The sequence below is a fragment of the Salvelinus namaycush genome, chromosome 20 (genome assembly GCF_016432855.1).
Source record: "Salvelinus namaycush isolate Seneca chromosome 20, SaNama_1.0, whole genome shotgun sequence".
Classification (NCBI taxonomy): Eukaryota; Metazoa; Chordata; class Actinopteri; order Salmoniformes; family Salmonidae; genus Salvelinus; species Salvelinus namaycush.
Window position 1 is genome coordinate 1,817,527 of NC_052326.1, and position 72,089 is coordinate 1,889,615.

A 72,089-nucleotide genomic window follows, 5' to 3' on the forward strand; every position below is an offset into this window, starting at 1 on the left:
ATTCATGAGAGGTTAACCTTGAGTTATTGATAATTAACGATCACTATGCACAAGACTTTGAATGGATTGTCTCCAGGCAACCATATAGATTGGAAGCAGGATATTTGTTTCATGGGGAAGGTACATCCACACAATACTCATACGTTCAGCAGTATTGAGCTGCTTACAAATACCACCCTGGGTTAGCATGAAGGGAAACATTATTTTCTCTTGATACTTCTCAATGTTTTGATATCAGTGCATCTGATAATAGGGCAATATTAGCAAGAGCATGAAGGTAGCTATTCCCAGGCAATATGTGCTGGTCTAACCCAAGTAAGGTACAGTGATATTCTCGATAGACATAGCACAGTTAACCCTAACCCCAATGTCCTCTAAACCATTATGTAATCATGACGTGTTATGCTCTGGAAAGCACTGGACGTTTGTGGGTGCAACTGCCACTTTCATTAGTAGGGTCAGTGTCCATCTCAGGTTGCAGTGCATCAAATCAAAATCAGGTAATTCAATTCTGATTAAAACAATCTAAATTGCATGCATGAACTGACACTACAGGATTTTAATTTGTATATGTTATGCTAGGCAAGGACCAAGGTATTCAGTTAAATGTTGATTGGGTTCAAAAATAAAACCTTGGCAAGGGAAAGCACAGTAGCCATGCTGTCTGTCAGTGTTGTGAGCTACCTGTTCATGGTAACTGAATGGTAACCATTAATGCAGAAGGGTGTCACACTGACTCCTGTGAATGATGGCTGTCATTCTCCCTGGCACTTTCAAAAGGGCACACACACCTGAAATGAAACACATTTAAAATAGACATTTCAATTTGAAACATTTTATTCATTTTCAATTACATCTCACAGAGATACGTTTTGTTTGTTAATACAATAGTATTAAAACAGTTATGCAACACCTATCAAGCACAACTCAGCCACAACTTGAAATATCTTGATTACGAACCATGGAGAAAGAGTTGAATTAATCGAACATTTTAGAGAAAATCTTCCCCAGGTACTGTATCAATGCACATTAACATGTTTTTCTGTGTAGTTCTGCATATTGATCCAAGATGTCTGTGATGGTCATATTTTTATTGAAACTTTATTTAACTAGTCAAGTCAGTTAAGAACAAATTCTTATTTACAATGACGGCCTACCCCGGCCAAACCCTCCCCTGACCCGGGCGACGCTGGGCCAATTGTGCGCCGCCCTTTGACACTGTTAAATGTTGACGATAGCACGTGAATTTTCTTTCACAGAATCTGCTGAATGTTGATGGCCACCAGACATATCATACTGTCACTGTGCTTCATTGAGGAATTAAAGGACAACCTCGGAGTGAACCATGGTCATTTCCACAGTTCTTACAGAACATTTACAAGAACAAACAAACAGGTCACAACAAAACACAGGGATGAGGCACACATAGGCAAGGTACTGTATCTCTACCATTAGAAAAGGACATAATGTCATTCTAAACAGAAGCTTGACACGGCCCTGGGGAACTAAACATTTTGATTTGTAATTACCGAGGGACGTAACAAACATCATTAAGGAGTACGTTTGCGCCTTCGTTTGATTACTTCCATATTTCCGCCATATAAATATCTCATGTAGATTGTTCTAAGGATTGACAATCTTCTCAGATGTAAAAGCCTATCCTTTCGGCATAAAATCTAGACATAAAACACTCAAAAGCTTGGTTGACAAATTAATTAAAAAATGCATACAATAAGGCAATGCAGCTGCGTTGAATACTCTAAATAGTTAGCTGTTGATTTCACATTCTTGAGAAGTGAATAGTACACGTAAAACACATCCTTTGCTGAGTACTTGACTCTGAAAGCTAGAGGTCATTAAAGGCATTACATGTTTAAGTCTTATAAAGTCAACTTTGAAAGTATAAAAAACATAACTGCACAAATCTTGCATGGAGCTGAGCTGAAATGGCCCTTTGAGTTAAGACCTGAAAAAGACAAAAACACTCATCAACAAACACATAGTACCTGTGGGATTCATTGTTATGAGACAACATTTTGTTGAAGGCACTCTGGAAACCTTGAATCGATTCTACCAAAAGTGAATCCTGTGAATGGTGAAAGACAAAAACAGTTCTCTCTTACTGGACATCTTTGGTATCCTGATGGGGCCACTGCTGCTGCCATCCCCTCCATCACTCAGGGCTTTGATCTCAATGAGGTAGTCCTCACCAGAGGGGACTTGCAGCGCCATGCTGGTCCTATTGGTCTCCACAACGTTGGTCTTCCCAAGCCAGTTCTGACGGTACAGCACCTAGAGACGGGAGAGGGAATATCATGTTATCTGATATCAATAATACTAATTTAAGTGACACAGTAGTTTGACATAAATGAGAAATTAATCGTTTTTGGATAATGCCACTGTATTGTTTTTTTTTTTAAATGGAAAGAGGAGCAATTTTTTTGAAAAAATACAAAAGTATTTTCTTGTGCAGCCAAATAGTCTTAAGAAATTGTATTTGTATTTTTCTGAAGCACCTTTCCAGAGGATGACATGAATTGCAAATTATAGTGTGAGGTGCTAGTGTGGCCCCCGTGGCGCTCCATGGAGGCTAGTGTCTGAGTGTGGAGCTTCACAGGCACTCAGCTGCTTCCTCACCTTCTCTTTCATATCTCTGAGCCATATCAGATCAATCAATCAGCAAAATGTGCTCCGTTGTAAATTAATACTTTAAAAGAAACCAGGACCATTTCTGAGTCATAATCCTCTGCTGAATGCTCTCAGAGTTCAGATACTCAAGATGACATGAAACGCTTCCTGTTACGCAGGTTCAAACACTTTTTACTACTGAGCATTGAGGGATCAAAAGGCAGGAAAGAATGGATCCTCAGGGCGTTCCACCATTAGGGACGCCATTAGGGAAAGTGTTGCCTCAACAGCTATCCACAAGGACACATTTTGTGTGTTTCCATATCAAAACTTGGCAGACCTTCAATCAAACATACTCAGTGGAAACCCAGAACAATGGAGAAACCGATTTGTTTTGTGTCATAACACCAGGAACAGTCTTTTTAATTTTGTACGGATTGTCCACACAATTTTGTATGGACAATCCACATGTGACACTGGAAGTGCTGAGGTTTATACTTCCACTGCGATCAGGGAGACATTAATAGATAAGACAGCTGTTGAGGTAAGCCAACAAACTGCATTTGTTTCCTAGTTTTCAAAGATTCTGCTATTACACTGACAACACTCACCTTGTATCCTGTCACCTCAGACTCATTTCCCATTGCCTTGACATGCTCCCAACTCAAAAAGATCTTGGAGTTTGTCAAGTTCCACTCAATATTCCCTGGAGGTTGACTTGGTGCTGAAAGATATGCAATCATAAAGCCACCCAAATTAATCACGTACAATTCCGTCAATAGCTGATATTACTTCAAAATTACTTTCTCACTTTAAACATCCCCATAATCACTGCTGTTTGAAGGAACTATCCACTGGGCACACACTGGTTGAATCAATGTTGTTTCCATGTAGGGCTGGGCGATATGGCCAAAATATCATATCAAGGTATCTTTAAAAAAAAATGGACGCTATTTTATGTTTTGGAATAATAAAATGTCTACGTTTGCTTTATGGGTAGTGCAGGACCCTAGGGTGGCAACACATACATTCTAAGTGATTTCCATGGGTCTTTCTCCATTCTAATTGTTTTATACTATTCGATTAAACTTCAACCCAAAATATTTTTCAGCATTTTCATCAACTTTTGCATTTCTTGCACTCATTTGAGATGTTGCAATTGTGATTTGACTTGCGATTTAGTGCAAAACACTTGGGTGAACTGTTGGTTTCATGGAAATAGAATGATTATTCTAATTCTATAGGCACTTTGAATACAGTGTTGTTTGACATGACGCTGAACATAGATGCCAGGGAGGAGTTATTGTAACAGGGTAGGAACCAAACTGTTGATTATATGTTTCCTAGGGGACCCTGTAATCTTCGGATTCAATGCATGTTCTCATATTCATGCTTTGTGTATTCCTCTTTGATTTGTAAGATACAACATGCGGATTTAGGTCTACACCATCACTGGTATTATCAGGCTGTATAGCTAATTACGTTTGCTCTGACTCAGTACATTTATTAGCTAGCTAGCTAGATAGACAGCTAACTAGTGATTAGCAGCTAACAAGATGTAGGCCAAACTTGCTAAAAAAAATACAAACTAGCTATTTGCAGATGTAAGAAACACAAACTAACAATGTAATTATAGAATGCTAGTGTATTTATATTTAGAAGCAAAGTGAAAACGGCGTCGTTATCATCAACATTGTTGCATGTGCTGCATTGACCATGCAGACTGACTGCAAGTTTCTCGTGGTCGAGGAACAACATTTGCGCTCCTTGAGTAACGGTCAGTGTTGCCAACTCCTCAGTAAGGAAAGTAGCTATTGGCTGTCCTAAAAGTCGCTAAATGACGTCATTACCTAATTTGCATAATTGGCCATGTGCATGTAATTGTGATGAATGCTGTAGGAGAGAGGAATAATGTCGTGGGAGAGACAAAAAATGAGTAAAAAACACCCTAAATATGTTTAGAACTACAAATGAACTTTCTTCTGTCGATTCTTGTTTTTTTTTATGTCACAATTCCAACCCTCCTCCTTTATCCAGGCTTGGGACCGGCAAAAGTAACCCAAAAGAGACACTGGCGGAGTTACTTCGTTTTTTATTACATTTTTTATGATTTTTGTTTTGTTTTTTTGTTTAGTTTTTTACATTTACATCCTGCTCTGAATGTAAGCAGGATGTAAATTGCGGCCGGCTGCGACAGAGCCTGGGCGCGAACCCAGAGACTCTGGTGGCGCAGCTAGCACTGCGATGCAGTGCCCTAGACCACTGCGCCACCCGGGAACAAACATTCAAATCCCGTTATAGAAGGTAAAGTAAAAACCCAAACCAGTCTGTGCATCAATACCGGTATATAGTAAAATATGGTATACTGCCCAGCCCTATTTCCACGTAACCAACGTGGAATAGATGTTGAACTGACGTCTGCACCCAGTGGGTCTCGAATAGAAGATAACACAAGAAGGAGGGAGAGCTGATTGCCTTGTGATAGAGTTAGTAGTTGAATAATTGCATCTTTCTCTGATAAGCTCATAAACACGCCTCCTCTCCCTGAGTTGTCAAGGTAAACAGCATCTTTTTTGATTTATTAAAAAGCCCCAAAAGTGAATATTCTTATCAACTGTATGCAAGAATGTGCTATGTGTTGCCTTAAAAATGTAGCATTCTCTGTGTTGGTCTTGCCAACCCCAATTGTCTCACCTCTGAGAAGCAGAGGTTACATCATATGTAGGTCTGATATCTGATTGGAGGTTAACTTTACAGTAATACTATTGGTCAACAACTCAGGTTTTGAATCCAACCAACTCAGATGCTTCTATCTCTTATTTGTTCCTGACCTGCTGTGGTGAGACACTCTTTCTTTCTCTCTCCACACCATGGACTTTTGGGGCATGGCCTTTCAGGCTATGATTTCTGTCTCTCTCACTGACCATGTTTAGAATAATGCCTTGTAATGCTTGTTAATGCCTTGTAACTTAAGCTTTATGCCTTGAATGTGAATCCATTCATTTTACAAAGTAGTTAAATACACTTGTATTTGGAATCCAGTCTCAGACCTTCATTTGCCTATTACTGTAACTCAACTCTTGCATATTGCTAATAATCTTTATGGAGTCAGATAAACATTTAAATAGGCTAATTGCATAGTCTTATTAGTCGCATGTGATGTATAATATACACATAAAACATTTCTGGCCAGTACACTGCTAATTCACATGTTTGTAGGTATGACATAATCCAATTCCATTCGTTAGTCTTGCAGTTAACATGAAGTCAAAACTTTACCCAGATGATGATGTTTCAGCAGTGCTGTTGATGTAGAGTATTCACAGAGGCTCTAAAGCCATTGAAGTTGTACTGTATACTGCTGCATTCCACCACAATTCCATTAATGTTAACCTCTGCTGGATATACAGGCTTCATATTCGTGAAAGCAAACTTGTAAAGAGAAAAATGCTCAAATTGCATGTGACAACTGTTCCATCTTAGAGAATACTCACGTGGTTTCTTGGTGGTGACGTTGACTGCGGGGCTAGAAGGCCCTGCTCCAGCGCTGTTCTGAGCCCTGACTGAGATCAGATACACAGTACTGCCCTTGAGCCCAGAGAGAAGGGCTGCAGTGTCTGTGACCCTCACCATCTCAGCATCACTATCCTGCATCCCCTCCTCCCAACAAAGGACCTGGAACCAAAGACATGAAGGTTATTCCAGACCTCCCGACAGCATTAAAACAGGATTAGAGACACTTCCAGCACCGTTGTTTGTGGACCTGATAACCAGGTTCACAATGGGGGTCAAGCAACCTGGGCCTTCTCTACAGCAAGACAGTCCTGGGCTATACTAAGGGGAAAATGGGCAAGGATCCTCAGGGTGTTCCGCCATTAGGGACAATGTTGGTTGTGGAGGAAATTGATATATGATGTTCACACTTGTGAGGGGTGATTTATAGAACACTACTCAGGCAGGGAAGCAGCCAGCGTATTAGGCTCCTTGGGAGACTGGAATAGCTGTGGACAGACCTCTTCACTCTAGATTAGATGGTGAGAAATATACCTTTGTATCCCAAGGTATTTTTCGGTGTAGGGGAAATTTCACGTTTTTGCCATTGGCAGTTCTATTTAAATGCATGCCAACCTATTGCTGAGTCAATCATCGTGAGGATAATATTGTATCTATCATGCTGTTTTCTGCTCTCTACCAGCATCATGATTCTTCGGATATTTTTCATACCTCATATCCAATGATCTTCCAACTGCTGGCTGTCTGGGTAATGGGTTCCCAATACACCTCGATTTCAGAGGCTGACAGCGTCCGGGTCCACACTCTGGACGGGGGTTCAGAGGGCTCTAAGCATGACAAATTTAGACCAAGGACATTATCAAGAATGGTAAACATACAAGTCAAACTAACCCAAAGCTTCCATTTCATCAGCATCTTGAGAAATAGTCAAAATAACTAACCTTCCTCTGCGGAATACACTACAACCACATGGCTAGACGGGCCTTCTCCTTTGTTGTTGTAGACTCCAACTTTCACCTCAAATTGTGAGAGGGGTGGGATGCTGTCGTTCCTGAAGGTGTATCTTGATGCATCAGGTGAAGCCAGCACAGTCTGCTTCCATGTGCTTGTACCAAGAGGACGAAAAGCCACAACATATCCAAATTCCTCTCCACTCTGTAGCTCCTCTGGTATTGGCTATGAGACAGAGACAATTTGACTGCATAAATTGTAGCAATTCTTATCCCTTCCCATTGGTTGAACTGAATATCAAATTACTACCTGAACTGGAAGTGTCAAATTCTGAACAGTGAAATACCACAACCCCAACATAATACATTATATCCAAAGATATACACAGTATATACACATTCTGCATGATAAGTTAATTCCCTTTAAGAGACCCACAGAAACACACATTCTGAGACATCGTCCTAGATTTATGCACAAACAATTTCCACCATCTCTGCATCTGCATTTTGATTTACACACCAGGGGAGCCGTTTGGAACAGGCAAATAGCTAGGCAAGACAGCTCTTCTTTTAATTTAAACCCATTTAATTGAAGTCGCATCGCCGTAGAGAATTCTGTCAAAACCCCACTCATGTCAGAAGAGTGATTTGAAATGTACATATTTGTAGGTATTGTATCTTGTAATTGTCCTTGACATACAAGGAAAAACAAAGAAATAATTTTAATAAGTAAATGAAGAACAGTGATCTGTCATAATAAAGATGTATTCTATAAATCTGTGATGATCAGCAAGCTTACCTCCCATTGGATAACCAGTTCTCCTCGCCTTCCTCCTCCTCCACTCACATTACCTGGTGCTACTTCAGGAACTGGATGGACAAAAAAAAAACAGTGTCCAATATAAGCGTGTGTATTCCTTGGAGCAAAGGCATGTATTTGAATCCCTACTACTCCGACACCATACAGAAGCCTTGATATCACTATCATAGTGCCCCTCATCCCAGTACGGTTTCAAAGCAAAGGCTTAGCTTTTTGATGTAATTAAATTAGGGTTGATACAGGCACGAGCGCCAATGCACGCTACTGCTGTTACTACAGTGTATCACACTGCAGGAATACTCTTCCCTTGTGATTCAGTGGGCCAGGCGGAAGCACTCTGCTAACCCACTCAGAATAGACACTTTCAAGTCATTGCCTTATGGCATGCGTGGGTATTTCACACGGCTCCTGTTGATGCTGCTGACATGAATTAATAATGGCAGGAATTCCTGAGTGCTGATGTAAACAGCATCTAAATGCTTAAAAGGTATGATGCCTCCTGCTCGGGTAGTTCTAATCTGACAAGCAAAAGTTTCAAGTGTCAATATCCACATGGATAGATAGGCCACGTGGTCTAAACACATGAATAAATTATCTCTCACTTTCTTTTCCTATTAGGTAAATTATTAACATCTGTCTCTGTGTCAGTCAAATTGGAACAGAGCTGATTCTGTCTTCATTACACGTAATTAGCAATGAGAAAGGCACAATATCCAATGGACTGGCGTGAAAAGTGTATGTGGGTTCTACATGGTGAAATTCATCAGAGGCTGAACGGAACACTCAATGCAAAATGAAACTAATCAGACCGTTAAATTACATTTCCACTGTGGGGTTGATAGATTCACCACAAGAGGAAAAAGAGAAATGAGAATGTACCTGCCGCTTTTGTTCGAATCTGCTTGGATTGCATGCTGGGCTCTCCAACACCCACATTGTTGCTAGCCACCACCCTGAATTCGTAATCCACCCAGGGGTTCAAATCTATCACCGTTGCATGAAACATCTGTCCAGGCACAGAATCAGGAACTAGGATTAAAGAATTTAGAATTTAAATACATATTGATTCTCATCCACCAACAAAACACATTCATGTTATCAAAGACTGCCTGTGATACAATTAATGTCAATATAACTTATCCAAGAAGGCCCCCAAGATAACAAATGATTAAAGATAAATACTCCTGTTCACATCATTCATCCCCAAAGCTGACTGTTCCCACAGTATTCTGATAGTACAGACATTTTAAAGGAGAAATTACAAACTTCAGAAGCCTTTTTAAACCTCAAATACACTACAAGTTCTACATTTCCTGCATTGTAAGCACGTTCTCCTGCAACAGGGTGATCAAATTAAGATCCTACATCTGTAAACAGTGTCTGTGAGGGATGGGCTGGCATTGTAGCTACCTGTCCTGACGGCCTGCCAGCCTATGGAGAAGGGGGTCCTGGCCTGGATGTTGTATGTGGTGACAGGGCTGTGGTTGTCAGGCCCAGACTCCCAGGAGAGCTGGGCAGTGGAGTCAGTGATTTCCCCCACAATAAGGCCCTCTGGGGCACCGGGAGGCCCTGAAATAACCAGCAGCACAGGGACAGAACAGGAAGACAAGGACAACCACTGTCAAATAGTTCTATTGTGTCAGCCAAAAAAGGATGGCAAGGTTAGAGCAGTCTGCCCACAAAAGAGAGAGACATTTAATATTTCACACAGCAGAGATAAAGATCCTTCAGTTGATGAGGGGAAATACAAAAGGATTCCAAAACGAAGGAGAAGAGGAAAATTTATGCATTGATTTTCAGATGCTCCTGTAGTCATTATTTAACACTGAATGAATGTCACCCAGAATAGTTGGCTGAAGTAAAGGGAATTAATAGAACGGGTGATCATGTCTGAGGTTGTCTAATTCCTCTTTAGATGGGTGCTACCCTAGATATGGTATATCTTTATGGGTGCTACAGCATGCCAGTAAATCAAAGTATCATCACAGGGAGGAAGTGCGTGCGTACCTCTGACAATCAGGTGGGCTGCTGCTGAGACACTGTCCACCACAGTGTGTACCATGCACACATACTTCCCAGAATGCTTTAGCTGAATATTCCTGACCATCAGATCACCAGCTGATCCCTGATGACAATAGAACAGAAAAAGTGTGCAATTTCACAACAATACTAGTGTCTCAAAATACAGTCATTCAATGTATATTTTTTCCAAATGTGTAGCACCGTTCATACCACTTATACAGTATACAATATGATAGATTTTTTATCCCATGTATGCTATTTCAGTAGCAGAAAGGTCAGGCTACATACAACAGTGAGAGAAACGAGCAGGTAGGAACATTGGAGTGACACTGATTTCAACACTCCTTGCGTAAAAAACAAAAAAACACTTCCTGAAGTTTAAGAGCTCTGCCAAATGATGCTCACAGTGAAAATGTCAGTGTTATACAGGCCGTTTTAGTGCAGGGTCTTTGTGTGCTCAGCAGACCAGAGGATAAATCCTGTAGTCAGACAGATTTGTGTGCCTTTGTTCACTGGAGTGTCAGGTGATTTACTCATAAGATCAGCAACAGACTGGTTGTTTTAATCTTCATGTCCACAGGTTTTACCTGGCCAGCTCTCCATGTTAAATGCCTTAGTCTTGTCTGAGATGAACAGTGCCTTCAGAAAGTAATCATACCCCTTGACTTATTCCACATTTTGTTGTGTTACAGTCGGGATTCTAAATGGATTAAATATTTGTTTTTCTCACCCATCTACACACAATACCCCATAATGGCAAAGTGAAAACATGTTTTTAGAAATGTTTGCAAATTTATTGAAAATAAAACACAGAAATATTCACACCGCTAAGTCAATACATGTTACAATCACCTTTGGCAGCGATTACAGCTAGGAGTCTTTCTGGTAAGTCTCTAAGAGCTTTGCACACCTGGATTGTGTCATATTTGCACATTACAATTTTGTTTTATTCTTCAAGTTCTGTCAAATTGGTTGTTGATCATTACTAGACAGCAATAGATTTTCAAGCCGATTTAATTCTAAATTGTAACTAGGCCACTTAGGAACAATTCAATGTTGTCTTGGTAAACAACTCCAGTGTATGTTTGGCCTTGTGTTTTAGGTTATTGTCCTGCTGAAAGGTGAATTTGCCTCCCAGTGTCTGTTGGAAAGCAGTCTGAACCAGGTTTTCCTCTAGGATTTTTTCCTGTGCTTACCTCTATTCTGTTTCTTTTATCCTAAAAAAACACTAGTTCTAGCCAATGACAAGCATACCCATAACATGATTCCGCCGCCGCCACCACAATGTTTAATGTGTTGTGTTGGATTTGCCCCAAACATAACACTTTGTATTCAGGACATAGTGCATTTCTTTGCCAAATTCTTTGCAGTTTTAATTTAGTGCATTATTGCAAACAGGATACATGTGTTGGAATATTTGTATTCTGTATAGGCTTCCTCCTTTTAATTTTGTCATTAAGGTTAGTATTGTGGAGTAACTACAATGTTGTTGATCCATCCTCAGTTCTCCTATCAGAGCCATTAAACTCTTTAACTGTATTAAAGTCACCAATAGCCTCATGGTGAAATCCCTGAGCGGTTTCTTTCCTCTCCAGCAACTGAGTCAGGAAGGCCACCTGTATCTTTGTAGTGACTGGGAGTATTGATACACCATCCAAAGTGTAATTCATAACTTCACCATGCTCAAAGGGATATTCAATGTCTGCTTTTTTTACCCATCTACCCATAATAGGTGCCCTTCTTTGTGAGGCACTGGAAAAACTCCCTGGTTGTTGTGGTTAAATTTCTGTTTGAAATTCACTGCTCGACTGAGATAATAAAGATAATTGTATGTGTGAGGTACAGAGATGAGGTAGTCATTCAAAAATAATGTTAAACACTATTATTGCACATATAGTGAGTCCATGCAACTTATGTGACTTGTTAAGCAAATATTTACTCCTGAATTTATTAAGGCTTGGCATAACAAAAAGGTGGAATACTTATTGACTCAAGACATTTCAGCTTTCCTTTTTAATTCATTTGTAAAAATTTGTAAAAACATAATTCCACTTTGACATTATGGGGTATTGTGTGTTGGCCAGTGACACCAAATCTCAATTTAATACATTTTAAATGTAACACAAGAAAATGTGGGAAAAGTCAAGGGGTGTGAATACTTTCTGAACGCACTGTAGGTGTTGATGTAATGATACTGTACAATTCAGGATGCTTGTGTGCGGAGGTTGTAAATATTCTAACATGTTCATATAAGGTGTAGCTTTACTGTCCAAGCTATGAAGCGTGTGAGAAGAGACAACTGTGCGCTGTCTCCTGTACAGTACAGGTAGCAGGTACATACCACTCCTATCATCTCAAAGTGGTCCTGTCTGTTGAAATCGATGAGCTTGCCGTTGAAGAACCACTTAAAGGTGGGATCCAGGGAGGAGTCTCCAGACACTTCACATGGCAACACGATGCTCTCTCCCACAGTGGCATCCACACTCAGCGGTGGAACTGTTATCTTGGTTGGCTCTATTTGAGAATACAGAAAAACAAACACACAGGGTCATGTTTACCTTGAATATGAATATAAACCTGCTGCTGGACAAAATGTACTTTAGACAAGATGGTTCAATGCAGAGGCAGCCTTCCCTACTACTAGTGTAACAAATTGATCTTAAATTGCTCCCATTGAGAAGTGTCTTCCTCTCAATCCTATTACATGTTTTTTTCATGATGTTTTATTGATATAGTCTTGAGACTGAATAATTCAACTAAATGCAATCATGGTGTCAAATTAAGGAAAAAAATCCATGTATAACCATCAGTTATGAGAACAGCCAAATTGAAATATGCAGCAGCAGTAATTTTAAAATTAACATGCAATGTTTGACTTGGATGGAACAGAACATCTCTCTCCTCACTACTATAGATATAGGGATTTTCTACCCTCCGCTGTGTGACCAATAACTCACAGCTGACAAAACCAAGGATGAGTTATGTTTCTGTCAAACCAGCAGGAACATAAAACAACTATACATTTCATTATCAATTTCATGCTTGGCTTAGTTTTTTTCTTCTCTCTAAACAGGTTTAAACCATCTGCTTAAAAGGTAGTGAAATCTGTGTCCGGAAAAGTACCTTTCACCACCAGAGTAGCAGTACTGCTTGATGTCCCAAAGGGGTTCCTGGCCACACAGGTGTACCTCCCTCCGTCTGATTCGCTGATGTTGCTGATACGGAGAGTTCCATCCTCCATGATGGTCCGTCTGACAAGAATGAAAGAACAGACAACTGTTGTTATCAGGATCAATAATGATTTGATAGCGATCACTGGGTTATATAGGGATTCTAAATACTATATTAGTGATTTATAAATGAGGCTAAGCATACAATTACATCAACACTTTCATATCACATCCATTCCTAAATCCATGCTGTAGTTTGAACGACAACTATTTCATGAATAAAAACGTAATTATCTGGAAGATTGAATTCTCTACAAGCACATTTGCAGAGAGCAATTATCTTAGTTGAAGCAGAACAGATTTGCTGTAGGGTCGCCATGCTATTGACAGCACAAAAGATTAAATGCGTATTTTAATAGGATACACAGCGGGACACTAAGGCCAAAATGAGGACAGGGGAAGGAGAAGAGAGCAGAATAACGGGGAGAGATGATTCACTAATGGGAATCTTTACCTGCAGCCTTAACGTTCTACAACATGTGAGTGATTCCTCACATAACCAGGACAAAAAAAAGACCATGGTTTTAGAAATGTTCACAAAACACAATCCATAGAATGGGTCTTTGGAGGGATGTTGGCATACACTGAGTGTACAAAACATTAGGAACACCTTCCTAATATTGAGTTTCACCCTCTTTTTCCGTCAGAACAGCCTCAATTCGATGGGCCATAGATTCTATAAGGTGTCGAAGGAATTCCACAGGGATGCTGGCCTGTGTTGACCCCACAGTTGTGTCAAGTTGGCTAGATGTTGTTTGGGTGGTGGACCATTCATGATACACACAGGAAACTGTTGAGCGTGAAAAACCCAGCAGCATGGCAGTTTTGGACACACTCAAACCAGGTGCGCCTGGCACCTACTACCATACCCAGTGCAAAGGAACTTAAATATAAGGCTCCTGAGTGGCGCAGCGGTCTAAGGTATTGCATCTCAGTGCTAGAGGTGTCACTACAGATCCTGGTTCGATCCCAAGCTGTATCTCAACCGGCTGTGATTGAGAGTCCCATAGGAAGGCGCACAATTGGCCCAGCGTTGCCCGGGTTAGGGGAGGGTTTGTCCTGGGTAGGCAGTCATTGTAAAATAAGAATTTGTTCATATCTGACTTGCCTAGTTAAATAAAAGGTTATAAAAAAATATATATACACGTTGTCTTGCCCATTCACCCTCTGAATGGCACACATACACAATCCATGTCTCAATTGTCTCAAGGCTTAAAAATCATTTTTTAATCTGTCGACTCCCCTTCATCTACACCAGTGGTTCCCAAACTTTTTATGGTCCCATACCCCTTCAAATATTCAACCTCCAGCTGTGTACCCCCTCTAGCACCAGGGTCAGCGCACTTTCAAATGTTGTTTTTTGCCATCATTGTAAGCCTGCTACACACACACACTATACGATACATTTATTAAACATAAGAATGAGTGTGAGTTTTTGTCACAACCCGACTCGTGGGAAGTGACAAAGAGCTCTAATAGGACCAGGGCACAAATAATAACATAATAATAATCAATAATATTTCTCTTTATTTAACTATCTTACATATAAACCTTATTTGTTCATCGAAAAATGTGAATAACTCACCACAGGTTAATGAGAAGGGTGTGCTAGAAAGGATGCATATAACTCTGCACTGTTGGGTTGTATTGGAGAGAGTCTCAGTCTTAAATTATTTTCCACACACAGTCTGTGTTTGTATTTAGTTTTTTTTATGCTAGTGAGGGCCGAGAATCCACTCTCACATAGGTACGTGGTTGCAAAGGGCATCAGTGTCTTAACAGTGCGATTTACCAAGGCAGGATACTCTGAGCACAGCCCAATCCAGAAATCTGGCAGTGGCTTCTGATTAAATTCCATTTTCACACAAGAGGCTCTCTTGTTCAGTTATCGGTAAGTGGACTGGAGGCAGGGCATGAAAGGGATAATGAATCCAGTTGTTTGTGTCATCCGTTTTAGGACCTGCGTAATTGCGCACCCAACTCACTGATGTGCTTCGCTATATCACATTTGACATTGTAGGTAAGCTTGAGTTCATTTGCACACAAAAAATCATACAATGATGGAAAGACCTGTGTGTTGTCCTTGTTAATGCAGACAGAGAAGAGCTCCAACTTCTTAATCATAGCCTCAATTTTGTCCCGCACATTGAACATAGTGGCGGAGAGTGCCTGTAATCCTAGATTCAGATCATTCAGGCGAGAAAAAACATCACCCAGATAGGCCAGTCATGTGAGAAGCTCGTCATCATGCAAGCAGTCAGAAGAGTGAAAATGATGGTCAGTAAAGAACTTTAAGCTTGTCTCTCAATTAAAAAAAACGTGTCCATACTTTGCCCCTTGATAACCAGCGCCACTTCTGTATGTAAAAGCGTTACATGGTCGTTGCCCATATCATTGCATAGCGCAGAAAATACAGGAGAGTTCAGGGGCCTTGCTTTAACAAAGTTAACCATTTTCACTGTAGTGTCCAAAACGTCTTTCAAGCTGTCAGGCATTTCCTTGGCAGCAAGAGCCTCTCGGTGGATGCTGCAGTGTACCCAAGTGACGTCGGGAGCAACTGCTTGCACGCGCGTTACCACTCAACTATGTCTCCCTGTCATGGCTTTTGCGCCATCAGTACAGATACCAACATGAGCAACAGCTACTTTTGGCTACATACGGACCGTTAGTGGAATTCCCGCGAGAGAGTAACGGTTAATGTGATTGGTTGTTAATTATTTAACCGCCTGCTACCGACCCCCCTCAGCTCCCAGCTGTGCCCTGGACACCATTTGTGAATTGATCACCCCGTATCTAGCTTCAGAGTTTGTACTGTTAGGTGACCTAAACTGGGATATGCTTAACACCCCGGCAGTCCTACAATCTAAGCTAGATGCCTTCAATCTCACACAAATCATCAAGGAACCCACCAGGTACAACCCTAAATCTGTAAACATGGGCACCCTCATAGACATTATCCTGACCAACTTGCCCTCCAAATACACCTCTGCTGTCTTCAATCAGGATCTCAGCGATCACTGCCTCATTGCCTGTATCCGCTACGGGTCCGCGGTCAAACGACCACCCCTCATCACTGTCAAACGCTCCCTAAAACACTTCTGCGAGCAGGCCTTTCTAATTGACCTGGCCCGGGTATCCTGGAAGGATATTGATCTCATCCCGTCAGTTGAGGATGCCTGGTCATTCTTTAAAAGTAACTTCCTCACCATCTTAGATAAGCATGCCCTTTTCAAAAAATGCAGAACTAAGAACAAATATAGCCCTTGGTTCACTCCAGACCTGACTGCCCTCGACCAGCACAAAAACATCCTGTGGCGGACTGCAATAGCATCGAATAGTCCCAGCGATATGCAACTGTTCAGGGAAGTCAGGAACCAATACACACAGTCAGTCAGGAAAGCAAAGGCTAGCTTTTTCAAGCAGAAATTTGCATCCTGTTGCTCTAACTCCAAAAAGTTCTGGGACACTGTAAAGTCCATGGAGAATAAGAGCACCTCCTCCCAGCTGCCCACTGCACTGAGGCTAGGTAACACGGTCACACCACCGATAAATCCATGATAATCGAAAACTTCAACAAGCATTTCTCAACGGCTGGCCATGCCTTCCACCTGGCTACTCCAACCTCGGCCAACAGCTCCCCCCCCCCCCCCCCCACAGCTACTCGCCCAAGCTTCCCCAGCTTCTCCTTTACCCAAATCCAGATAGCAGATGTTCTGAAAGAGCTGCCAAACCTGTACCCATACAAATCAGCTGGGCTTGACAATCTAGACCAGGGGTGTCAAACTCATTCCACGGAGGGCCTAGTGTCTGCAGGTTTTTGGTTTTTCCTTTCAATAAAGCCCTAGACAACCAGGTGTGGGGAGTTCCTAACTAATTAGTGATGTTAATTCATCAATCAAGTACAAGGGAGGAGCGAAAACCCGCAGACACTCGGCCCTCCGTGGAATGAGTTTGACACCTGTGATCTAGACCCTCTATTTCTGAAACTATCCGCCGCCATTGTCGCAACCCCTATTACCAGCCTGTTCAACCTCTCTTTCATATCATCTGAGATCCCCAAGGATTGGAAAGCTGCCAAAGTCATCCCCCTCTTCAAAGGGGGAGACACCCTGGACCCAAACTGTTACAGACCTATATCCATCCTGCCCTGCCTATCTAAGGTCTTCGAAAGCAAAGTTAATAAACAGATCACTGACCATCTCGAATCCCACCGTACCTTCTCCGCTGTGCAATCCGGTTTCCGAGCCGGTCACAGGTGCACCTCAGCCACGCTCAAGGTACTAAATGATATCATAACCGCCATCGATAAAAGACAGTACTGTGCAGCCGTCTTCATCGACCTGGCCAAGGCTTTCGACTCTGTCAATCACCATATTCTTATCGGCAGACTCAGTAGCCTCGGTTTTTCTGATGACTGCCTTGCCTGGTTCACCAACTACTTTGCAGACAGAGTTCAGTGTGTCAAGTCGGAGGGCATGTTGTCCGGTCCTCTGGCAGTCTCTATGGGGGTACCACAGGGTTCAATTCTCGGGCCGACTCTTTTCTCTGTATATATCAATGATGTTGCTTTTGCTGCGGGCGATTCCCTGATCCACCTCTACGCAGATGACACCATTTTGTATACTTCTGGCCCTTCCTTGGACACTGTGCTATCTAACCTCCAAACGAGCTTCAATGCCATACAACACTCCTTCCGTGGCCTCCAACTGCTCTTAAACGCTAGTAAAACCAAATGCATGCTTTTCAACCATTCGCTGCCTGCACCCGCCCGCCCGACTAGCATCACCACCCTGGACGGTTCCGACCTAGAATATGTGGACATCTATAAATACCTAGGTGTCTGGCTAGACTGTAAACTCTCCTTCCAGACTCATATTAAACATCTCCAATCCAAAATCAAATCAAGAATCGGCTTTCTATTTCGCAACAAAGCCTCCTTCACTCACGCCGCAAAACTTACCCTAGTAAAACTGACTATCCTACCGATCCTCGACTTCGGCGATGTCATCTACAAAATAGCTTCCAATACTCTACTCAGCAAACTAGATGCAGTTTATCATAGTGCCATCCGTTTTGTTACTAAAACACCTTATACCACCCACCACTGAGAACCGTATGCTCTAGTCGGCTGGCCCTCGCTGCATATTCCTCGCCAGACCCACTGGCTCCAGGTCATCTATAAGTCCATGCTAGGTAAAGCTCCGCCTTATCTCAGTTCACTGGTCACGATAACAACACCCACCCGTAGCACGCGCTCCAGCAGGTATATCTCACTGATCCTCCCAAAAGCCAACACCTCATTTGGCCACCGTTCCTTCCAGTTCTCTGCTGCCTGTGACTGGAAAAAATTGCAAAAATCGCTGAAGTTGGAGACTTTTATTTCCCTCACCAACTTTAAACATCTGCTATCTGAGCAGCTAACCGATCGCTGCTGCTGTACATAGTCCATCTGTAAACAGCCCACCCAATTTACCTACCTCATCCCCTGACTGTTTTTATTTATTTACTTTTCTGCTCTTTTGCACACCAGTATCTCTACTTGCACATTGATCATCTGATGATTTATCACTCCAGTGTTAATCTGCTAAATTGTAATTATTCGCTCCTATGGCCTATTTATTGCCTACCTCCTCATGCCTTTTGCACACAATGTATATAGACTAATTTTGTCCCCTACTGTGTTATTGACTTGTTTATTGTTTACTCCATGTGTAACTCTGTGTTGTTGTCTGTTCACACTGCTATGCTTTATCTTGGCCAGGTCGCAGTTGTAAATGAGAACTTGTTCTCAACTAGCCTACCTGGTTAAATAAAGGTGAAATAAAATAAAATAAATAAATACAAATTTGACTATTCTACCTGTATTTGACATTGCGTTGTTATTTCGCTGAACACTAGATGGTTTAATTAAAGGCTACTCAGGCGAGAAAAAAACCTTACCCAAATGTATAGCCCCGTTGGAAAATATAAATGGACTGTTTGAAAATGTGAATAAAAAAGTAATGTGAATCACATTTTTATTTGGCGTACCCCCGACGGCATTGCGCATACCCCTGAAGTATGCGCAAATATGACTCATATTACAGAGCATGCAGTAAAGCTTCGTATGCCACCGATTTTTGCTTTGTATGTCACGACTTCCGCCGAAGTTGACTCCCCTGCCTGTTCGGGCGGTGCTCGGCGGTCGTCGTCACCGTCCTACTAGCCGCCACCGATCCCTTTTTCGTTTGTCTGTTTGTTTTGTCTTATTAGTTGCACCTGTTGTTTTTGTTTCGTAATGAGCTTCCCTATAATTAGGAGTTTGACCCGCCCTTGTTTTGTGCGGGATTGTTTTTTGTTACGTGTGTGTATTTTGGGTTGTTGGCAAGTGTTTCTCTGCGCCCTGGATGTTCGGGCTTATTCAGTTTTTGGTTAAGAGTAAAAAAAGGAATATTTTTCCCAAGCGGCTCTCTCTCTCTGCGTCTGGTTCTTTCGCCCACTTAGTCCCGCGTGACAGAATCCCGCACCACTGAAAATGGAATCAGCAGGAGCAGCCGCGTCTCCTCTCCCATCGATGGAGGAAAGGGTCCTCCATCACACCAGTGTTCTCCACAGAATTGGGTCGGCTATGGACCAAATGATGGAGAGGATGGATCGATGGGAGAGGAGTGGCCTTCCCACCTCATCTCCAGCACCCCCTCCTCCAACACCTCCTGTTCCTGTTACAGCATCCGGCTCCGGGGCTCTTCGGCTGGCGCTCCCACGGGAGTATGATGGAACGGCGGCCGGGTGTCAGGGGTTTCTTCTCCAGCTGGAGCTTTACCTGGCGACCGTTCGTCCTACTCCCTCCGGAGAGGAGAGCGTGAGCGCCCTCGTCTCCTGTTTGACTGGACGAGCTCTTGAATGGGCCAACGCAGTGTGGAATGGCCCAGACTCGGCGAGGGATCATTACCCTGAGTTCACCCGCCGATTCCGAGCTGTGTTTGACCACCCACCAGAGGGTCGTGCGGCGGGTGAACGGCTGTTCCACCTGCGTTAGGAGACGAGGAGCGTACAGGACTTTGCCCTGGAGTTTAGGACCTTGGCTGCAGGAGCAGGGTGGAACGACAGGGCCTTAATAGACCATTTCCGATGTAGCCTTAGGGAGGACGTCCGCAGGGAGCTAGCGTGTCGGGACACCACACTCACGCTGGACGAACTTATTGACATGGCCATCCGTCTCGACAACCTGCTGGCTGCCCGCGGACGTTCGGAACAGGTCCTGTCGTTTCCACCTCCCAGCCCTCCTGCTCCTATCCCTATGGAGTTAGGGGGGTCAGCGTCAAGGGGGACTGGAGGAGGAGTGTCCTCCTACACCAGTTGTGGTCGGCGAGGGCACACGACCGACCGGTGCTGGAGGAACTCTTCTGGGAGTCGGGAGGGCAGGCGGAACACTACTCGATCACCCCAGGTGAGTCAGCACCAGACTTACCCAGAGCTTCCTGTCAGTCATATGTATGTGTTAACCTATTTCCCCGGGTTTTCTCCCTCTACAGCATAAGGCGCTAGTCGATTCAGGCGCAGCTGGGAATTTCATTGATCGGGGGCTCGCATTAAGGCTAGGGATTCCCCTTGTGTCGTTAGACCTACCTTTCCCCGTGCACTCCTTAGATAGCCGACCATTAGGGTCAGGAATGGTCAGGGAGGCCACGGTACCACTGGACATGGTAACGCAGGGTAGTCATAAGGAGCAGATTAGTCTGTTCCTTATCGACTCACCTGCGTTTCCAGTGGTGTTGGGAATTCCCTGGCTAGCTCAGCACAACCCGGTGATTTCCTGGCAACAGTGGGCTCTTAAGGGGTGGTCAGAGGAGTGTTCAGGCAGGTGTATAGGAGTTGCCGTTGGTGCGACTACGGTGGAGAGTCCAGACCAGGTTTCCACCGTGCGCATTCCCTCTGAATATGCCGATTTGGCTATCGCCTTCAGTAAAAAGAAGGCGACCCAATTACCACCCCATCGACGAGGGGACTGCGCGATAAACCTCCTGGAGAACGCTGCACTTCCTAGGAGTCACGTGTATCCTTTGTCCCAGGAGGAGACAGCGGCTATGGAGACATATGTTACTGAATCACTGGGCCAGGGATACATATGTTACTGAATCACTGGGCCAGGGATACATTCGGCCCTCCGCATCACCTGTCTCCTCGAGCTTCTTTTTTGTGAAGAAGAAGGATGGCGGTTTACGCCCGTGCATTGATTATCGAGGTCTAAATTCCATCACAGTGGGGTTTAGTTACCCACTACCTCTCATCGCTACGGCGGTGGAATCATTTCACGGGGCACGCCTCTTCACAAAATTGGACCTGAGGAGTGCGTATAATCTGGTGCGTATCCGGGGAGGAGATGAGTGGAAAACCGCATTTAGTACTACATCTGGCCATTATGAGTACCGCGTCATGCCATATGGGTTGAAAAATGCTCCAGCTGTCTTTCAATCCTTCGTAGATGAGATTCTCCGAGACCTGCTCGGGCAGGGAGTGGTAGTGTACATTGATGACATCTTGATCTACTCTGCCACACGCGCGGCGCATGTGTCTCTGGTGCGTAAGGTACTTGGGCGACTGCTGGAGCATGACCTGTATTGCAAGGCGGAGAAATGTGAGTTCTTCAAACAGGCCGTTTCCTTCCTGGGTTATCGTATTTCCACCTACGGGGTGGTGATGGAGGATGACCGCGTTACAGCCGTGCGTAATTGGCCGACTCCGACCACGGTGAAAGAGGTGCAGCGGTTTTTAGGGTTTGCCAATTACTACCGGAGGTTTATCCGGGGTTTTGGTCAGGTGGCTGCTCCTATTACCTCACTGCTGAAGGGAGGACCGGTGCGCTTGCGTTGGTCAGCAGAGGCGGACAGAGCTTTCAGTCGTCTGAAGGAGCTGTTTACCAATGCGCCCGTGTTGGCGCATCCGGACCCCTCTTTAGCGTTCATAGTGGAGGTGGACGCGTCCGAGGCGGGGGTCGGGGCCGTGCTGTCCCAGCGCTCGGGCGTACCACCCAAGCTCCGCCCTTGTGCCTTCTTTTCGAGGAAGCTCGGTCCGGCGGAGCGAAACTATGATGTGGGGGACCGGGAGTTGTTAGCTGTAGTCAAGGCTCTGAAGGTGTGGAGACATTGGCTTGAGGGGGCGAAACACCCTTTTCTCATCTGGACTGTCCATCGTAATCTCGAGTACATCCGGGAAGCGAGGAGACTAAATCCGCGTCAGGCTAGATGGGCCATGTTTTTCACCCGGTTTCAGTTCACCATCTCGTACCGACCAGGCTCCCAAAGCACCAAGGCCGACGCGCTGTCCCGTCTCTATGATACCGAGGAGCGGTCCGTTGAGCCAACTCCCATCATTCCACCTTCATGTCTCGTGGCACCGGTGGTATGGGAGGTGGACGCGGAGATAGAGAGAGCCTCACGGTTAGAGCAGACCCCTCCTAACTGTCCAGCGGGGGTTCAGTACGTGCCGGGAGGGGTCCTGGATAAGCTAATCCGTTGGGCTCATACTCTCCCCTCCTCGGGTCATCCTGGCATCGAGAGGACAGTGCGGAGTCTTAGAGGGAGATACTGGTGGCCCACGTTGGCTAAGGACGTGAGATTTTATGTCTCCTCCTGCTCGGTGTGCGCTCAGAGCAAGGCTCCTCGGCACTTGCCTAGAGGGAAGTTAAAGCCCCTCCCCGTTCCACAACGGCCGTGGACACACTTATCGGTGGACTTTCTTACCGATCTTCCCCCGTCCCAGGGAAGTACTACGATTTTGGTCGTTGTGGATCGGTTTTCTAAGTCCTGCCGTCTCATCCCGTTGTCCGGTCTCCCTACGGCCCTGCAGACTGCGGAGGCCTTGTTTACCCATGTCTTCCGGCACTATGGGGTGCCTGAGGACATCGTTTCTGATCGGGGCCCCCAATTCACGTCCAGAGTTTGGAGGGCGTTTATGGAAAGACTGGGGGTCTCGGTCAGCTTGACCTCGGGTCTTCACCCCGAGAGTAATGGGCAGGTGGAGCGCGTAAACCAGGATGTGGGCAGGTTTCTGCGGTCATATTGCCGGGACCGGCCTGGTGAGTGGGCGAGGTATGTTCCTTGGGCTGAGCTCGCTCAGAACTCCCTCCGCCACTCCTCAACGAACATGTCCCCGTTTGAGTGTGTGTTAGGTTACCAGCCGGTCCTGGCCCCATGGCACCAGAGTCAGACCGAGGCTCCTGCGGTAGAGGAATGGGTACAGCGGACACCTGGAAAGCCGTCCAGGAGTCGCTAAAGTTAGCAGGACAACGGCAGAAGAGGAGCGCTGACCAGCACCGCAGTGAGGCCCCCGTGTTCACACCGGGGGACAGGGTCTGGCTCTCGACCCGAAACCTGCCTCTCCGCCTGCCCTGTCGGAAGCTGGGGCCGCAGTGTGTGGGGCCGTTTAAAGTCCTGAGGAGAATAAACGAGGTGTGTTATAGGTTACAACTCCCTAGGTATTACCGAATTAACCCCTCGTTTCATGTGTCTCTCCTCAGGCCGGTGGTGGCTGGTCCCCTGCAAGAAGGTGAGGTGCCTGAGGTCCCTCCACCCCCTCTGGAGATCGAGGGGTCCCCGGCGTACACAGTACGTGCCATTCTGGACTCGAGACGCCGGGTGAGGGGCCTACAGTACCTCGTGGACTGGGAGGGGTACGGTCCGGAGGAGAGATGCTGGGTTCCGGTGGGGGACATTTTAGATCCTTCACTACTGAGAGACTTCCACCGCCTCCACCCGGATCGCCTGGCACCTCGCCCCCCGGGTCGTCCTCGAGGCCGGTGGCGGCGCGCTGCGGGAGCCGCGCGTCAGGAGGGGGGTACTGTCACGACTTCCGCCGAAGTTGACTCCCCTGCCTGTTCGGGCGGTGCTCGGCGGTCGTCGTCACCGTCCTACTAGCCGCCACCGATCCCTTTTTCGTTTGTCTGTTTGTTTTGTCTTATTAGTTGCACCTGTTGTTTTTGTTTCGTAATGAGCTTCCCTATAATTAGGAGTTTGACCCGCCCTTGTTTTGTGCGGGATTGTTTTTTGTTACGTGTGTGTATTTTGGGTTGTTGGCAAGTGTTTCTCTGCGCCCTGGATGTTCGGGCTTATTCAGTTTTTGGTTAAGAGTAAAAAAAGGAATATTTTTCCCAAGCGGCTCTCTCTCTCTGCGTCTGGTTCTTTCGCCCACTTAGTCCCGCGTGACAGAATCCCGCACCACTGAAAATGGAATCAGCAGGAGCAGCCGCGTCTCCTCTCCCATCGATGGAGGAAAGGGTCCTCCATCACACCAGTGTTCTCCACAGAATTGGGTCGGCTATGGACCAAATGATGGAGAGGATGGATCGATGGGAGAGGAGTGGCCTTCCCACCTCATCTCCAGCACCCCCTCCTCCAACACCTCCTGTTCCTGTTACAGCATCCGGCTCCGGGGCTCTTCGGCTGGCGCTCCCACGGGAGTATGATGGAACGGCGGCCGGGTGTCAGGGGTTTCTTCTCCAGCTGGAGCTTTACCTGGCGACCGTTCGTCCTACTCCCTCCGGAGAGGAGAGCGTGAGCGCCCTCGTCTCCTGTTTGACTGGACGAGCTCTTGAATGGGCCAACGCAGTGTGGAATGGCCCAGACTCGGCGAGGGATCATTACCCTGAGTTCACCCGCCGATTCCGAGCTGTGTTTGACCACCCACCAGAGGGTCGTGCGGCGGGTGAACGGCTGTTCCACCTGCGTTAGGAGACGAGGAGCGTACAGGACTTTGCCCTGGAGTTTAGGACCTTGGCTGCAGGAGCAGGGTGGAACGACAGGGCCTTAATAGACCATTTCCGATGTAGCCTTAGGGAGGACGTCCGCAGGGAGCTAGCGTGTCGGGACACCACACTCACGCTGGACGAACTTATTGACATGGCCATCCGTCTCGACAACCTGCTGGCTGCCCGCGGACGTTCGGAACAGGTCCTGTCGTTTCCACCTCCCAGCCCTCCTGCTCCTATCCCTATGGAGTTAGGGGGGTCAGCGTCAAGGGGGACTGGAGGAGGAGTGTCCTCCTACACCAGTTGTGGTCGGCGAGGGCACACGACCGACCGGTGCTGGAGGAACTCTTCTGGGAGTCGGGAGGGCAGGCGGAACACTACTCGATCACCCCAGGTGAGTCAGCACCAGACTTACCCAGAGCTTCCTGTCAGTCATATGTATGTGTTAACCTATTTCCCCGGGTTTTCTCCCTCTACAGCATAAGGCGCTAGTCGATTCAGGCGCAGCTGGGAATTTCATTGATCGGGGGCTCGCATTAAGGCTAGGGATTCCCCTTGTGTCGTTAGACCTACCTTTCCCCGTGCACTCCTTAGATAGCCGACCATTAGGGTCAGGAATGGTCAGGGAGGCCACGGTACCACTGGACATGGTAACGCAGGGTAGTCATAAGGAGCAGATTAGTCTGTTCCTTATCGACTCACCTGCGTTTCCAGTGGTGTTGGGAATTCCCTGGCTAGCTCAGCACAACCCGGTGATTTCCTGGCAACAGTGGGCTCTTAAGGGGTGGTCAGAGGAGTGTTCAGGCAGGTGTATAGGAGTTGCCGTTGGTGCGACTACGGTGGAGAGTCCAGACCAGGTTTCCACCGTGCGCATTCCCTCTGAATATGCCGATTTGGCTATCGCCTTCAGTAAAAAGAAGGCGACCCAATTACCACCCCATCGACGAGGGGACTGCGCGATAAACCTCCTGGAGAACGCTGCACTTCCTAGGAGTCACGTGTATCCTTTGTCCCAGGAGGAGACAGCGGCTATGGAGACATATGTTACTGAATCACTGGGCCAGGGATACATATGTTACTGAATCACTGGGCCAGGGATACATTCGGCCCTCCGCATCACCTGTCTCCTCGAGCTTCTTTTTTGTGAAGAAGAAGGATGGCGGTTTACGCCCGTGCATTGATTATCGAGGTCTAAATTCCATCACAGTGGGGTTTAGTTACCCACTACCTCTCATCGCTACGGCGGTGGAATCATTTCACGGGGCACGCCTCTTCACAAAATTGGACCTGAGGAGTGCGTATAATCTGGTGCGTATCCGGGGAGGAGATGAGTGGAAAACCGCATTTAGTACTACATCTGGCCATTATGAGTACCGCGTCATGCCATATGGGTTGAAAAATGCTCCAGCTGTCTTTCAATCCTTCGTAGATGAGATTCTCCGAGACCTGCTCGGGCAGGGAGTGGTAGTGTACATTGATGACATCTTGATCTACTCTGCCACACGCGCGGCGCATGTGTCTCTGGTGCGTAAGGTACTTGGGCGACTGCTGGAGCATGACCTGTATTGCAAGGCGGAGAAATGTGAGTTCTTCAAACAGGCCGTTTCCTTCCTGGGTTATCGTATTTCCACCTACGGGGTGGTGATGGAGGATGACCGCGTTACAGCCGTGCGTAATTGGCCGACTCCGACCACGGTGAAAGAGGTGCAGCGGTTTTTAGGGTTTGCCAATTACTACCGGAGGTTTATCCGGGGTTTTGGTCAGGTGGCTGCTCCTATTACCTCACTGCTGAAGGGAGGACCGGTGCGCTTGCGTTGGTCAGCAGAGGCGGACAGAGCTTTCAGTCGTCTGAAGGAGCTGTTTACCAATGCGCCCGTGTTGGCGCATCCGGACCCCTCTTTAGCGTTCATAGTGGAGGTGGACGCGTCCGAGGCGGGGGTCGGGGCCGTGCTGTCCCAGCGCTCGGGCGTACCACCCAAGCTCCGCCCTTGTGCCTTCTTTTCGAGGAAGCTCGGTCCGGCGGAGCGAAACTATGATGTGGGGGACCGGGAGTTGTTAGCTGTAGTCAAGGCTCTGAAGGTGTGGAGACATTGGCTTGAGGGGGCGAAACACCCTTTTCTCATCTGGACTGTCCATCGTAATCTCGAGTACATCCGGGAAGCGAGGAGACTAAATCCGCGTCAGGCTAGATGGGCCATGTTTTTCACCCGGTTTCAGTTCACCATCTCGTACCGACCAGGCTCCCAAAGCACCAAGGCCGACGCGCTGTCCCGTCTCTATGATACCGAGGAGCGGTCCGTTGAGCCAACTCCCATCATTCCACCTTCATGTCTCGTGGCACCGGTGGTATGGGAGGTGGACGCGGAGATAGAGAGAGCCTCACGGTTAGAGCAGACCCCTCCTAACTGTCCAGCGGGGGTTCAGTACGTGCCGGGAGGGGTCCTGGATAAGCTAATCCGTTGGGCTCATACTCTCCCCTCCTCGGGTCATCCTGGCATCGAGAGGACAGTGCGGAGTCTTAGAGGGAGATACTGGTGGCCCACGTTGGCTAAGGACGTGAGATTTTATGTCTCCTCCTGCTCGGTGTGCGCTCAGAGCAAGGCTCCTCGGCACTTGCCTAGAGGGAAGTTAAAGCCCCTCCCCGTTCCACAACGGCCGTGGACACACTTATCGGTGGACTTTCTTACCGATCTTCCCCCGTCCCAGGGAAGTACTACGATTTTGGTCGTTGTGGATCGGTTTTCTAAGTCCTGCCGTCTCATCCCGTTGTCCGGTCTCCCTACGGCCCTGCAGACTGCGGAGGCCTTGTTTACCCATGTCTTCCGGCACTATGGGGTGCCTGAGGACATCGTTTCTGATCGGGGCCCCCAATTCACGTCCAGAGTTTGGAGGGCGTTTATGGAAAGACTGGGGGTCTCGGTCAGCTTGACCTCGGGTCTTCACCCCGAGAGTAATGGGCAGGTGGAGCGCGTAAACCAGGATGTGGGCAGGTTTCTGCGGTCATATTGCCGGGACCGGCCTGGTGAGTGGGCGAGGTATGTTCCTTGGGCTGAGCTCGCTCAGAACTCCCTCCGCCACTCCTCAACGAACATGTCCCCGTTTGAGTGTGTGTTAGGTTACCAGCCGGTCCTGGCCCCATGGCACCAGAGTCAGACCGAGGCTCCTGCGGTAGAGGAATGGGTACAGCGGACACCTGGAAAGCCGTCCAGGAGTCGCTAAAGTTAGCAGGACAACGGCAGAAGAGGAGCGCTGACCAGCACCGCAGTGAGGCCCCCGTGTTCACACCGGGGGACAGGGTCTGGCTCTCGACCCGAAACCTGCCTCTCCGCCTGCCCTGTCGGAAGCTGGGGCCGCAGTGTGTGGGGCCGTTTAAAGTCCTGAGGAGAATAAACGAGGTGTGTTATAGGTTACAACTCCCTAGGTATTACCGAATTAACCCCTCGTTTCATGTGTCTCTCCTCAGGCCGGTGGTGGCTGGTCCCCTGCAAGAAGGTGAGGTGCCTGAGGTCCCTCCACCCCCTCTGGAGATCGAGGGGTCCCCGGCGTACACAGTACGTGCCATTCTGGACTCGAGACGCCGGGTGAGGGGCCTACAGTACCTCGTGGACTGGGAGGGGTACGGTCCGGAGGAGAGATGCTGGGTTCCGGTGGGGGACATTTTAGATCCTTCACTACTGAGAGACTTCCACCGCCTCCACCCGGATCGCCTGGCACCTCGCCCCCCGGGTCGTCCTCGAGGCCGGTGGCGGCGCGCTGCGGGAGCCGCGCGTCAGGAGGGGGGTACTGTCACGACTTCCGCCGAAGTTGACTCCCCTGCCTGTTCGGGCGGTGCTCGGCGGTCGTCGTCACCGTCCTACTAGCCGCCACCGATCCCTTTTTCGTTTGTCTGTTTGTTTTGTCTTATTAGTTGCACCTGTTGTTTTTGTTTCGTAATGAGCTTCCCTATAATTAGGAGTTTGACCCGCCCTTGTTTTGTGCGGGATTGTTTTTTGTTACGTGTGTGTATTTTGGGTTGTTGGCAAGTGTTTCTCTGCGCCCTGGATGTTCGGGCTTATTCAGTTTTTGGTTAAGAGTAAAAAAAGGAATATTTTTCCCAAGCGGCTCTCTCTCTCTGCGTCTGGTTCTTTCGCCCACTTAGTCCCGCGTGACAGAATCCCGCACCACTGAAAATGGAATCAGCAGGAGCAGCCGCGTCTCCTCTCCCATCGATGGAGGAAAGGGTCCTCCATCACACCAGTGTTCTCCACAGAATTGGGTCGGCTATGGACCAAATGATGGAGAGGATGGATCGATGGGAGAGGAGTGGCCTTCCCACCTCATCTCCAGCACCCCCTCCTCCAACACCTCCTGTTCCTGTTACAGCATCCGGCTCCGGGGCTCTTCGGCTGGCGCTCCCACGGGAGTATGATGGAACGGCGGCCGGGTGTCAGGGGTTTCTTCTCCAGCTGGAGCTTTACCTGGCGACCGTTCGTCCTACTCCCTCCGGAGAGGAGAGCGTGAGCGCCCTCGTCTCCTGTTTGACTGGACGAGCTCTTGAATGGGCCAACGCAGTGTGGAATGGCCCAGACTCGGCGAGGGATCATTACCCTGAGTTCACCCGCCGATTCCGAGCTGTGTTTGACCACCCACCAGAGGGTCGTGCGGCGGGTGAACGGCTGTTCCACCTGCGTTAGGAGACGAGGAGCGTACAGGACTTTGGCCTGGAGTTTAGGACCTTGGCTGCAGGAGCAGGGTGGAACGACAGGGCCTTAATAGACCATTTCCGATGTAGCCTTAGGGAGGACGTCCGCAGGGAGCTAGCGTGTCGGGACACCACACTCACGCTGGACGAACTTATTGACATGGCCATCCGTCTCGACAACCTGCTGGCTGCCCGCGGACGTTCGGAACAGGTCCTGTCGTTTCCACCTCCCAGCCCTCCTGCTCCTATCCCTATGGAGTTAGGGGGGGGCAGCGTCAAGGGGGACTGGAGGAGGAGTGTCCTCCTACACCAGTTGTGGTCGGCGAGGGCACACGACCGACCGGTGCTGGAGGAACTCTTCTGGGAGTCGGGAGGGCAGGCGGAACACTACTCGATCACCCCAGGTGAGTCAGCACCAGACTTACCCAGAGCTTCCTGTCAGTCATATGTATGTGTTAACCTATTTCCCCGGGTTTTCTCCCTCTACAGCATAAGGCGCTAGTCGATTCAGGCGCAGCTGGGAATTTCATTGATCGGGGGCTCGCATTAAGGCTAGGGATTCCCCTTGTGTCGTTAGACCTACCTTTCCCCGTGCACTCCTTAGATAGCCGACCATTAGGGTCAGGAATGGTCAGGGAGGCCACGGTACCACTGGACATGGTAACGCAGGGTAGTCATAAGGAGCAGATTAGTCTGTTCCTTATCGACTCACCTGCGTTTCCAGTGGTGTTGGGAATTCCCTGGCTAGCTCAGCACAACCCGGTGATTTCCTGGCAACAGTGGGCTCTTAAGGGGTGGTCAGAGGAGTGTTCAGGCAGGTGTATAGGAGTTGCCGTTGGTGCGACTACGGTGGAGAGTCCAGACCAGGTTTCCACCGTGCGCATTCCCTCTGAATATGCCGATTTGGCTATCGCCTTCAGTAAAAAGAAGGCGACCCAATTACCACCCCATCGACGAGGGGACTGCGCGATAAACCTCCTGGAGAACGCTGCACTTCCTAGGAGTCACGTGTATCCTTTGTCCCAGGAGGAGACAGCGGCTATGGAGACATATGTTACTGAATCACTGGGCCAGGGATACATATGTTACTGAATCACTGGGCCAGGGATACATTCGGCCCTCCGCATCACCTGTCTCCTCGAGCTTCTTTTTTGTGAAGAAGAAGGATGGCGGTTTACGCCCGTGCATTGATTATCGAGGTCTAAATTCCATCACAGTGGGGTTTAGTTACCCACTACCTCTCATCGCTACGGCGGTGGAATCATTTCACGGGGCACGCCTCTTCACAAAATTGGACCTGAGGAGTGCGTATAATCTGGTGCGTATCCGGGGAGGAGATGAGTGGAAAACCGCATTTAGTACTACATCTGGCCATTATGAGTACCGCGTCATGCCATATGGGTTGAAAAATGCTCCAGCTGTCTTTCAATCCTTCGTAGATGAGATTCTCCGAGACCTGCTCGGGCAGGGAGTGGTAGTGTACATTGATGACATCTTGATCTACTCTGCCACACGCGCGGCGCATGTGTCTCTGGTGCGTAAGGTACTTGGGCGACTGCTGGAGCATGACCTGTATTGCAAGGCGGAGAAATGTGAGTTCTTCAAACAGGCCGTTTCCTTCCTGGGTTATCGTATTTCCACCTACGGGGTGGTGATGGAGGATGACCGCGTTACAGCCGTGCGTAATTGGCCGACTCCGACCACGGTGAAAGAGGTGCAGCGGTTTTTAGGGTTTGCCAATTACTACCGGAGGTTTATCCGGGGTTTTGGTCAGGTGGCTGCTCCTATTACCTCACTGCTGAAGGGAGGACCGGTGCGCTTGCGTTGGTCAGCAGAGGCGGACAGAGCTTTCAGTCGTCTGAAGGAGCTGTTTACCAATGCGCCCGTGTTGGCGCATCCGGACCCCTCTTTAGCGTTCATAGTGGAGGTGGACGCGTCCGAGGCGGGGGTCGGGGCCGTGCTGTCCCAGCGCTCGGGCGTACCACCCAAGCTCCGCCCTTGTGCCTTCTTTTCGAGGAAGCTCGGTCCGGCGGAGCGAAACTATGATGTGGGGGACCGGGAGTTGTTAGCTGTAGTCAAGGCTCTGAAGGTGTGGAGACATTGGCTTGAGGGGGCGAAACACCCTTTTCTCATCTGGACTGTCCATCGTAATCTCGAGTACATCCGGGAAGCGAGGAGACTAAATCCGCGTCAGGCTAGATGGGCCATGTTTTTCACCCGGTTTCAGTTCACCATCTCGTACCGACCAGGCTCCCAAAGCACCAAGGCCGACGCGCTGTCCCGTCTCTATGATACCGAGGAGCGGTCCGTTGAGCCAACTCCCATCATTCCACCTTCATGTCTCGTGGCACCGGTGGTATGGGAGGTGGACGCGGAGATAGAGAGAGCCTCACGGTTAGAGCAGACCCCTCCTAACTGTCCAGCGGGGGTTCAGTACGTGCCGGGAGGGGTCCTGGATAAGCTAATCCGTTGGGCTCATACTCTCCCCTCCTCGGGTCATCCTGGCATCGAGAGGACAGTGCGGAGTCTTAGAGGGAGATACTGGTGGCCCACGTTGGCTAAGGACGTGAGATTTTATGTCTCCTCCTGCTCGGTGTGCGCTCAGAGCAAGGCTCCTCGGCACTTGCCTAGAGGGAAGTTAAAGCCCCTCCCCGTTCCACAACGGCCGTGGACACACTTATCGGTGGACTTTCTTACCGATCTTCCCCCGTCCCAGGGAAGTACTACGATTTTGGTCGTTGTGGATCGGTTTTCTAAGTCCTGCCGTCTCATCCCGTTGTCCGGTCTCCCTACGGCCCTGCAGACTGCGGAGGCCTTGTTTACCCATGTCTTCCGGCACTATGGGGTGCCTGAGGACATCGTTTCTGATCGGGGCCCCCAATTCACGTCCAGAGTTTGGAGGGCGTTTATGGAAAGACTGGGGGTCTCGGTCAGCTTGACCTCGGGTCTTCACCCCGAGAGTAATGGGCAGGTGGAGCGCGTAAACCAGGATGTGGGCAGGTTTCTGCGGTCATATTGCCGGGACCGGCCTGGTGAGTGGGCGAGGTATGTTCCTTGGGCTGAGCTCGCTCAGAACTCCCTCCGCCACTCCTCAACGAACATGTCCCCGTTTGAGTGTGTGTTAGGTTACCAGCCGGTCCTGGCCCCATGGCACCAGAGTCAGACCGAGGCTCCTGCGGTAGAGGAATGGGTACAGCGGACACCTGGAAAGCCGTCCAGGAGTCGCTAAAGTTAGCAGGACAACGGCAGAAGAGGAGCGCTGACCAGCACCGCAGTGAGGCCCCCGTGTTCACACCGGGGGACAGGGTCTGGCTCTCGACCCGAAACCTGCCTCTCCGCCTGCCCTGTCGGAAGCTGGGGCCGCAGTGTGTGGGGCCGTTTAAAGTCCTGAGGAGAATAAACGAGGTGTGTTATAGGTTACAACTCCCTAGGTATTACCGAATTAACCCCTCGTTTCATGTGTCTCTCCTCAGGCCGGTGGTGGCTGGTCCCCTGCAAGAAGGTGAGGTGCCTGAGGTCCCTCCACCCCCTCTGGAGATCGAGGGGTCCCCGGCGTACACAGTACATGCCATTCTGGACTCGAGACGCCGGGTGAGGGGCCTACAGTACCTCGTGGACTGGGAGGGGTACGGTCCGGAGGAGAGATGCTGGGTTCCGGTGGGGGACATTTTAGATCCTTCACTACTGAGAGACTTCCACCGCCTCCACCCGGATCGCCTGGCACCTCGCCCCCCGGGTCGTCCTCGAGGCCGGTGGCGGCGCGCTGCGGGAGCCGCGCGTCAGGAGGGGGGTACTGTCACGACTTCCGCCGAAGTTGACTCCCCTGCCTGTTCGGGCGGTGCTCGGCGGTCGTCGTCACCGTCCTACTAGCCGCCACCGATCCCTTTTTCGTTTGTCTGTTTGTTTTGTCTTATTAGTTGCACCTGTTGTTTTTGTTTCGTAATGAGCTTCCCTATAATTAGGAGTTTGACCCGCCCTTGTTTTGTGCGGGATTGTTTTTTGTTACGTGTGTGTATTTTGGGTTGTTGGCAAGTGTTTCTCTGCGCCCTGGATGTTCGGGCTTATTCAGTTTTTGGTTAAGAGTAAAAAAAGGAATATTTTTCCCAAGCGGCTCTCTCTCTCTGCGTCTGGTTCTTTCGCCCACCTAGTCCCGCGTGACATTGTAGCACCTACAGATGAAACATTATGGACTTAAAGAAGGCCTGGGTGAGGCCAAAATGTCATAAATATGCCAAATTTGATTAATTATTTCTCAATTATGCTTTTAGATACAAATGTAATGTAAAAAGATGTAAAAAATCCTTCCTCCAAAGGACCATTCTATGTATTCAATTTCATGAAAATCCACCATGTGTGAGATCCTATCGAAACACTAAAATACATTTCCAAAAGGTAATGAAAGCAGATAGGACTAGAGAGCCGTCTCTCTTGTAGCTGGGTGTATGGACTCAGTGAGAAACCAAGGAAACTAGAGCAACAATGGTTGAAAGGCACATGACTGAAATACTAATCAGGGACCATTTAGAGCTGGGCAATTTTTTTCTCTCTATTACGATAAATTGACTGAAGTATCACAATAACGATAAATGGAAGGATAAGTTTATAACATAAATGTGTGCACCGGTTAGCCTACACTTTAAAAGGTGCTATCTAGAACCTAAAAGGGTTCTTCCTCTGTCCCCATTAGAGAACCCTTTGAAGAACCATTTTCGGTTCCAGTTAGATCCTTTTTGGTTCCAGGTAGAACCCTATTGGGTTGCATGTAGAACCCCTTCCACAGAGGGTTCTACATGGATCAGCAGGTAGCTTAGTGGTTAGAGCATTGGACTAGTAACCGAAAGGTTGCACGATCGAATCCCCGAGCTGACAAGGTGAAAATCTGTCGCTCTGCCCCTGAACAAGGTAGTTAACCCACTGTTCCCCGGTAGGCCGTCATTGAAAATAAGAATTTGTTCTTAACTGACTTGCCTAGTTAAAAAAGGGGTTCTCCTATGGAGACAGCCAAAGACTCCTTTTGGAACCCTTTTTTCTAACCCTTTTGGATTATTACCGTACCCTTAGAACTACTACTACTACTTTGAATGTTGTAACTATCCATTGTAACTATCCATTGTAGCCGACATAAGCAGACTTACAGTATTTCATTGAAAACTTCACATTTCACTAGTATAGGCTACTTATCATGACAGTAAAATGTCCTCGATAAATGGTTGGTACGGTCGGTGTCGAACATTTTTCTGTTTATCGTCCCAGCTCTAGGACCATTGTTCTCTTTGATAATATTGACTTAATCTATTTGCGACATAATCCCCAATTATGTAAAGTGTAAACTAGATTAAAAAGTGGTTTATGTCATACATCACAAAAGCAACCTCATAACACAGCAGTGGTTTCTCTTCATTGTTTGCCATATTCCACAAACACCAGAGGCCACGGGGTATCTAATGCTTGTACGTTATTTTAGAACGAACACAATGTAAACACATGCATAAATGATGCTGAGAACTCCTAGCTATCGTGCCCGTCTGTTTCAGCAAATCAAACACAAAGGCTGTGAGCTGCAAGCTCAGAAATCAAACAATTTCACTGCAGCTCTTAAAAATAAATACGTATTCACTCCAGCTGAGCTGAGAACCAGAGAGCATATCTGACACAGGGTGCTTTGCGCTGATTTATTGACAAAAATATCAAACATTGAGTGATGGAGGCGCGTTGAGAACATGACCTTGGGGGCAATGAGCTGCAAAACAAATACAAAACGTAAAGAACTATCTGCTTTAAGAAAGAAACGCCGTTCCACGCCGTGCATTTTCTATTCTCGTCCAGATGCACAGCCTGTGTAATCACTTCTTTCTCCTTTTCCCCATGACCGCTCCGTGGAATATGATACAGTAACTAATCAATCGCTCTGCTCACATGTTGAGGCAGGACCACTGAGTTACGGAAATACTATGGAAATGTGGCAGCACATATTGATTCGGGCCACAGCCCTAAAGCAGGAGACTAAGGAGAATAACATAGCAGTATCACCAAGGCTCCTGTTCACAATCCGTCTGACTCAACCACACCACCCAAATTAAAGATGCAGAATTGGAGGGAGTATATGCCGGGGTGTGAGAGGAGTACAATAAACAGAATACTGCTGGTGAGAATAAGCTCTCACCTTTTCCCCCTCTCCTTCTCTCAACCACTCACACACACACACACAAACGCGCGCACACACACACACACCAGTATATAGCTGCTGAGTGAGATTAGAGCGTAAATCATAACATGGGTGACTCATAAGGTAGGCAGTAGTATACTGGACATACACTGAGTATACCAAACATTAAGAACACCTTCCCAATATTGCTCGGCATGCCCTTTTGCCCTCAGAACAGCCTCAATTTGTCACGGCATGGACTTTACAAGTTGTCGAAAGCATTCCACAGGGATGCTGGCCCATGCTGACGTTAATGCTTCCCACAGTTGTGTCAAGTTGGCTGGGTGTCCTTTGGGTGGTGGACCACCCTTGATACGTGAAACTGTTGAGCGTGAAAAATCCAGCAGCCTTGCAGTTCTTGACACAAACCGGTTTGCCTGGAAACTACTACCATAAACACGTTCAAAGGCACTTCAAATCTTTTGTCTTGCCCATTCACCCTCTGAATGGCACCCATGCATAATTCATGTCTCATTTGTCTCAAGGCTTCAAAATCTTTAACCTGTATCCTACCCTTCATCTAAACTGATGGAAGTGGATCAAACAAGTGACATCAATTATGGGATCATAGCTTTCACCTGAATTCACCTGGTCAGTCTGTGTCATGGAAAGAGCAGGTGTTCTTAATGTTTTGTATACTCAGTGTATTATTCTCCCGCCCAGGCCTCTCCAACCCTGTTCCTGGAGAGCTACCCTCCTGTAGGTTTTCACTTCAAACCCAGTTGTAACTAACCTGGTTCAGCTTATCAACCAGCTAATTACTAGAAGCAGGTGTGCTAGATTAGGGTTGGAGCAAAAACCTACAGGATGGTAGCTCTCCAGGAACAGGGTTGGAGAGGCCTGCTCCAGCCATTGGTCCACAGCGTACTCTTGGCCGGAGTCTTTCTTCCAGATGACTGCAGGGCCACATTTAGTACAGTAATTCCCCTGAGGTTAGTGTAGCTTCAGCAGCAGGGCCATGCTGCAGTGACACCATCCACACAACCCTTCTGGGGCTATGACCAGTACCTCAAATAAACTTGTGAGCTGTGAACCCGTGAAGCTGTGAGGCTTACATGAGAGGTTACAAGGAAGCATCTATAGCCACTGCTGAATACAAGATTGAAAGACCAAGGTCATAATCAACATAACTGTCACAGAACATCCCTGAATTCAGAGACATACAGAGAGCGATACAGTTCTTTGACATCAGCAAAAAGAGAGCGTGTTAGCACCAAAAAAAACACTCGTCAACGTCAGTCCTCGTAAGTAGAGACATAGGGTTGAGTCCTATAGAGGCTAGCACGGCCCCAGCAGAAGGGCCCTTTTACACGTGGCATCAATGGCATGAGCAGCGACGCGTACTGTTAATACGGCTGTTACTGTACCTTGTGCTGTCCTTCAGAAACTCTCCCCCTCTCCGCCAGGAGATGGAGGCCCTAGGGGACGCATGGGGACGGCACTCCATGATCACCTCCCCCCCTCTCTGGATCAGCATGGACTTCTTCACAGGACTGCTGGAGAAGTCGGGTGAAGAGGCTGTATGGGGAACAGAACAAACCCTGTTGCTACCATTCTGTTCTCGTTGACAAGGCACAGCAGCTAGCTATCGCATGTACTGTATGCATTAGCCAAACTGTCAAACGCATCCTAGTCAATTATATAAATTGTATTTCATGAAAAACCACTGGTTGGCTTTCTTTATCAAGTAAATATGCAAATGTGCCTAAAAACCATGGCTCTGCTAATATTCACTGTTTTTGTTAATTTTCTTCTGGAGTTGGTTCTGCCTACTGACAGTGATTCTACACAAATGTCTTGACCTTGCGGTGTCTGGCTTCAACTTTCTAAACAAGACAGAACAAACACTCCAGACTAGAGTCCTCCAGACATGCTTACCTACAACTTTGAGTTCAGCGCTGGCATAGATGGCGCCATGTTCGTTCTCTGCCAGACACTGGTACATACCAGAGTCCAACAGGTTGATCCTGGATATGGCCAATCGTCCACCTTCTACCAGTATCCTGTCCTGGTGACAAGAGAGATACACCCTCATTAACACACTTTAGTATGGGATGTGTGATAAAACTACGTTTAAATGGATACTTTTAGAAATGCATAACCTAGGAAGATTAGTATCTGAACAATACAAATGTTCATACAAACTGTCAACTACAATTTAGATATTTTGGCCATGTAGATTTAGCAACAAAAAAAAACTGTCAATCAGGATTTTTCTGCAGTGTAATATGGATATCATCTATCTTATGATAGTGTGACCTTTGCAGCAAACCTTGTGACGGGTAGACTTTTGAAATAATAACCGGCTTAATGTTTGATCTCATGCCTTTGATCTGAGATGAAAAAGGGTCTTAAGATGGGTAGAGTAGTTCTTAATGGAATATAACAATGACACATACAAATGCTCAGTACAATGTTTAGCAAGTCATTCTCACCTCCAGCACCAAGGGCTCCCCGTTCTTCAGCCATCTGTACACAGGTTCAGGCTTACCGCTCGCCTTGCACTCCCACTGGAGATTAGCCTCGATGGCCATATGAACATCTTTCAACGTCTGGACCCACTGCAGATGTTCAACACCTGGAGAATAAAGAACACGATTTAGTAACAAAATGTCAGCCTTTATATTGACAGTTCCAATGCAAAACTGTTTTGTTGGGGGGGGGGGCTTAAGTCGTCCTAAAATAAATAATGGCACAAACAATAGCTCTATGGAAGAGCTGGAAGCTGCCCTAAGCTTGGGATGCCATTTGTATTTTTCTCTAAGGACCAACTGGCTATTGGCAGTATTCAAGTTGGCAAGACAACGGCTTAGCTACTTCAGAATGACTAAACAGAAAGGTTAATTGGTACAAATTAATTCCAGATTATCCTGTCATTATAATGGCCTTTCATACAGCAAAAGGTTTTCCAGGCCTGACTCATTATCCATAATTTATCCATAATTTATGGACTCTAAATTTTAATTAGACTTGTTTAGCTAAACGTTGACAAAAGATAGATACACCCATTACCATTCAAGGAATTGTTAGTTTTTATTAGTTATATTTAGGGATTTAAAGTTGAAAACCACTTATTGGTTTGAATTGTTTCATTATTACATAAATAAGCATGTATAAGCCTGGGATTTTTTGGGGGGAAATCCTGTACTCTTCTGAACAGTTAAATTAATTATCACCTATCACAAAAGCAACATACAACTGTTAATCTATATACGTTGTGAGTGATCATACTCTGGAATATGAGTTGTCCTTTGGCAACGTTCTTTCCTCTGGAGTTCTCTGCAACACACTCATATACACCAGCATCCTCCGGTCTGAAATATGGTATTTCCAGGACCCCGTTGGAATGGTTGATTTTGATCTTGCCAGGGAGGGGATTCCCATCTGTTCTCCTCCATGTGATGGAAGGCACTGGGCTGGAGAGGTCAGGCAGGAAAGGTCACCACAGCCACATGCTTCATACTGACACTTAGTATTAATACATTAGCTGCCAGACATAGATATCTAACATTGTTGTGTGTCATGGGAGATGTCTGGCCAATGACTAATACAGTACATTCTCAGAATCTGAAATTCCATATGCAAAGACTATGTGATGCTGCTACAGTGTGCTTGCTAATGATCTCAGTTGATTAATGGTTACCCAAACTATCTGCACTGACCCTATCTTGCAATGACTCTATGCACACCTTCCTAATATTGAGTTGCACCCCCACACCCCACCCCCTGTTTTGCCCTCAGAACAGCCTCGATTTGTTGGGGCACAAAGTGTCGAAAGCATTCAACAGGGATGCTGGCCCATGTTGACTCCAATGGTTCCCACAGTTGTGTCAAGTTGTCTGGATGTCCTTTGGCTGGTGGACCATTTTTGATACACACAGGAAACTGTTGATTGTGAAAAACCGAGCAGCGTTGCAGTTATTGACACAAACCGGTTCACCTACTACCATACCCCGTTCAAAAGAACATAAATCTTTTGTCTTGCCCATTCATCCTCTGAATGGCACACATACACAATCCATGTCTTAATTGTCTCAAGGTTTAAAAATCATTCTACATAGAATAAATCAATAAGGGATCATAGATTTCACCTCGATTCACATGGTCAGTCTATGCCATACACACTATATACACACAAAACCTGCACACACACACATAACACACCCATTTTTACACTCATCATTTGCTGCTGCTACTCTGTTCTTTATTTTATTATTATCAAACCTGATACCTAGTCACTTTACCCTGCCTTCATGTACATTTCTATCTCAAATTACCTTGTACCTCTGCACATTGATCTGGTACTGGTACTCCCTGTATAGAACTCCACATTGATCTGGTACTGGTACTCCCTCTATATAACTCCACATTGATCTGGTACTGGTACTCCCTGTATATAGCTCCACATTGATCTGGTACTGGTACTCCCTGTATAGAACTCCACATTAATCTGGTACTGGTACTCCCTGTATATAACTCCACATTGATCTGGTACTGGTACTCCCTGTATATAACTCCACATTGATCTGGTACTGGTACTCCCTGTATATAACTCCACATTGATCTGGTACTGGTACTCCCTCTATATAACTCCACATTGATCTGGTACTGGTACTCCCTGTATATAACTCCACATTGATCTGGTACTGGTACCCCATGTATATAACTTCACATTTATCTGGTACTGGTACTCTCTGTATATAACTCCACATTGATCTGGTACTGGTACTCCCTGTATATAACTCCACATTGATCTGGTACTGGTACTCCATGTATATAACTCCACATTGATCTGGTACTGGTACTTCCTGTATATAGCTCCACATTGATCTGGTACTGGTACTCCCTGTATATAACTCCACATTGATCTGGTACTGGTACTTCCTGTATATAACTCCACATTGATCTGGTACTGGTACTCTCTGTATATAGCTCCACATTGATCTGGTACTGGTACTCCCTGTATATAGCTCCACATTGATCTGGTACTGGTACTCCCTGTATATAGCTCCACATTGATCTGGTACTGGTACTCCCTGTATATAGCTCCACATTGATCTGGTACTGGTACTCCCTGTATATAGCTCCACATTGATCTGGTACTGGTACTCCCTGTATATAACTCCACATTGATCTGGTACTGGTACTCTCTGTATATAGCTCCACATTGATCTGGTACTGGTACTCCCTGTATATAACTCCACATTGATCTGGTACTGATACTCTCTGTATATAGCTCCACATTGATCTGGTACTGGTACTCCCTGTATATAACTCCACATTGATCTGGTACTGGTACTCTCTGTATATAGCTCCACATTGATCTGGTACTGGTACTCCCTGTATATAACTCCACATTGATCTGGTACTGGTACTCCCTGTATATAACTCCACATTGATCTGGTACTGGTACTCTCTGTATATAACTCCACATTGATCTGGTACTGGTACTCTCTGTATATAGCTCCACATTGATCTGGTACTGGTACTCCCTGTATATAGCTCCACATTGATCTGGTACTGGTACTCCCTGTATATAGCTCCACATTGATCTGGTACTGGTACTCTCTGTATATAGCTCCATTCTTGTGTATTTTATTCCTCTTGTGTTACCGTTTTTCTTTTCAGGTAATTTAAAAACAACTCTGCATTGTTGGGAAGGGCTCGAAAGCAAGCATTTCACGGTTAAGTCCACACCCGTTGTAAACGCTGCATGTGAGAAATCCAATTTGATTTTATTTGAGACCTACTTTCCTAAGGCGAAACATTCCAGTTTCACTGATGATCCTTTGGTGACATGAAGACTTTCGGGGAACTGAACTTCAATCTTTGGCTCATACTCTCCCATTACAGCTGTGTGAGGTGGAAGAACATCACATTAATTCAAACACAAAATGAACATTGCATTCTATAATTCAAATCAAATGCAAGAACTGTGGGACAGAGCAGGTTGGTAAAGGGCAAGCCTGCGTGTTAATATGCTTTACAACATCTCTGCTCCAGCTCAAATCTTAAGTGGCACACACTGTATAATCACTAGTAATGGGGTTGGTGAGGTGAATCTCACTGTGCGGAAATGTGTTTGTGTGCACGTGCACGTGTGTGCGTGTTTCTGTGTGTGTCTATGCACTCTATATTTCCGGATATGTAAATGCGTAAACGTGTCTTTTCATGCAGAGGGAGAGATGGCTTTTCATGCCGCGTTCAAAACAACTGGGAACTCTGAAAAAAACGAGCTCCGACTGAGAAAAATCGCTTTCAACGGTCATCCAACTCCGGACTCATTCTAGAGCTCCAGTTTTCCGACCTGAAGATCACTGGCGTCATGATTGAACCGTGTATTCTTCCCAGTTGTTTTGAACGCGGCATCAGACCTACAGCTCTGTAGCGTGAATACTGCACAACCCCGATCCTGAGCAGCAGCTAAACAAACACCGTTGCGCTCAAGACGACTGATTTATCTCCTTAGCTTTCACTCCCCACAACGGTACAGGCAAGTTCAGCATGCAGGATAAGCAGTAACAGGTGGAGCCAGTGGAAGCAGTGGAGCATGCTCACCGTCCCTGCGCAGCTCCACGGGGGTGGGCGAGCTGTACACGGTGGCGTTGGTCATCATGTTCCTCACCACACACGTGTAGTTCCCCACATCAGAGGCCTCCACCTTGGCGATATACAGGTTGCCGGTCCTCTGGGAGACGAAGCGGCGGGTATCCTGCAGCAGGAAACTTGGGCGTCCGTTGAAAACCCACGAGTATTTGATCTCTGCAGAGGAAGAGCACAGACAGCGACCGCAGAGGATCGTGGGTATTGACAAAGGAAGAGATACTTGTGCCAATGACATTTCAAAATCTGCCAGTGTGGTGAAACTAAGAATAGACAAGAGATCAGGTTAGATTATTGTACCTGTACTGTAGCTATAAAAAGGATGGAGACATGCAGTAGTTGCATCTTATAATATCTATTAACATTGCATTTAGACAGTGTAATGAGACTTTGCCATTTCCAATGCCAGATATGTGCAGTGGGCAGTTCACAAAACAGTTACACTAAACAGATGGTAGCACATCCATGGCAGTCATGGCATTCTAGTCTGTGCCTACTGTTTCCCATCGACATACTCAACAGCAGTATTTCAAACAGTTTAGAATTTAATAATGCATCATTCAATAATGTTATGATTTTTTTTAGCTCAACAGCTTAACATGGCTGAACCTTGCTCTTTTCACATCTCCAAGCATTTCAGAGAGTAAGCAGGGATTTGGATACGCTATTGAATTCCATTTTCAGTTAGAGGAGATAGCAGCCTCCTCCCACACGTATTACGGGTCAGTGCCACCGGCTTATGCCGATCACACAGACAGTGGAGTAATTTATAAGTTCAAAAACATTATCGTAATCTAGGCTGGGTCCTTTTTGTCCTGACAGCCTTTAGACTCGGCGTCCCTTTAATGAGAGAGAGAGGGAGTGAAAGAGAGACAGAGAGAGAAGAGAGATGGACAGAGCGAGAGAGAGAGAGGAGGGGGGGGGGGGGGGGGGGTTGGAACAGCGGGATCTGGAGACATCAATGTCAAATTAAGAGCTTCTTAAGGGACAGGGAGGGTAGGATGGGCTGGGGTATTAGAGCCCCTCTGATCAAGGAACACATTACATCCTGCAGTCAGTCTTTTGACTGGGCAGACAGTAAAAAATCCTATTACTTCCTTCAGGGAAACAGTGAATTAAAATGATCATAGTGAAAGTCAGGGCAGAGTGACAGACCTTTCATGATTAGAGAGTATTATGGAGTGGTTCTGCTTAAGGGTTGTGGTCTCACAGCAACAGAGGACTCGCAGAATTGAACACTGAACACAGACCATTTCAGAACACCTACTACTGATGGCTCAAAGTTGCTTGAAATAACATGTATCTTCTATTTATATGGCTCTGTATTTCTGTATCAGCAATAACTTGCACTAAATTGGTTTGACATTACTACAAGTTATGACAGAAAACAAACATGTTTGCTTGGATCTAAAATCCACAGCATTGTTCTCCAATTCAAAAATGTATGCCTTTCCTCTGAAATTCACCTGGAGACAGCAGCATTGAGAAACACAATCCCATCAAATGTCTGGAAGAAAAACCAGAAAATATAAAATAAAAAGATGAAGGCATTTTGGGGAAAAGGAAGACAGATTGCAAAAAGGTGCGGTTTGAATCCCTTGTGGCCATTGATTCAGTTGGAAACAGAGAGTGGAGAAATGCTGGTACGCTGGCGTGAAATTGTGGTAGCAGCGCGGAGTGGCTTCAGGAGTGCGGGGCACTTTGAGGGTCTGCTAATCAGCAGCACACAGACACGGAACAGACTCGCAGCTGTGCCACGGGATAAACGCCCCCCTCCCCGACACACCAGCCACCAGGAGCGCTGGAAGGAAGTGGAGCGCCGGAGGCTTTACAAATGATAGCACGGTAGCGGGTCACACTGGGAAAGAGTGAGCTTGAGGCCATGAAGTGTGAGGGTATGAACTGGGGATGTAACGGCATTTGGAGTTTGGGGAGAGTTCAGGTAGATGAGGGATCCTACTCCAGTCCAGTAGGACTGATCATAAAAGCCAGTCCCACAGGAGAGGAAGAGAGAGAAAGTAGGATATGAAAGACTAGAAGTGAGAAGAAATAGTAGATATGACAGCAAAGACATGCAGCAGTGTTGGGGAAAGAAAGTGGGTATGATTGTGAGGAAGCATAAGATAGCTGGGGCGTGTGTGAAAGTGAAGCAGCATAGAATCAGTAAGGGTTGAGGATACAAAGCGTTATACACTCTTAGAAAAAAAGGGTTCCAAAATGGTTCTTCAGCTGTCCCCATAGGAGCACCCTTTTTGGTTCCAGGTAGAACCCTTTTGGGTTCCATGTAGAACCCTTCGTGGAAAGAGTTCTACATGGAACCTAAAAAGGCTCTACCTGGAACCAAAAAGGTTTCTTCAAAGGGTAATCGTATGGGGACAACCGAAGAACCCTTTAAGGTTCTAGATAGAAAAAAAGGTGCTAAGAGTGTGGTACCTCCATTATGGGGTGGAGGGCCACACAGCAGCACCACAGCCTGGCCTTCTCTCACTGACACTGTGTTCCTGGGCTTTCTGCTGAAGTTCTGCAGATCTGTGGGGAGGCAAAGACAAAGTGGCTCTGATTACTTTCAGATGTCTATAGTTGAACCTCCCCTGCATTGCACTGAGATTCTGGAGGGCATTTTAATTTTGAAGACCATGTTCCTTTCTATGCACATTGCTTGTACCTCATTTGCTTTACTTCCCTGCTAATACCACCAGTGACATGTGTGAACAGGGAGAGACATAAATACCTCTCTCTAAACTGGGTTTACGGATCACTTTCACTTTTCATTAAATGCTGCTGCATTACAAGGAAAGATAGACAGCACTAGGGACCCCAAACCTTTGGAAATATCATTCAAATCCCAAGAGGGGGCAGGCAAATATCAACAATAACAAAGTCTCATCTCATCCGAAGGCTTATCACCATTTAAATGAACATATCAAGTAGGAGCACCCTTCCTGCATGAATAATACAAACCCTTAACCCCTGAGATTGGTTATAACTTCCCTAATTTTGTTTAATTAGCTGAGCCTGTCAGTAAACCTGCATTGTAAAAAGAAACAACAGTGACATATGAACACCCAACCAGGTCTACCAAGGCGTATCACTTAGGTGGACCATTCCAACTGGGCTAGTCTTGGCACTATCTCCAGAGATGTAAATAAACGTGTTGATGGATTCATGGGATAACTTTAGTCTGGAATGATGTTTATCTGTTCACCGGCTACAAAGGGAGTGAATTTCACAGTGCATTTGAGTGAGAGGACGAGAGGTAAAAGTGCCCATCTGTTGTTGAAACGCTCCAGATGATGTGATTTAGTCAGGGTGTAACATTAAGCCAGAGTTAAAACCATTCTAAGATTCCGACTTACACTAATCACTAATGGAGCTGCAGGCTTAGTGCATGTCAACACGGCAATTACCCCAAAGTAACAGCTCTTATCAAATTAAAACATGCTTCCAGAAAGAAAAACCCTTTTGGGGTTCCTAACCTGAATGATTTGCTTGTGCTGTACTTAATCGTGCGTTAAATCGTAGCAAATCACATCTTCACTTGATGTGTCATGACTAGAAAAACAGAATGTGTCTCTAAGACATGTCTCTAAAAAACACTTGAAAATGAATGGGGTTTTAGGTAAATGTCTGAAATGGCAGTGTTTTGTTGTTCCTTCGTATTAAAGATAGACGTCCAAATCTACTCACATGCAAACTGAACCTTGGCCTCCCTGCTGACGATGGTTCCAAAGACATTGGTAGCAATACACTGGTAAACGCCCCCGTGATGTGTTGCATGGGGGTTATTGATCAACAGGTTTCCTTCAACCAGGTTGTAGTTCAAATCCATGTCAATATATCTCCCATCAACCTTCCATCTGTAGAGCCACACACACAAACACAATGATTATTCCTCACTATCAGACAGTACAAACCAACGTGGCCACAGGACAAAATAGTATTCTAAATTAAAATACTGACATGGGGAAAGGTATGAAAAGCTAAAGAGTTTAAAGGACAAGCACCTACTTATAATGCGGGACTGGGTTTCCTTTTGCTTTACAATTGATGAACACCTTGTTGTCCTCAAACCTCAGGGGGAAAATGCTGTCACTTGGTTCTTGAGTGAAGACAGGTCCATGGCGGGTGTTTCTCTCTGAGTGAAGGAGCACAGACACTTTAGTTTTACCTTGCTACTGACAACTACGTCTGAACGGTGAAAGCCAGGACAGTTACTGAGGACAAATGATACATTGTGTGAACCTATACCCAATTATGTACCAACCTGTTTTATTATACATACGGTAGTCTTAGGCTACAATGATAGCCTAGCCACAGTGTTGACATGAGGGAGAACAAATACTACACTGACAATTAGAGGCCAATTAACTGATCACATTCTCTACACCCTGTAGCTCTGCACGCATACTAGGACGCCGCAATTTACAGTGCTCACGGACAAGTCATACAGGAAGTCCAGGGACATCTTCCACAGTATTTTCCTTCTTTCCATTCGAATTCCAACCAACGTGCAGTCTGTTGGCACACCCATGACATGGATGGCAGCTCAGTCAAGTCTGCTGTTTTGGTAAGCTGCTGCCAACTTACCAATACACCAGAGTAATTACCCCATGTTACAGTAATTAACTCCACTGAAATGCAGCTATCATTCCCTTAATGCGTAAACCCCCCTCCGTCAGAACTAATCGTCTTCTCTGTTCCGACACACAGTAGGCTACAGTATCCTGTTGGTGGCTCTCCACAGCTACAGTCCAAGTTCTAATGTCCCCTTTAGAAATCAACAGGTTTTTTTCTTTCATATGAAGGATATGAGATTCTTTTTTTTTTTTTTTTTTTTTACAGGTACCTAACCTTGAAGACTAGGACAAAGAGAAGTACTCCCTCCCGCATCATCATCATGCTAATGAGAGTGTGGGGGAGAAGCTTTGCCTGAGGTGAGGACCTCCTTTCCTTTCTCAGCCTCCAAGGGAGGTGCTTCATATCTCTGTCCTTTAAAGGAAATAAATGAATGAACCTTTTATAGCTGGCCTATTCAACCTGGGAAATGCTTGTGCTTCGTGTAATTTGGAGAGATCTCACCCTGGCTAGCAGTCACCCTCCACTTGTCATCAAACTACACATGCACACTGAATATCAATTATATATGTATTTATGTAAATGGGAGCTCAATGATGAGGAAAATACATCAACTTGCACAAAGTTGAAGTCTTTGACATCTCCACATTCTGTTACCCCCCTCTCTCGTCGTTGTCGTTTTTCTTTTCCAGGCTGCCTTGATCTGTACGTGTCCCTGAGAAAGTGCTGACTGAAGATAAAATGCTAACTCAATGGAGATGGCAGCATAGATAACACAATAGCCACCTACTCCATACACTGTATACATTTAAATACATTTGTCTGATGGCTTGTAAATATCCAGGCTTGACTTCCATTTAAATCTGTCAACCAGGCCTGTCAACTTTAAATCCCTCTCCATTCTGTAGATAGTTCATAATACCCAGACATAAAGTGTGGGAGATACACTGCTATATTGACACTCCAGATCTCTGCCTCTCCAAGGTCACGCCGGTGTACGGAAACAGAATTCAGGTTAGTAATTGGGACCTTGCAGGTGTTTGTTGAGTGGTATGGCTAAGAAGCTAAGGAAGTGTTATTGCCATGGAGATGAGCATAAAGCGAGACATATGACATGAAGAATGAGAAATACAAAATAGATTAGCACCATGGAAACCATTGTGTTGTGAGTTAATCACAACCTTTCACTCCAAGTTTGGAAGAGTTTGACACATGATCCTTTGTGGTGATATAGATCAAATGACGAGTGATGTCATACTGAAGGTAACCCCCTAACAGCATGCATCCTGGGTGAGAATGGCATGATACTCGTTGAAGAGATAAGGAAATGATAAAACAGACAACGCATAAAGAGGGGTGTATGCAGATCGGGTGTGGTATCAAAGGCAACTTGGGGGACATCTTACCAGCAAGGCAGTCCGTGAGTGACAGAAGGATTAACAGTTCCCATGGCAACAACATTTTCATTTTCCAAGGTCAAAGGCTTTCTTTCTTCCCATCCAATTGCCAGTGAGAGGGGAAATTTCCTCTGTAAACTCTGCTCCTTTTAGCTGCGGAAAGGAGAAAAGACAAAATGGGCAATGTGACAACAATCCTTTTGCAATAGGCTATACACTGAGCCTGTTGAAAAATGGAGCTGGAATTGAGGAAAATCAGTCAACCATTAATAATTAGTTCATCAAAATAAGCAGGGTCAAGATCTCGCGCCTCAGGGGCGAGCTAGTATCTGATCCACAGGAGCTGATATTTAGTGTGTACATTCTGCTGCTACAATATCACCCAGGAGCAAGTCAAGGGAGTGAGAAAAAAGATTCAAGGCTTACAGCAGCAACAGATGAGTAGCTCAACCGCCCTGCCAAAGGCCCTGTTTAGATTTAGCTAAAACTACTGGTTCAATACATTTACACTGGGAAAATAATGTGATACATACAGCGGTGAAAAGGATGTGACGGAGAGATGTCCAATGTGACTCTTAAAGGGCAAGGAATATGACAGCGCGGTGAGACATTTTCATTTAACCCGGCCTCTATTGAGAGAACTAGAGAGAGCAATCCATCTAGAGGCAAGGCATGCAATCCACTTCAAAACAGAGCAGACACAGACGATATCCTCTATGAAGCATCAGAGGGAACTATTATTGCTGTAAAGAGCAAAGAATTGCTGCTTTACACTTTCACAGGTTTGATCAGCAGCTCCAGACAGAGAGGGTTAGGTATCAATAACATTAGCTCATTATAATGTGCTGGGATTGGTAAATAAATACCTAGACTATTACACAGGCCTGCATGGGAGACATTTGAATAGGTGCAATACATATCCGATATAAATTGAGATGGGAACACAATTTTCCTAGATTGTGATAACCTTCCATGTGAACAGAAATCAATACACTGATGGGAAAGTAAAGTAAAAGCGAAAAGAAAAATAAATAATAATAATTCTCTCTGACACGGTGTTAAAATCATTACCTTTATAAGTTACACAATGTGCCCAGCATGAAAAGCTCAGCATGAACTCCTACTGTACATAGGTAATGTAGGCTACTTCTTGACTCAGGTACTGCCCCTCTAATTGTAGAGTTGAGCTAATGGCACTTTGTACAGCTATACAATGTTCTTTCAGATTACTTTTTTTTTTTTTTTTTTTTTTTTTTGGGGGGGTGGATCAGCTTAATATTGCGGAAAGAATGTTGCTTCCAATGTAATTGTCTGCATCATTTCCAATACCCCATATTTTTTGGGGTAAATATATATATCCATTCACGTATGCATACATATACACATATATACATACACATACCTACATAGACATACATACTTTTTTAAAGAGTATACCTTTATTATTATTCCCCGCAAACCCTACCACCGATCCCCCAATTGGAGTAAACTGATAAACATTTCTGTTTTTACCTTCAATTTATACATCTTATACACATTTTACAGACACAGTCTACTTTATAATAGTTCTCTCCTGTTTGTTCTTAGTCCTTCCTCTATTTCTGTTGTCCATCCAGTTTGATTTCCACTTGTAACTGTGCTATTTCACAATAGCTCCGCACCTATACACATTTCACAGATCCCGTATGCCCTACATTGTTTATCTTGTTATTAGTCCCACCCTTCAGCTCCACTCAACCTTTCCCATCTATCTTCCAACATCATCCATTTCGGATTTTTATTTGCCATATATTTTTCAACTGTGCTGTGATGCTTCACAAAAGATTTGAATCTTCCTATTCTCATAGCTTCCACGGATTGTAAATTAAAAATAAACATTTTTGCTAAAATAATTATTATATTATTGATTGATTGACTATGGCTTTTCAAATCCCCCAGTATTGCTATCTGTAGCGTTAGTTCTACGCAAATGTTGCAATTCTTCAACCATTCCTGGACCTGTGACCAAAAACGAGCTACATGCGGACAATACCAAAATAAATGGTCTAATGACTCTGCCTCCTCACAGCAGAATCTACAGAGCTGAGAAGATTGTATCCCCCATATATATAACATTCTATTAGTTGCAAGAATTTTGTACAATAATTTAAATTGAAAAATTCGAAGTTTTGAATCCGGCGTTGTTTTGCGTATCAATTCACAAACCATGTGCCATGGAATGGGTACATCGAAAATCTCTTCCCAACTATTTTGCAATTTATATGGCACAGCTGTAAGTTTTTTGGTCCTTAAATGAAATTGGTATATGTTTTTATTTATCACACTTTTCTTTAACCATTTATGTTCTTTAATATAAGGCCGACATACAAGTTCCTTACTTTTATCCCCTTCCACCTGCCTCTTCCATTTTTGTGGTAATGCTGCAATTAATTGGTTGTAATTTTGGGTAGAGCAGACATTTCCATATGTCTGTGTTAGCTGCATGTGTGACATTACTCCACCAGTCCTATTTATGATATCATTCACAAAAATTATACCTTTTTTAAACATTTCTTCGATAAATACAGTTTTTTTTATCAATTACTATATTTGAATTTAACCACAAGATTTGTTGTACTATTTGTTCCGTCCTTTCAGGTGGATTAAACTGAAATTGCAACCAACTTTCTAAGGCTTGTTTAAAAAATAAAGATATTTTGGAGATTATTTCCTTTTCAAGCAACCGAAAGTGAGCAGGTGTAATCTGAATAAAGGGAAAAAGGCCCTTCTTGAACATAGGATGAGACATTCGTACCAATCTACTAGAGAACCAGTTTGGATTTAAGTATAACTTTTGTATGACTGATGCCTTTAGTGAGAGGTCTAATGCTTTAATATTTAATAATTTCTGCCCTCCGAATTCATATTCGTTATATAAATAGGCCCTTTTAATTTTATCTGGCTTGCCGTTCCAAATAAAATTGAATATTTTTTGTTCATATAATTTAAAAAGCAGGTCACTAGGTGTAGGCAAAACCATAAGCAAATAGGTAAACTGTGATATGATTAAAGAGTTAATCAGGGTGATTTTCCCACAAATAGACAGGTATTTTCCTTTCCATGGTAGCAAGATCTTATCTATTTTTGCTAACTTTCTATAAAAATTTATTGGAGTGAGATCATTTCTTTCTTTTGGGATTTGTATACCGAGTATGTCCACATCACCGTCAGACCATTTAATTGGTAAACTACATGGCAATGTAAAATGTGTATTTTTTAGTGATCCAATACGTAATATGGTACATTTATCATAATTTGGTTTTAATCCAGAGAGGATAGCAAATGTATCTAGATCCTCTAAGAGGCCGTGGAGAGATTCTAGTTGTGGTTTTAAAAGAAAACATGAATCATCAGCGTACAATGACACCTTAGTTTTTAGGCCCTGGATTTCTAATCCCTTAATATTAATGTTTGATCTAATTTTAACAGCTAACATTTCGATGGCAATAATAAATAGATATGCCGATAGTGGACAACCTTGTTTTACTCCTCTAGATAGTTTAAAACTTTCTGAGATGTAGCCATTATTTACTATTTTACACCTAGGGTTACTATACATAATTTTTACCCATTTTATAAGAGATTCCCCAAAATTGAAATATTCTAGGCATTTATATATAAACTCCAGTCGTACTTTATCAAAAGCCTTTTCAAAATCAGCTATGAAAACCAGGCCTGGTGTCCCCGATATTTCATAGTGTTCTATTGTTTCCAGTACTTGCCTTATATTATCTCCAATGTATCGTCCATAAACCTGTCTGATTAGGATGAATAATATCTGACAAAACTTTTTTTATTCTATGCGCCAAGCATTTTGCTAGGATTTTTGCATCACAACACTGAAGTGTAAGAGGTCTCCAATTTTTTAAATGGACTGGATCTTTATATATACCACTTGGGTCCTGTTTCAGTAATAATGATATCACACCTTCTTGTTGCGTGTCTGATAATCTATCATTTATATAGGAGTGGTTAAAACAAGCTAATAATGGTCCTTTGAGTATATCAAAAAAATGTTTGTATACTTCCACTGGTATGCCATCCAGTCCTGGAGTTTTCCCATCCTTAAAGGCCCCAATTGCATCAAGTAGTTCCTCCTCTGTAATTAGGCCTTCACATGAGTCTTTCTGTACAGATGTTAATTTTACATTATTATTAGGGAAAAAATCCATACAATTAGTTTCAGTTAGTGGAGATGGAGGAGCCTGAAATGAAAATATATTCTTAAAGTACTTTACTTCCTCTTTCAAAATATCATTTGGTGAATCATGCGTGACTCCATCATTTGTAACAAGTTTTAATACGTTTTTTTTGGTAGCATTTCTATATTGAAGATTGAAAAAGAATTTGGTGCATTTTTCCCCATATTCCATCCAGTTCGCTTTATTTTTGTAATATATTACACTGGATCTTTCTTGAATAAGTTCCTCCATTTCTTTTTGTTTTTCCTCTAACTTATTCTGTGCCTCTATGGTACCGTTTTTATTGTTATCTAACTGTACTGTTAGTCCTTCAATTTCCTTTGTTAATATGGACTCTTTTGATCGAAATTGCTTTTGTTTTATAGATGAGTACTGAATTGCATGGCCTCTAAAGCCACACTTAAAAGTGTCCCATACAATATGGGGATCTGCTGTACCTATGTTATGTCTAAAAAAGTCAGTTATAAATTCTTCTGTCCTAGTTCTAAACAATTTATCATCTAGTAGGCTTAGATTAAGTTTCCAATATCCTCGCCCACGTGGAAATTCTGTAAGAGTAATATATATGCCAATTATGTGATGGTCCGACCGCATTCTGTCCCCTATCAAACACTTTTTAACTTTTGGTGCCAGAGAGAATGATATAAGAAAGTAGTCAAGGCGACTAGCTTGATTAAGCCTCCGCCATGTATATCTCACTAGGTCAGGGTATTTAAGTCTCCATATATCCACTAATTCCAATATATCCATGACATTCCTGATTTCCTTAAGTGCCTGAGGGTGATAGTTTGTAGTGTGATTTCCTTTCCGGTCCATAGAGGTATTTAAGACCGTATTAAAATCTCCCACTATAATAATAGAGTCTAGTGTTGCTTGTAGAGTTGATACATTCTTATATATATTGTCAAAGAAGCTTGGATCATCATTATTCGGACCGTATAGGTTAATAAGCCATATATGTTTATTGTCCAATAACATATTTAAAATAATCCATCTACCTTGAGGATCTGTTTGGACAAGTTGCACATTTGGATCAAAGTTATTATTAATTAAAACCATCACCCCTTTTGAATTTCTTTGCCCATGGGAGAAATATATTTCGCCCCCCCAGTTCTTTTTCCACAAAACTTCATCTAAAACTGTCGAATGGGTTTCCTGTAAACAATAGATATTATAATCCTTCTCTTTTAGCCAGGTAAATACTGATCGTCTTTTCTTATTATCTGCTAAGCCATTACAATTGTAACTGGCTATACTTATTTCACCACTTACCATAATGAGACACACCTTTCAATTATTTTTATCAAAATATATGTTTGTAAACGTCCTATTAAAAAGTAACATAATGATTGAGTGTCTATATAGTTGTACCATGACATTTGCATCTCCACTAAGCAAACCTCCAATTGGTCCCCACTATTCCACCCGCCAAAAGCCCCCATCTCGAGTTGGGTTGTCATCCCAATGACCGGCAGACCACCCCCGACCCCCCGCATCGCACAGCCCCGGACCGACTGGGATCCATCCTTCGAAAAGTGCACACAGCGCCATCCACCGAACCGAAGCAGATCCATTGCCAAATGCATTTCCATCGCCCTCACCTCTATTTTTATTACATATTGCTGTGAATCATCCTCTATAGTCCCTAACATCTTTTACTTCTTCCTTCGCAACAGTTGTGGGATACACACATACACCCACACACATTCAGCCCTTACCCCCACACAACCATAAGCTCACCCTCTCAACAATTGCACCATCCCAGAGCCCAACTCAAGATGGATCATGATTTACAAATGTACTTGCAGTTGCAGCTGCATGAGAAGGCCTGCAAGACCGCGCAAAAAATGAGCATAAATGTAGAGATTTATTTACCATTGTCACATCCTAAATGATGGAGGTCAAATGTACACCTTCTTCCTGAAACACCCACAATACGGTCATCCATTTTGACCATGTTCCCAAGCATCTCCATGCAGTCCGACTTGATTTCGTGCCACCAGGGCCACAATAATATACCCCCTCTCTGAATGTCCGAGTGTGACCCCCTCCCCATGGGTTACTGCAGCTAGTGTCTCCAGCACTGCCACTGCCTGGGTGGGGGCACCCCACCGGAATCCCCACCGGCTAGGTACAAGGTCGTCAAGGTTCTCATTAGCAGCTTTGAGAATTTCCTTGTTTATTATGCTCTCCCTTTAGGGGGCTTTGGCTTTGCAGGACCAACCCTGCCAAGCAGGCTCAGAATCTTGAGGGGGCAGTGCTGCTCTTGGTCCCTGACCTCATTTTGGCTGCATACAGACCGCTTACAGCATGCACATAAAACAGTTAGGGACTTCTCCTTAGTATCTGGGCCATTCATGTGGGTGTCTAGGGTATAGGGCCATGGACCGTACCATTAAAATAGGATAATAAATAATTAGATATAATTTATTTTAAAAATGTAGTTCCCCATGATAGGACAATAAATAAATAAGACGTATAATTCATTATAAAAGTATATCCATCATCTGAACAACATTGAAAGCCCTCTCATACCCGGCCCACAGCAATACACTGGCTCTGGGATATGCAACTATTTCATTACTCACTCACTCAACTTTCCAAACATAACAAATAAAAATAAACACACACCACACCATCCACACATACTGTGCCTTCTGTTTACTTAGTTTTTATCTTCACTATGTAGAAATAGTGCTTGTGTTCAATTAGTTATATATGAAGATTTATAGAAAAGCTATATTTTGTATTGTATTGTTACAATCAATAACCGGGCTTGAATTGTGTTTATTTTCCTCATCTATGAGAACTTTGTAATTTTTAAAATAACCATGGAGTAGTCTTTGTGTCTCTGAACAACTGGTTATCAATATATAGTTTATCAACGACGAGAGCTACTCGTTTCGCTTTTAATCTATTTTCTTTGAAAATTGGATACAGAACTTTGCGCCGTTCTGCAATTTCTTTCGGAAACTGATCATTCATGCCAATTTTGGTCCCAGCAAGTCTTTTACCCAGGCTTTTAACCATTATTTTATCTTTAAATGAAGCAAATTTGGCAACGATTGGGCGTTCGTACCTCTGCCCTCTCTGTCCGAGGCGGTGTACACGTTCAAGTTGGATCTTATCGATAACTTCGCGTGGAATCTGAAGCGCTGCAAAAAGGAACTCTCTAACTACAGATTCAGGAACCTCTCCTTCTTTCTCTTGGATACCTGTAAGTACCAAATTCTCTCTCATGGATCTAGTTTGTATGTCTAGTAAGCATTCCTTCAGAACGGTGTTCTCCTTTTTAATTTCATTCATTTCGGTTTCAATTTTATTGACTGTCCCTTTTAGCGCGTGTGTTTCCTTCTCCAATGTCGCAGCTTTTTCATCACTCATCTCTAGGCTTGCCTTCAACTCTTTTATATCTTTACTAACTAATTCAAGTATACCCAGTTTGTCATTTATTGATTTTAACAGATCGGTTTCGACCTTTACCATTGCCGGTGGTGAGAATATTAAATCATCCGTGTCGGTTGAGGAGTCACGTTTTCGTTTTTGAATCGGTTCCCCTGTCTTACTCTCCGTCATGTTTGGGTGTTGCTTGTTTTCGTAATATTTGTCGATAAATGTCTCTAATCTTAGGATTTGTTTTGTGTTATTATCCAGATTGAAGGTTATCACCCACCAGATTATTTAGTGCTAATATTTTAGTCTAATTTAGCAGATATTTCGAATATTATGTTTTATCTTGAGGTGCTCTACATAACTTCGTTCAGTCCGCCATTACCTTTACTTTACTCTTTCAGATTACTTTCTAATGTTAAAACCAGATCATTTACGTTCGATGGTCGACAATAATTCGCAAAACTTTTACATCATTTTTTCCCCTTTGCAATCAGTGCAGTTTCCTGTGGTGAGAAATAGCCATGTTGGAAACTTAATGGAAGAAAAAGGTGAAAAGTTGTAATCAGGAAAGATAAAATGGCTTAGATCTCAGTAGGGATGAGAAGAGAGGTTCAATTAGATCCATTATCTTCTTTATCTTCTACTTTTTTAACCTTCTGCCTTTTTTCCTAGTCATTCTGCCCACAGTCTTGCCATGAATCGCAATCAACTACGGAGGAATAAGTCAGTAACAGGAAATATGGCTGATGCCTTCCCTTATGAGAGTTACATGGCTGATGCCTTCCCTTATGAGAGTTACATGGCTGATGCCTTCCCTTATGAGAGTTACATGGCTGATGCCTTCCCTTATGAGAGTTACATGGATGATGCCTTCCCTTATGAGAGTTACATGGATGATGCCTTCCCTTATGAGAGTTACATGGATGATGCCTTCCCTTATGAGAGTTATATGGATGATGCCTTCCCTTATGAGAGTTACATGGCTGATGCCTTCCCTTATGAGAGTTACATGGATGATGCCTTCCCTTATGAGAGTTACATGGATGATGCCTTCCCTTATGAGAGTTACATGGATGATGCCTTCCCTTATGAGAGTTACATGGATGATGCCTTCCCTTATGAGAGTTACATGGATGATGCCTTCCCTTATGAGAGTTACATGGATGATGCCTTCCCTTATGAGAGTTACATGGATGATGCCTTCCCTTATGAGAGTTACATGGATGATGCCTTCCCTTATGAGTTACATGGCTGATGCCTTCCCTTATGAGAGTTACATGGCTGATGCCTTCCCTTATGAGAGTTACATGGCTGATGCCTTCCCTTATGAGAGTTACATGGATGATGCCTTCCCTTATGAGAGTTACATGGATGATGCCTTCCCTTATGAGAGTTACATGGATGATGCCTTCCCTTATGAGAGTTACATGGATGATGCCTTCCCTTATGAGAGTTACATGGATGATGCCTTCCCTTATGAGAGTTACATGGCTGATGCCTTCCCTTATGAGAGTTACATGGCTGATGCCTTCCCTTATGAGAGTTACATGGCTGATGCCTTCCCTTATGAGAGTTACATGGCTGATGCCTTCCCTTATGAGAGTTACATGGCTGATGCCTTCCCTTATGAGAGTTACATGGATGATGCCTTCCCTTATGAGAGTTACATGGATGATGCCTTCCCTTATGAGAGTTACATGGATGATGCCTTCCCTTATGAGAGTTACATGGATGATGTATCTGTCTCATGTAGGGGAAAACCGATGCTGAAACAGTACCCATATAACAATAGACAGAACTCACATTGGACCTATTTGAACCCTCATGGGAGAGCTAAATGCATGAACTATCCCCCCCTATCCATTGCAATACCATCAGCCTGTAATACCACCAGTCTGTAATACCATCAATCTACAGTCCTTGGTAGGGGTATACAGTATGTACCATTTTGGTTATATTAAGTTTGTGTGCAATTTTCAACTCTCTGAATCCTTTTGGGAATATTTGCCAGCCAACTACCCAAAACGGCTATTTGCAATCAATAAATTATACATGCCAGCTACTGAGCTGAGTCATTCACAATCAATGTGATCTAAATTCAGGCAAGCTTGCCAAAAAAAAATCAGAGCACACAATCCTCTGGCAGAGTGTGCAGTGCAAAAACAATTCCCCAACAGTAGAGATGTACATTGACCAAGAGGGGACATTCTTCCTTTTGGTCCAAGTAGATCCTACTGTAACGATGTAGAATCAGGGCTTTGAATACCGATCCCCAATCATCATATTCTGGCCATCCAAATCATTCCAACATTTTCCAACTCCAAGAACTGCTGCTGCATACTGTAGGGATCATCCTGGCACTCTTATCCACCCAGACAGGTGCTACACATTGTTCATGGATGAGTTGATGTCAACTCAAACATACTGTAGACCACCAAACTTGAATATGAATTGTGTAATAGAGGAGTGGAATTAATCACGCCATACCTGTGGCGACTAGGATCACTGAGGAATTATAGCTATTTATGGGTACTTAGAGGATTGGGAGGGCAGGGGAACCATTGCAGTCCATTGCTGAGGTTGTCTAACAAGGCCCTGAAGCCTAAAGTCATTAGTGTCCCTGCTCTGCCAGATGATCGATGCTAATTTATGTTTGCTCTAGTCAGCTGTCCAGTTTCACTTTCAAGCTGATCAACTTTCTTTTGTCTCCTCACTGTAGCACGTCCTCTCCCCCTGGCGCTCAAAGTCAAACTCATGGAGCTGTTTGCCTTTGCCCCATGGATGGAAGCTATGATTATGCTCAGCGTCAAGATGCAGAGCCTAGATTCCCGGAAGTGTACGGTACGACTGAGAGAGATGGCACTGTTCCTCTGTCAGATAGCACTGCTCTGTTTTTAATGATGCATACGTCCTGGGCATCCTTGGGGAGGATGTGTTTCTTGGTCACAGTCCAGAAATTTAAAGTAGTTGCTCATGATCCCCATGATTAATTTATATACCAGAGAAAAATACAATGGTAATAATTCTTGTGCCCAGCGGACGGTGGTCGCAGGTGTTGGAAACACCAAGTGGGATGAATCCGAGCTAATGGTGCCTGCAAGGGAAAATATCTGTCAGGGATTAATCCCTAATAACACTGTGGTATAGATCATGTGCCTCTTCTCCCTCAATGGCCTCCCAAGATTAAGATAGCTAGCTGGAGAGAAATGATTCAATGGGGTATGGGTATCGACACGGCTGGATTCTGGTCTGACGCATTGGCTGGTTTAATGTTCATTACTGATGAGCAGCATCCCACAGTGGGATATGTAAACTAGGTGGAACTGAGAGGAGGATGCAGTTGAACTCTGTTGAGCAGAGTTCCACTTCATTAGTTCCTGAGTAATTGGCTATAACACGTGACCACGGAAAATTAACATCAGCGGTCTAGCCAGAGGTAATTAAGGCATGTTTTTGGAGCTTACTCCTGTAAATAAGACTAGTACACAAAATCCCACACTCGTGGTTTCAAAGGCCTCATTTTGTTAGGGTTAATCATGGCATAGAGTGCCTGGACCAGGCTGGACTAAACACTTTCTCTGTGAAATTTGCAACGCCAAGGAGGCGAGGGGAAGGGCGCACTCAGAGATACAATGTTGCAATGGACAGACCTTAATTATTGCTATGAAATATTATACCGGGGGTACAGAATGAATTAAGTCTTGTCCATCCCCTTTCATTTATGGCCTTGATCATATCAAAGCTCGCCTCTCCAAAACACTCCTGTAATCTCCTTGATCTCAGATTACTGTCAACCCGTTTCCATTCATGGGGGAGCAGGAGCTAGGCAAACACTATGGTGGCTGGATGTCAATCAACATTTACTGGCTAAGGGCTAAACATGTTGCTAGCTAGATGAGAGGAAGAGTAACGTTGACCAGTACCATCCTGTTATTTCCTGTCTTGCTTTTCAACATTCACGCCAACACTAAAGTGATTTCACAGAGTCAACAGGCAACGAAGAGGGAAGGACAAAGTGAAGATACAGTAGCTCAAATTAACCCACAGATTAATCTTTACACTCATACAAATGACTGTTGTCCTTGAGGGGAAGAGAGCTTTTTCAGTCAAAGTGTTATAAGGGGAAGGAAATGGTAAGATAATGGTTCTGGAGGGCAGTCATGCACAGAATTGAAAGTAACCAGTTCATTCTAGTCCTTACAGCTTGAAATCTGTGATAAGACGATACTGTAAGTGCCATCCCCAATAAAGTAGCTAACACCGATCAGCACCAGGGACAGCTGCAGATACTGTATGTTGAATATTCACAGCCCGCTATTGCTAAATGTAATGTGGGCGTAAAGACATGAATAAGTGGAAATTCACACGCACACACACACAGGCACACACGCACACACACACACAACATGGAAAAATGGGATTACAGTAGCAACAGCAACAGCTCTTGTACCTTAAATAACACCCACAGTCGCACTCTTTTACAGTATGAAATAAATCACCAGCTCCACTGACAACCATGTTTCCCACTGATTGAGTACTCACAGAGTAACTGGAGAGAGCCCTCTACTTCCCCAGGAGCTGAGACACAATCAGCCCCTTCCTTTGGTCTGCTAAGAGAGAGAGAGAGCTCAGAGACCGTGTGAGCTGAATCTGAAGCCGGACAGGAGCCACTGAAATGGTGGGAGCTCGGGAAGCTCTGTGCCTTGCTGCTGCTATCGGTCTGTAACACAGTGTGTATCCCTGATCACAGGGAACATTTCTTTGTGCCCTGCCCCTTCATGGCGCCGCACAATTATGGCACCACTGATGCCAGCAATCCACCACGGCAGGATTCAAGGATTGTCCTTGGATTCCTGAAGAAAAGAATGACTGGATGTGAAATAGTGATACAAATGTGAGAAACAACACTACACGTTTAATCCATCTGATCGATCCCAGATCATAATTTGTTTGACAGAGTTTGTGTATTATACAGAGCCGAAAATCAATAAGTTAAATACTGCCCTTTTAACTTTTCTACAATGTTGTGAAGTGGTAAAATTATATAAAGATATTTTGTACAAGTGGTAGCTACTTCATAGGGTATCACCATTTCTAAGAGGCATTGGTGTGATACACAAACACACGCGCACACACACACACACACACACACCAATCACAATGACCTGAATTCCTGTGCTAGCACCACAGAAGCCATTTACTCATTGTAATTTGGTTTCCAGCATGGCAGACACCAGCAGAGCTATCACAAAAAGACAGATTGTTTCTGCAGGTGGATAGAGCCTCGCTTGCAGTGGCCTTAATAAAAAGCACTCTGCATACATACTCTACAGTGCAACATCTGAAAAAGGGCATTTATTATCCCAAAATAAGCAAACAATATCACAACAGTCTTAAAGAGGACCATTGAGCAAGTAGCTGTGAAATGCCTGAAACAGGCAAAAGGTAATACAACTGGTGAGAATGAATATGATTTCATTTCCAACCAAACTAGTGTATGTGTATGTTTGCTAGGCAATTTGACATTCAGCGAAAAAACCTAAGACTCAACAATAATAAGAAAGGATTACTTAACACAAAACTTGTGTTACTTAATCATTATGATGAATGGTTCTTTTTCAGAGAGAGATTCTTGTTTAGTGTTCATTTTTTTATTGTTTATTTCACTTTTGTTTATTATCTATTTCACTTGCTTTGGCAATGTAAACACATGTTTCCCATGCCAATAAAGCCCCTTGACTTGAATTGAGAGAGAAAGAGGGAGAGAGAGAGAGAGAGAGAGAGAGAGAAAGAGGGAGAGAGAGAGAGAGAGAGAGAGAGAGAGAGAGAGAGAAAGAGAGAGAAAGAAAGAGAAAGAGAGAGAAGAGACCGAGACCGGGAGAGAGAGACAGAGACATAGAGAGAGAGACAGACAGAGACAGAGAGAGAGAGACAGACAGAGACAGAGAGACAGACCGAGAGCGGGAGAGACAGAGACAGAGACACAGAGAGACAGAGGCAGAGAGATGGAAAGGAGAGAGAGACAGAGTCTAAGACCTAGTTTACAGCCCTGCATTATATTTCTATTATGAAAAATCCCAATAAATTTAAGCAGCAGCAGTGATATTCAAGATCTCATTTTACCGGAATGGCTGTATCTCAATAGGAGCGTAATGAGGAGGGGAACAAGGCAAGGCAATTCTTTATTAAATTAACATGATTTACCATAACGTGGGGCTGCTGATTACTATGCATAATCCTGCCTGTGACTGGTGGATATTTAATCCACCTTACATCAATGTCCTCTCTCTAGTTCCAGTAGGGAATGGATATGGTATGCTGTTCCCAGTTGGGTGCTATATAAAACCACCCATAACAAGTCATATCTATATTCCTTCCCTGTTGAGCTAAGAGGACGGGTGTTGGAGTATGGTGTTATGCTGCTCTGGACTAATGGCTTTTATATTTTAAGGGGTGACAGGTAATCAGGTTCATGCCATTGTTTCCAGTGAGTTGCTTTCGACACGCTATTTTTCACAGCTCGTTTTTTTGTTGTAGCCTACTGTATCTTACTCAATAACAAGTAAGTTGATAATGAGCACACATAAGCCTATGTTAAGCACAGTGAAAAGTTTCAAGGAGAATATGATTGCTTAGATTGAACTTTTAACTTGTAGTCTAGACACTGTAATTATCAGCTATATAAAAGGGAAATGTAAAAAAACTTGGTGAAATGGTGCTGGTCTTTATGAACAGTGCTGGTTTTACAGTATGTTAATAATGTGAAATGGTGCTGATCTTTATGAACAGTGCTGGTTTTACAGTATGTTAATAATGTGAAATGGTACTGGTCTTTATGAACAGTGCTGGTTTTACAGTATGTTAATAATGTGAAATGGTGCTGGTCTTTATGAACAGTGCTGGTTTTACAGTATGTTAATAATGTGAAATGGTACTGATCTTTATGAACAGTGCTGGTTTTACAGTATGTTAATAATGTGAAATGGTGCTGGTCTTTATGAACAGTGCTGGTTTTACAGTATGTTAATAATGTGAAATGGTACTGGTCTGTATGAACAGTGCTGGTTTTACAGTATGTTAATAATGTGAAATGGTACTGGTCTTTATGAACAGTGCTGGTTTTACAGTATGTTAATAATGTGAAATGGTACTGATCTTTATGAACAGTGCTGGTTTTACAGTATGTTAATAATGTGAAATGGTACTGGTCTTTATGAACAGTGCTGGTTTTACAGTATGTTAATCATGTGAAATGGTACTGGTCTTTATGAACAGTGCTGGTTTTACAGTATGTTAATAATGTGAAATGGTACTGGTCTGTATGAACAGTGCTGGTTTTACAGTATGTTAATAATGTGAAATGGTGCTGGTCTTTATGAACAGTGCTGGTTTTACAGTATGTTAATCATGTGAAATGGTACTGATCTTTATGAACAGTGCTGGTTTTACAGTATGTTAATCATGTGAAATGGTACTGGTCTGTATGAACAGTGCTGGTTTTACAGTATGTTAATAATGTGAAATGGTACTGGTCTTTATGAACAGTGCTGGTTTTACAGTATGTTAATAATGTGAAATGGTGCTGGTCTTTATGAACAGTGCTGGTTTTACAGTATGTTAATAATGTGAAATGGTACTGATCTTTATGAACAGTGCTGGTTTTACAGTATGTTAATAATGTGAAATGGTGCTGGTCTTTATGAACAGTGCTGGTTTTACAGTATGTTAATAATGTGAAATGGTGCTGGTCTTTATGAACAGTGCTGGTTTTACAGTATGTTAATAATGTGAAATGGTACTGGTCTGTATGAACAGTGCTGGTTTTACAGTATGTTAATAATGTGAAATGGTACTGGTCTTTATGAACAGTGCTGGTTTTACAGTATGTTAATAATGTGAAATGGTACTGATCTTTATGAACAGTGCTGGTTTTACAGTATGTTAATAATGTGAAATGGTACTGGTCTTTATGAACAGTGCTGGTTTTACAGTATGTTAATAATGTGAAATGGTGCTGGTCTTTATGAACAGTGCTGGTTTTACAGTATGTTAATAATGTGAAATGGTGCTGGTCTTTATGAACAGTGCTGGTTTTACAGTATGTTAATAATGTGAAATGGTACTGATCTTTATGAACAGTGCTGGTTTTACAGTATGTTAATAATGTGAAATGGTACTGGTCTTTATGAACAGTGCTGGTTTTACAGTATGTTAATAATGTGAAATGGTACTGGTCTTTATGAACAGTGCTGGTTTTACAGTATGTTAATAATGTGAAATGGTACTGGTCTTTATGAACAGTGCTGGTTTTACAGTATGTTAATAATGTGAAATGGTGCTGGTCTTTATGAACAGTGCTGGTTTTACAGTATGTTAATAATGTGAAATGGTGCTGGTCTTTATGAACAGTGCTGGTTTTACAGTATGTTAATAATGTGAAATGGTACTGATCTTTATGAACAGTGCTGGTTTTACAGTATGTTAATAATGTGAAATGGTACTGGTCTTTATGAACAGTGCTGGTTTTACAGTATGTTAATAATGTGAAATGGTACTGGTCTTTATGAACAGTGCTGGTTTTACAGTATGTTAATAATGTGAAATGGTACTGGTCTTTATGAACAGTGCTGGTTTTACAGTATGTTAATAATGTGAAATGGTGCTGGTCTTTATGAACAGTGCTGGTTTTACAGTATGTTAATAATGTGAAATGGTACTGGTCTGTATGAACAGTGCTGGTTTTACAGTATGTTAATAATGTGAAATGGTACTGGTCTTTATGAACAGTGCTGGTTTTACAGTATGTTAATAATGTGAAATGGTACTGATCTTTATGAACAGTGCTGGTTTTACAGTATGTTAATCATGTGAAATGGTACTGGTCTGTATGAACAGTGCTGGTTTTACAGTATGTTAATAATGTGAAATGGTACTGGTCTTTATGAACAGTGCTGGTTTTACAGTATGTTAATAATGTGAAATGGTGCTGGTCTTTATGAACAGTGCTGGTTTTACAGTATGTTAATAATGTGAAATGGTGCTGGTCTTTATGAACAGTGCTGGTTTTACAGTATGTTAATAATGTGAAATGGTACTGATCTTTATGAACAGTGCTGGTTTTACAGTATGTTAATAATGTGAAATGGTACTGGTCTGTATGAACAGTGCTGGTTTTACAGTATGTTAATAATGTGAAATGGTACTGGTCTGTATGAACAGTGCTGGTTTTACAGTATGTTAATAATGTGAAATGGTACTGGTCTTTATGAACAGTGCTGGTTTTACAGTATGTTAATCATGTGAAATGGTACTGATCTTTATGAACAGTGCTGGTTTTACAGTATGTTAATCATGTGAAATGGTACTGGTCTGTATGAACAGTGCTGGTTTTACAGTATGTTAATCATGTGAAATGGTACTGGTCTTTATGAACAGTGCTGGTTTTACAGTATGTTAATAATGTGAAATGGTGCTGGTCTTTATGAACAGTGCTGGTTTTACAGTATGTTAATAATGTGAAATGGTGCTGGTCTTTATGAACAGTGCTGGTTTTACAGTATGTTAATAATGTGAAATGGTACTGATCTTTATGAACAGTGCTGGTTTTACAGTATGTTAATAATGTGAAATGGTGCTGGTCTTTATGAACAGTGCTGGTTTTACAGTATGTTAATAATGTGAAATGGTGCTGGTCTTTATGAACAGTGCTGGTTTTACAGTATGTTAATAATGTGAAATGGTACTGGTCTGTATGAACAGTGCTGGTTTTACAGTATGTTAATAATGTGAAATGGTACTGGTCTTTATGAACAGTGCTGGTTTTACAGTATGTTAATAATGTGAAATGGTACTGATCTTTATGAACAGTGCTGGTTTTACAGTATGTTAATAATGTGAAATGGTACTGGTCTTTATGAACAGTGCTGGTTTTACAGTATGTTAATAATGTGAAATGGTGCTGGTCTTTATGAACAGTGCTGGTTTTACAGTATGTTAATAATGTGAAATGGTGCTGGTCTTTATGAACAGTGCTGGTTTTACAGTATGTTAATAATGTGAAATGGTACTGATCTTTATGAACAGTGCTGGTTTTACAGTATGTTAATAATGTGAAATGGTACTGGTCTTTATGAACAGTGCTGGTTTTACAGTATGTTAATAATGTGAAATGGTACTGATCTTTATGAACAGTGCTGGTTTTACAGTATGTTAATAATGTGAAATGGTACTGGTCTTTATGAACAGTGCTGGTTTTACAGTATGTTAATAATGTGAAATGGTGCTGGTCTTTATGAACAGTGCTGGTTTTACAGTATGTTAATAATGTGAAATGGTGCTGGTCTTTATGAACAGTGCTGGTTTTACAGTATGTTAATAATGTGAAATGGTACTGATCTTTATGAACAGTGCTGGTTTTACAGTATGTTAATAATGTGAAATGGTACTGGTTTTTATGAACAGTGCTGGTTTTACAGTATGTTAATAATGTGAAATGGTACTGGTCTTTATGAACAGTGCTGGTTTTACAGTATGTTAATAATGTGAAATGGTACTGGTCTTTATGAACAGTGCTGGTTTTACAGTATGTTAATAATGTGAAATGGTACTGGTCTTTATGAACAGTGCTGGTTTTACAGTATGTTAATAATGTGAAATGGTGCTGGTCTTTATGAACAGTGCTGGTTTTACAGTATGTTAATAATGTGAAATGGTGCTGGTCTTTATGAACAGTGCTGGTTTTACAGTATGTTAATAATGTGAAATGGTACTGGTCTGTATGAACAGTGCTGGTTTTACAGTATGTTAATAATGTGAAATGGTACTGGTCTTTATGAACAGTGCTGGTTTTACAGTATGTTAATAATGTGAAATGGTACTGGTCTTTATGAACAGTGCTGGTTTTACAGTATGTTAATAATGTGAAATGGTACTGGTCTTTATGAACAGTGCTGGTTTTACAGTATGTTAATAATGTGAAATGGTGCTGGTCTTTATGAACAGTGCTGGTTTTACAGTATGTTAATAATGTGAAATGGTACTGGTCTTTATGAACAGTGCTGGTTTTACAGTATGTTAATAATGTGAAATGGTACTGGTCTTTATGAACAGTGCTGGTTTTACAGTATGTTAATAATGTGAAATGGTACTGGTCTTTATGAACAGTGCTGGTTTTACAGTATGTTAATAATGTGAAATGGTACTGATCTTTATTAAGTGCTGGTTTTACAGTATGTTAATAATGTGAAATGGAACACAGTGTTGTCACAGTATCAGATTCTACAATAGCGAATCAGACAAATACACTCAGACATTCATCGTATTGTATTCTTTATCAAAAATCCTCATCCTGAGTACAGAGTTGTTCCTATTTATTCCATAATCCTCAGCCATAGTATCTGTGTTAACATTTGAATCTTTCTCAGCATACACTTAAAATTGCTCTAGTTCCACAACTTCCTTACATGCTCAGCAGCCTTTTGGCAACGCCACTAAGTGCCCGAAGCAAGAGAGTCACATTACTGCAGCCCCGGCGATTATGAATGATAGGGAAACTCTTTTAACATTCATTACAGGACCTCCCATGAATAATTCATTGAATCAAATTACAGGCCCCCGAAATATTCAACTGTGTTGTATCAGGCCTTTCCTCTCCAATTGATCACTTCTTATACAAGTGATGTATTTGCCGACAAGGGAGCTGCAGCCCCATTCACCAGCTAGCCAGATAGGAAATAACTGTTACTGTAGGGCGAAGGGACATTAGGAGCAATTCCAAACGGATATAAAAAGGTGAGATCAAGAGAAACCTAACAGCAATGCTTATCTACGTCGGTGGAACCATTTTATTCGTACTGTCAGACAAAATGTACGTTTCTGTAAATACTACTTTGCCCTGAGTCAAATATTACATGCCTTTGAAAATATATGCTGAGAAAAAGTGAGAAGAAAGAAACTTCAAATTACAACTGCTCATACTGTAACACACGCATCATCACTGTGTATAATATCACCAGAACTGTTCCGGGTTCTGGCAACAGCCTGGTTGTGGGTCCCACCGGGGAATTGCAGCTGTCATTCACCTGAATAATGTGGGAGACAGCAGTGGTATTTCGGAGAAAGAAGAAGGAGTCCATCATCTCTGCTAGGTCACAGAGTGAGTGACTAATTCTGCTAAAGCACATATGTCAGAGTCAAGGCCCGCGGGCCACATCCGGCCCGCGAGAAGGTTTTTTACGGCCCCTGGGATGATCTTGATTTATTATTAGAACCGGCCCGCAGACCGCAGCAAGCCGGCAGCCCGCAGATCTTTTACACGCACCAATACTACATTTCCCACAATGCAACGGTGACGCACCGAGCAGTAGGCTGCTTCATTTCAATATTTATTGGCACAGCAGTCGTCAGCATCACAGTAAAATTAACTTTCAGATACCCATCAAAAATGGCAAAACGGAAGGTGGACACTGAGAACCGGGGGTTTCAAACAAGGTGGGAGTCGGAGTATATGTTCACGGAGGTAGCTGGAAAACCTGTGTGTCTTCTGTGTGGAGAAAGTGTGGCGGTACTGAAAGAGTATAATCTGAGACGACATTATGAAACGAAACACGCGGACAAAAACAAGAATATGGACATGGAACAAAGGCTACAAAAGGCTAGATTTTTGCACTTTATTTTATTGTATTTCAATCCAATTATATTTTAAAAATATTTCAGTTGAGTGGATGATAGAAAATTGCTATTATTGTTTTTTTCTTTGAAGTAAATTTAGCCCACTTTTGCTAAAATAGAAAATATAGGCTACTGATGGTGCCTTGAATACCGGTTTCTTTCATTTAATGTTCATGTTATGGGGATTTTTATATAAAGGAAATTTGTCTTTTGTGTCTGTTGAAAATTAAAGATTACTGACAGAGCCATAAGAAAATATTGCTTTATTTATCTGATCATATTGGAATATATTTGTTAGGTTTTCAGTAGGTTCAATTAGGTTCACTAGACTATATGCGTCATTTAAAAATTTTTCAATGAACATTCGAACAGTCCGGCCCTCGGCTTGTAGCTAAATTTTTTATTTGGCCCTCCGTCCATTTGACTTTGACACCCCTGTGCTAAAGGTTAGGCATGAACTGTGACCGCTTTCCTTGACAGGGGCTCTGACAAAGCACCCACACCCAACAAAACAGGTCAATGCCGCTCCGATTATTCCTCCTACATCCATAAGAATAGGAGAGGTGATAAACTAGGTGGTGGGCTCAGAGGTCGGCAGTGAAGGACATCAAACATAAATGCACCTCGAGGGGAAAAAAACCCAACAATAAAGTTACAATCTAAAAAATTCATGGCCTTTTGTTGCATCTGCTGGATGAATCTGTTCAGAGATTCCAAAGGGTGCAATCTGCGTAGTAGAGCTCAGAACAGCTTTGCTCAGGAGAAGCGTCCCTCAGTTCACAGTCTTCAGATTGCAGCCCCTGTAAAAGCTGCAGATACCATTCCATTGGACTGAAAATTAAAAAGCATCTGAAACCCCTATCGACCTATCTACTGTACTCACCTCACCATAGAAATAATCTATGGTAATGCAGAGTTTTTTTTATATAGATAACATTTTCATAATTTATTGATTTTTTATTGCACATTTTATTGTTATGTCCATGGCTCATATATAAAAGGAAAGTGCTGTTTTCATAATCATACAATAATTAAATGTACTTTCGAAATCAAGATATACCCTTGCTTTAGTGTTAACCAGCGAATTAACCTACTAGAGAATCTTTAAAGCAAGATCAAAAGGGCACGGCTGCACAACAAGATGGAGTCAAAAGGCAATTCCTCAAGGTCAAGAGTTGAGTGATTAAAGCTAGGTTTGGAAAAAAGATCACACAGATTGAAGTCCAAGAGTTGAGATGGGGGGGGGGGGGATCCTCCAACTCCTCAAGCATGAAATAATAATGCAGATCATTTAAAAGTGGTCTTCCTACAAATGGGTTAGGTCGTTGAAATCACTAGCATTTGAGCAAGTAATACAGCTGCTAAATACTGCATGTCATTTTTCAATATTTTTCTTCCTCAAGGGTAGTCTACTTGTTCCAGTGAAACCATGGCTGTGCCATTGCCTGCCTATGAACCCTAAACTCTCTGCAACCCCAATTTCAGAGGTCTCAATTAGGCTGTGTTTCAGTCTCCTTCAACTAGAGACCTCTAGTAACACACAGCCCCAGAGACATAAAGCCCATTAACACTAGTTCTCCAATTCCATTTGGAATCTAGCTCAGCCAAGAGAGGATTTTTTTCTGACTTACCACCATGTATTTTAACCTCCTGCCTGACACTACTATACACACATCAAATAAGGGTGACAGAGTGCTAAGCAGGAGTGTGATTTAATCAAATTGTGTTAGTGGAGGTGTTTTTAAACCTATTTTGAGATGTGAAACTTTACCAATTTGATGTTATTCACACCATTGCCATAATGATTCAAAATACATCCTTGCAGTATAGGACGTGGAAGTTCTTAAATGATTTATATTCCACCAGTTATTAAGTTATTACATTTCTTTTGTATTATTAATTCATTTTCGGTATGGAAAAAATTGTATCTATCAGTGTAAACTTAAATTACCAAAACTAAACTAGATGTAAATTATGTAGAAAATACACCTACATATATTTTTTAAATAATATTATATTTGAGAACTAACAACCATCTACACAGTCAGAGAGAATTTAAAATTCCCAAAACAATACATTTAGCAGTATTGATTTTATTATTATGTTTGCGCATAAGAACACAGAAACAGCCATGGCAAAATGCATAGAATTTAGGGAAGTAAGCTTTAAAACAGAAAATGTTCTGTCAGCTGCATGGCAGAATATGGACAATCACATTAAATTAGCTTAAGCCCGGGCACCACAGGCTAAAATTACATTTTTGCATCTACTTTGGGTTATTTTGGTCCATCAATATTAGTATCAATAATACAAATAAAAATTTCAAAAAGCTGGTGAAAATGTATATTTTGATTAGTTTATAATCATACTATCGCTACCAAATGTAATGAATTGGAACCACTTTTAAATGGACATACATCCATAACTTCAAAGCTCACTACATTGAATCACACATAATTTACAGTTGAAGTCGGAAGTTTACATACACTTAGCAAAATACATTTAAACTCAGTTTTTCACAATTCCTGACATTTAATCCTAGTAAAAATGTGCCTTGTTTTAGGTCAGTTAGGATCACCACTTTATTTTAAGAATGTGAAATGTCAGAATAATAGTAGAGAGAATGATTTATTTCAGCTTTAATTTCTTTCATCACATTCCCAGTGGGTCAGAAGTATACAAACATTAGTATTTGGTAACATTGTCTTTACATTGTTTAACTTGGGTGAAACGTTTTGTGTAGCCTTTCACAAGCTTCCCACAATATGTTGGGTGAATTTTAAACCATTTCTCCTGACAGAGTTGGTGTAACTGAGTCAGGTTTGTAGGCCTTCTTGCTCGCACACGCTTTTTTCAGTTCTCAATCCCATAGAAAATTTGTGGGCAGGTCAGGGCTTTGTGATGGCCACTCCAATACATTGTCTTTGTTGTCCTTAAGCCATTTTGCCACAACTTTGGAAGTTTGCTTGGGGTAATTGTTCATTTGGAAGACCCATTTGCGACCAAGCTTTAACTTCCTCACTTCCCCACATAATTTTCCATGCTCATGATGCCATCTATTTTGTGAAGTGCACCAGTCCCTCTTGCAGCAAAGCACCCCCACAACATGATGCTGCCACCCCATGCTTCACGGTTGGGATGGTGTTATTTGGCTTGCAAGCCTCCCCCTTTTTACTCCAAACATAACGATGGTCATTATGGCCAAACAGTTCTACTTTTGTATCATCAGCCCAGAGGACATTTCTCCAAAAAGTATGATCTTTGTTCCCATGTGCAGTTGCAAACCATAGTCTGGATTTTTTATGGTGGTTTTAGAGCAGTGGCTTCTTCCTCGCTGAGCGGCCTTTCAGGTTATGTCGATATAGGACTCTTTTTACTGTGGATATAGATACTTTTGTACCTGTTTCCTCCAACATCTTCACACGGTCCTTTGCTGT

General features: G+C 43.8%; 1 protein-coding gene across 1 annotated transcript; it reads right to left on the minus strand.

Annotated features, from left to right (window-relative positions):
• Positions 1-1,229: 1,229 nt before the first annotated feature.
• On the minus strand, positions 1,230-48,413 carry LOC120065637 (contactin-4). Its single transcript, XM_039016698.1, has 22 exons — positions 48,359-48,413; positions 46,386-46,512; positions 46,065-46,234; positions 44,811-44,906; positions 42,333-42,536; positions 41,525-41,627; positions 38,989-39,190; positions 38,210-38,335; positions 37,653-37,782; positions 37,142-37,292; positions 13,057-13,184; positions 12,278-12,447; positions 9,919-10,036; positions 9,322-9,480; positions 8,791-8,940; positions 7,891-7,961; positions 7,083-7,317; positions 6,853-6,968; positions 6,123-6,303; positions 3,240-3,352; positions 2,124-2,292; positions 1,230-1,966 (listed from the first exon to the last, which is right to left on the minus strand). Exons 1-22 carry the CDS (start codon positions 48,411-48,413, stop codon positions 1,881-1,883), a joined length of 3,060 nt encoding a protein of 1,019 aa, XP_038872626.1. The 3' UTR covers positions 1,230-1,880.
• Between the last annotated feature and the right edge of the window lie 23,676 nt (positions 48,414-72,089).

Coding starts and splice junctions, on each gene's coding strand:
- LOC120065637 (XM_039016698.1), bottom strand. CDS start 48,413: ATGTTGTTGCCATGGGAACTGTTAATCCTTCTGTCACTCACGGACTGC. Junction 44,907..46,064: donor GGCCAAGGTTCAGTTTGCAT/GTGAGTAGATTT, acceptor GCCTCCCCACAG/ATCTGCAGAACTTCAGCAGA. Junction 2,293..3,239: donor CTGAGGTGACAGGATACAAG/GTGAGTGTTGTC, acceptor TCCCGTCTCTAG/GTGCTGTACCGTCAGAACTG.